This window comes from Melospiza melodia, chromosome 27, assembly GCF_035770615.1.
Source record: "Melospiza melodia melodia isolate bMelMel2 chromosome 27, bMelMel2.pri, whole genome shotgun sequence".
In the NCBI taxonomy this organism is placed as follows: Eukaryota; Metazoa; Chordata; class Aves; order Passeriformes; family Passerellidae; genus Melospiza; species Melospiza melodia.
In genome coordinates this window covers 4,619,672-4,688,146 of record NC_086220.1, presented here as the reverse complement: position 1 = coordinate 4,688,146, position 68,475 = coordinate 4,619,672, and the positions used below count along the sequence as shown (strand labels likewise).

The 68,475-nt window shown below is 55.2% G+C and overlaps 4 protein-coding genes across 5 annotated transcripts in view; 3 read left to right on the top strand and 1 right to left on the bottom strand.

The window, feature by feature from the left end:
• Positions 1-15,169, top strand: part of LOC134429884 (cAMP-dependent protein kinase inhibitor beta-like) — a 16,438-nt gene extending 1,269 nt beyond the window's left edge. The window contains exons 2-6 of the mRNA XM_063177281.1: positions 12,452-12,541; positions 12,595-12,637; positions 13,646-13,750; positions 13,993-14,144; positions 14,686-15,169. Coding sequence (XP_063033351.1) covers positions 14,000-14,144; positions 14,686-14,768 — 228 coding nt within the window. The 5' untranslated portion in view covers positions 12,452-12,541; positions 12,595-12,637; positions 13,646-13,750; positions 13,993-13,999 and the 3' untranslated portion in view covers positions 14,769-15,169. The remainder of the gene's footprint in view (positions 1-12,451; positions 12,542-12,594; positions 12,638-13,645; positions 13,751-13,992; positions 14,145-14,685) is intronic.
• Positions 15,170-20,662: 5,493 nt separating this feature from the next.
• Positions 20,663-24,655, top strand: FABP3 (fatty acid binding protein 3). The gene is made up of 4 exons (XM_063177431.1): positions 20,663-20,817; positions 21,550-21,722; positions 24,032-24,133; positions 24,369-24,655. The coding sequence occupies exons 1-4, from the start codon at positions 20,745-20,747 to the stop codon at positions 24,420-24,422; spliced, it is 402 nt and encodes a 133-aa protein (XP_063033501.1). The 5' UTR covers positions 20,663-20,744; the 3' UTR covers positions 24,423-24,655.
• A 710-nt stretch (positions 24,656-25,365) lies between these two features.
• Positions 25,366-45,998, bottom strand: ZCCHC17 (zinc finger CCHC-type containing 17). 2 transcript variants are annotated; one of them, XM_063177318.1, is made up of 9 exons: positions 45,872-45,998; positions 45,600-45,708; positions 44,459-44,516; positions 42,969-43,069; positions 42,768-42,859; positions 39,646-39,746; positions 35,777-35,925; positions 25,870-26,041; positions 25,366-25,767 (listed from the first exon to the last, which is right to left on the bottom strand). In XM_063177318.1, exons 2-8 carry the CDS (start codon positions 45,639-45,641, stop codon positions 25,877-25,879), a joined length of 708 nt encoding a protein of 235 aa, XP_063033388.1. In that variant the 5' UTR covers positions 45,642-45,708; positions 45,872-45,998; the 3' UTR covers positions 25,366-25,767; positions 25,870-25,876. The 2 variants fall into 2 exon arrangements, with proteins under 2 accessions (XP_063033388.1, XP_063033387.1); XM_063177317.1 differs by having other exon boundaries at positions 25,366-26,041.
• Positions 45,999-46,280: 282 nt separating this feature from the next.
• On the top strand, positions 46,281-63,989 carry SNRNP40 (small nuclear ribonucleoprotein U5 subunit 40). The gene is made up of 10 exons (XM_063177393.1): positions 46,281-46,502; positions 47,601-47,730; positions 49,101-49,194; positions 50,682-50,847; positions 52,031-52,153; positions 54,563-54,683; positions 55,933-56,015; positions 56,436-56,497; positions 60,232-60,335; positions 63,587-63,989. Exons 1-10 carry the CDS (start codon positions 46,281-46,283, stop codon positions 63,634-63,636), a joined length of 1,155 nt encoding a protein of 384 aa, XP_063033463.1. The 3' UTR covers positions 63,637-63,989.
• The last annotated feature ends 4,486 nt before the right edge of the window (positions 63,990-68,475 follow it).

Genomic DNA, 68,475 nt, shown 5'->3' with positions numbered 1-68,475 from the left:
TCACCCTTCAGCTCAGCACCGATTTCCCCCAGAGCAGGAGATGGGGGAGGGGAAAGGTGGAGGCAGAGCCCGATCCTCACTTGGAACTGAGGGAATCCCAGCGTTTGTGCCCGGAATGGGATGGTGGAGGCAGAGTTGGGATGCTCTGGGGCTGCTTTGGGGGTTTGGCTGTGAGGATTCCTTGGGGTTCAGCTCCTGGGGCAGCTGGAGGAGCCCTGGTGGTGCTCCAGACCTTGGGGGACCTGGAACCATGAACAGGAGGGGGACCCGGCCCTGCTCTGCCCTTGGCTTCTGGAACAGCAATTCCAGCTCCTGGAAAGGAGAATTCCAGCTCCTGGAAAGGAGAATTCCAGCTCCCTTGGCTCCTGGAATGGCAATTCCAGATCCTGGAAAGGGCAACTCCAGGCCTGGAACAGGCAATTCCAGCTCCTGGAATGGCAGTTCTGGATCCTGGAATGGCAATTCCAGCTCCCTTGACTCCTGGAACAGCAGTTCCAGCTCCTAGAATGGCAATTCCAGCTCCTGGAATGGACAATTCCAGCTCCTGGAATGGGCAATTCCAGCTCCTGGCTCAGCCCTGGCCCATTGGGACTGGCTCTGCTCCATCCCAGATTTCCAGCCGTGCCTCTGATCCCAGAGCCCCTGCACGGATTTCTGCCCTCCTTGGCTGTTGGTGCCCTCCCTGCCAGCTCCCGGCGCTGGGGTTTTGTCACAGGGTGGTGGTGGCAGCTGGAGGGTCCTGGTGCTGCTCCCACCTCGGTGCAGGGAAACATCTGGATCACCGGGCTGGGGTTGCTGCCTCAGAGCTGGGTGCCCTGGAAGTTTCCCACCTCCCCTGGGCTGAGCTGCAGTGGGAAGGATCCACAGGCATCCAGGGGCTGGGAGACCTGTGCCCAGGGCTCCCCAGACAGCCAGAGATCCCAGGGAAGCTCCAGCTGCCTCTTCTCCCTGGAATTCTGGCTGCCTGCACTTATCCCGGTGCTCCAGTAGGGCTGGGAGCCTCCTCCAATCCCAGCTGGACCAGGGCGCTCTCCAGGGTCCTCCCCGGGTGCCACCAGGGGCAGATGGAGCTCCTGCAGGGACATGAGGCCCCCATGGTGCCCGAGCTCCGGTGCCACCCAGCCCTTGGCACTCCCGGCATGGCACAGCCTGGGACGGACTTGGTGGCACCCAGCTGGCTCCCTGTGACAGCCCACAGCTCCCTGGGTTTCCCCTGGCACCCATCCCGGTGCCACCCACGGCTCCACAGCCACAGAACCGAGGGTGTCCCCGTTCCATCCCTGGATGCTCCACCCGGGGCTGGGGCTGAAACCCCTCTGGTGGGGGGGGAGCCTGAGCCTGGCCAGGAATGGAACTGCTGTGCATGTGGGTGACACCTTTATTGTGCTAAATTACCTGGTTGTGTTATGCAAAATTACAGCTTGTGGTGTGTCAGAGCAGGGAGCTGAGGGTTCTGCTGGGAGCTCCATTACCCAGGGCTCAATCACCCTAATTACCCTCATTAGATCCCTTCCTTCCCCACGGAGCTGCAGAGCTGCTGTTGGCTCCCCCGAGTCCCAGAGCAGGGCTGGGTTAGCCAGGTTAACCAGGCTGGGTTAGCCAGGTTATCCAGGCTGGATTGTCCAGGTTAACCAGGCTGGGTTAGCCAGGTTATCCAGGCTGGATTGTCCAGGGTGGGTTATCCAGGGTGGGTTATCCAGGTTAACCAGGCTGGGTTATCCCGGTTAACCGGGCTGGATTGTCCAGGTTAACCAGGCTGGGTTAGCCAGGTTATCCAGGCTGGGTTATCCCGGTTAACCAGGCTGAATTGTCCAGGTTATCCAGGCTGGGTTAGCCAGGTTATCCAGGCTGGATTGTCCATGTTATCCAGGCTGGGTTATCCAGGTTAACCAGGCTGGGTTAATGAAGTTATCCAGTCTGGGTTATCCAAGTTTACCAGGCTAGGTTAGCCAGGTTAACCAGGCTGGGTTAGCCAGGTTATCCAGGCTGGGTTAACCAGGCTAGGTTAACGAAGTTATCCAGTCCGGCTTATCCAAGTTTACCAGGCTAGGTTAGCCAGGTTAACCAGGCTGGGTTATTCAGGCTGAGTTATCCAGGATGGGTTATCCAGGTTATCCAGGCTGAGTTGTCCAGGTTAACCAGGCTGCGTTATCCAGGCTGGGTAATTCAGGCTGGGTTAGCCATGTTATCCAGGCTATCCAGGCTGGGTTACCCATGTTATTCAGGCTGGTTTGTCCAGGTTATCCAGGTTAACCAGGCTGAGTTATCCAGGCCGGGTTACCCATGTTAACCAGGCTGGGTTAGCCATGTTATCCAGGATGGGTTATCCAGGTTATCCAGGCTGAGTTGTCCAGGTTAACCAGGCTGGGTTATCCAGGTTATCCAGGCTGAGTTGTCCAGGTTAACCAGGCTGCGTTATCCAGGCCGGGTTACCCATGTTATTCAGACTGGTTTGTCCAGGTTATCCAGGCTGGGTTATCCAGGTTAACCAGGCTGGGTTAGCCATTTTATCCAGGCTGGGTTAACCAGGCTCCAGCTCCATCTCATGGGGCTGGGGTGGCTCCCACCCCCTCATGTCAAAGGGGCCGTGGTGTTTCCTCCTTGGACTCAAAAAGGAGCTGGATGCAGCCGATGGGACTGAGGAATGTGGGGAAGGGAGGCTCACCCAGCACCTTTGTAGGGTCTCTGATTGGCACCCAAACTCCCCAGCAGGAATTCCTGTGTTCCTCCCGCCACTCCAGCTGATTACCTTTAATCAGTTAATTAAAGGGAATTAACTGATGAAGGTGGAGGATGGAATAGGAATAGCTCTGGAACAGGTCATGGCCCACAGGCTGGAGAACACCTGGCTGGGCTGGGCGTGGCTGGAGCAGCTTCCCTTCCCTTCCCTTCCCTTCCCTTCCCTTCCCTTCCCTTCCCTTCCCTTCCCTTCCCTTCCCTTCCCTTCCCTTCCCTTCCCTTCCCTTCCCTTCCCTTCCCTTCCCTTCCCTTCCCCAAGGACCTCACCCCTCAGAGCTCCCAGACCCTGCTCCATGTGCTGGGAAAAGCCAGAAATCCTCATTCTGAGCACAAAGAGATGGAAACTGCAGTGATGTGTGCTGGGCTGGGGGCCTCAGAGGATGGGGAACAGGAGCAGGGATTTGGCCATTCCCTCTCTGGGCAGCACAGCTGAGGGTCTCCAGGTTTTCCATGCCCTCCCCTGGAGGTTTGGGATGCAGGATGAAGCTGCAGTGTCAGCCCATGGCCTCGTGCCTCTGAGCATTTGGTGTTTTGCTCTCTAATCAGGGCAGCTCAGGCCTGTCCAGGGCTGAATCCAGGTGCTCCAGAGGGAATCACACATCCAGCTCGGTTTCATCCCAGTGTGGGCTCGTGGGAGATGCTGAGCTCAGCAGGGCTGTGCCAGATTAAACTGCTGAGTCCTCTGGAGCGCTGCTCCTGGCCCAGCCCAGGCCTGCAGGATCCACAGGGGATTTTCTCTGGGGTCACTGCCCTGTGGGGAAACCAAGCCCTGGTGTGGGATGAGGTGTGAGCACCCCCAGGTGTGGAAGCAGCTGGATTGTGATGGTGTTCACAGGGGTTTACGGATTGGGGAAGAGACGAGGATCTGACTCCATGTTTCAGAAGGCTGATTTATTATTTTATGATATATATTGCATTAAAACTATACTAAAAGAATAGAAGAAAAGGTTTCATCAGAAGGCTGGCTAAGAATAGAATAGAATAGAATAGAATAGAATAGAATAGAATAGAATAGAATAGAATAGAATAGAATAGAATAGAATAGAATAGAATAGAATAATAACAAAGGTTTGTGGCTCGGCTCACTGTCCAAGCCAGCTGACTGTGATTGGCCATTAATTAGAAACATCCAACATGAGACCAATCCCAGATGCACCTGTTGCATTCCACAGCAGCAGACAACCATTGTTTACATTTTGTTCCTGAGGCCTCCCAGCTTCTCAGGAGGAAAAATCCTAAGGAAAGGATTTTTCATAAAAGATGTCTGCGACACCGGATATGGGTTGGCAGAATTTGGGTTTGTTCTGAGAAATTTAGGATTGGAATGTCTGGGAGCACAAGAGCTGGGTTCACTCCCACACTGGAGCAGGGCTTGCTCTGGTTTGTGTTTCCAGCACTAAAATCCGAAGGGACAGTTTATACAAACAGCCTGAAATCCCTTCTGGACAGACTCAGCTTGGATTTTAGGCACAGCTGAACTCTGCCATCATCCCCGTGGGTGACAGCGAATCAGCAGAACCTCTGCTCTGCCGGCGGCTCCATCCCGGAGCAAACCCCTCCTTCCTCCCTGCACCCCGCCCTGCTGGCAGCCGGGAACCGCAGGGATGGAGATTACCGGGGTTTCCCATTTCACAGCCCTTCCTTCTCCTTGCCTTCAGCAGGAATTTAGGTCTCAGTATCCCACAAGCCCAGCTGAGCCCCTGAAGAGAAGGGTTTGTGCTCTGCCTAGGCTGGTGTTAGCTGGGACACAGCTCAGGTTTTGTGTGGAAATAAAAATTCCGAGTGCTACAGCTGGAAAAAAAACCCTAAAAAATAAGTCATAGAATCCCTGGTCGGAAAGAACCTGCAAGTCCATCCAGTGCCACCCCTGCCATGGCAGGGACACCTCCCACTGTGCCAGGGGCTCCAGCCTGGCCTTGGGCACTGCCAGGGCTCCAGGGGCAGCCACAGCTGCTCTGGGCACCCTGGCACAGCCCAAACCTCTCTAACCAGGCCTTGCCAGGCTACAAACCCCCTGTGGGAAATGGCACTGGGGGCACCTGGAACCAGCCAGGAAATCATTCTTTCCTTTCCTTTCTCCATTTGCTGCAATGGGTTTTGGTGCTGGTTTCCATCCTTGGTTCAGGAATGTGAATGCCAGAGTGGTTTGGGTGGGAAGGGATCTTCAATGGCAGCTGATTGCAGCCCAGGGACACCTGCCACTGTGCCAGGTGCTGCCAGCCCCAATGCCCAGCCTGGCCTTGGGCACTGCCAGGGCTCCAGGGGCAGCCGCAGCTGCTCTGGGCAGTGAGACCCTGTATTGTGCAAAAGGAAGCAGAGGATGAAGGCTGATCTTTAAAAGGATCCCTGGGATCCAGGAGAGGCCTGGGTGGAATAATTCAGGGTTTGTGTGTGAGCAGGGGTGGGACTGAGCCTGAAGTTGGTCCTGCCCATCTGCAGGGCAGAGATGGGGACCAGGCAGGAGGCAGGGAAGGGATGTGAGGTGATGGAGGGGACAAAGAGACCCTTCATCATCTCCCAAATCCTTGGGTGACCCAATCCAAGCACAAACAGGAGTGGTGGAGAAGCGGAAAAGCCAATCCAGCTGTGAGGATGAGTGTGCAAGAGCAGGAGGAAGGTCAGAGCTCAAGGCAGGACACAACAGGAGGGGGCTTAGAGGGTGATGGGGATTCCTCTGGAAGTGGAATTATCCCAACAAGGGGGATCTGCTGCTCCACAGAAAGGGAAGGAGTGGGAGCCATTGTCCAAAGCCTTTGGAATGGGGAGGGTTTGCTGGGAAGGGAATCCTGGGGAAGAGCCAATCCTGAGGGTACCAGGATGTGCCAGAGCTTTGGGGAGCTGCCAGTGTCACCCCTGCTTAGAAACCCCACTGGAACAATTCCTCAGAGCTTTGGGAAAGAGCCAGGGAGGAAAAGAGCCAGAGGAAAACTGGGGAGAAGCCAGTGGGAGACCTTGCTGGTGCTCCAAGCAGGATCCATGTTCACTTAGATACCTGACACTTCACTCCAGACCATCACTCCAAAGGTGCACAGCAAGATCCGAGCTGGCCCGAATTCCTGCCTGGCCCAAATTCCTGCCTGGCCCACCTGGAATCCTGGGGATTTAGGGATGAAAATGCCAGACCATGGTTGGAGGGGTCCTGCTGCCCAGGGCAGGCAGGAGGGTGCCAGCATCCCATGGGAATCAGTCTGGAAGCTGCGTCCGTGCCAGGAGGGACCATCATCCTCTCCAGACACTTCCCTGTGTGGAGCAAAACCTGTTCCAAAAGTTGTTCTGCACCTCTGTGTTCAATATTTGTCTTGATTTGGAAAGACAGGAGTCTGCTGAGGAAGGCAGGAGAAATGGAAAATGTAAACCCTCCCCACCCCTCCCAATTGCTATAAATTTTAAGGAGCTCTCAGGCAAAATTATGGGAGCAGGAATAACAGTTCTTTAATAGGGAAAAGAAAAATATAAAAGGATAAAATAAACAATGCAGTGAACAAAACCAACACTGGCAGAGTCAGAACCCAACCTGACACCCTGTGGGTCAGGCTGTTGGCAGCAGTGCCATTGGAATTGTGGCTCAGCCCTCCTGCAGTGTCAGGGCTGGTTCTGCTGGAGCAGGGATCCTGGAGAAAGGTGCAGTCTCTGCCTCTGAAGATCCAGGGGCAGAGGCAGCTGCTGTTCCTCTGGGCAATCCAGTGCAGAAGCCGTGCTGGTGTTGCAGAATCTCCAGATTCTATCCGGGTAGGAATGCTTGGCTCCTCCCTCTGGGCTCCCATCTCCCAATGGGATGCTGTAGTTCTTATCAGCCATGCAGGGACATTCCATAGCTGTTATCAGCAATGTCCCCTCCAAGGGAGATGTGATTGTGGTCACTCAGAGAGAGAGATAAGGCAAACTGCCCACTTGATAAAGGTAATCTGCCATACAGATGGTAATGGAAAACATCTTGCATTGCAATCTTCAACAATATTCCTGCACCAGCCCTCATTCCTGCAGCTTTTCCCCCCCGTTTCCCAGGAGTTCAGGACAGCATTTATCCTTCTTCCCTCTCCCTGGGATCCTGAGCTGTCCCTGGCAGGTGACACAGCCCATTCCCACCTGGCTCAGCATCCCCAGGGCTCCAGCAGCCACTTCCCTGGAGAGGAGCTGAACCTGCTGCCTCCCTGGGGAGCTCTAGGCTCTCCAGATTTTATCCTGTGTTTAATTATTGCCATCTGCTCTCCCAGCTCCAGGGCTGCCTGCTGCCTCTCAGGCTCTGGTTGAGCCAAGCCCATTGGGTTTCCCTCCTGTGTGCACTCCTGGCTCATTTTCCTGGTGATGCTCCCATTCCCTTTTGACCTGGGGCATCTCTTTCCTTCCCATTCCACTCAATTTTACAGTTTCATCTCTCTAAATCCTTCTGATTTTTTCATCCTGTTCATCAGCATTAAGGGGTTGCTGGTGGATTTTGATGGTTTGTTCCAGGCTGCAGCATTCCCAGCACAGATCCCATAAAATGTTGAATTAAATGAGCAGGAGGAACCCCCCAGAGAGAGGAAACCAAGATCATTAAATGCCCCAAAGCCCCTTCCAGAGGAGCTCCTGGCCCAATAACAACTCAGAAGCTGAAGAAGCAAATCCTTGTGGTTTAATGAATCCTCAGGATTCCTGTAACACCTCCCAGGCCCTGAATTCCTGGAGCATTCCTGGGTTGTTGTTTCTGGTTTGGGGGAGAGTTCAGCCTGCTATCCCAGCACAGAAGTGTGTCCATGGTGGTTCCCATGCTCCAGGTGCAGTTTGGGGTCTCTGCCACCCCCAGCAACCCCAAAAATTTGTATTAGAGGGGACACACTGCTCCTGAGGGGATCATGGGTGTGTGTGACCCTGACCTGGGTTCCTTGTACTGCTCCAGCTCCAGGTGGGTCCTGTGGTGGTGTTTAAGGGTCCCAGGACGAGGGAAGAGATGGAAATCTTGAAGGCTGATTTATTTTTTCAGAAGGCTGATTTATTATTTTTTGATATGTATTATATTAAAAGAAAATTATATATTAAAACTATACTAAAAGAATAGAAGGAAGGATTTCATGGAAAGGAAAGGAAAGGAAAGGAAAGGAAAGGAAAGGAAAGGAAAGGAAAGGAAAGGAAAGGAAAGGAAAGGAAAGGAAAGGAAAGGAAAGGAAAGGAAAGGAAAGGAAAGGAAAGGAAAGGAAAGGAAAGGAAAGGAAAGGAAAGGAAAGGAAAGGAAAGGAAAGGAAAGGAAAGGAAAGGAAAGGAAAGGAAAGGAAAGGAAAGGAAAGGAAAGGAAAGGAAAGGAAAGGAAAGGAAAGGAAAGGAAAGGAAAGGAAAGGAAAGGAAAGGAAAGGAAAATCTTGCAACTGCTCACAGCCTCGACACAAGTGGCTGTCATTGGTCATCAAGTAAAACCAATTTCACATGCTGGGTAAACAATTCTCCAAATCACATTCCAAAGCAGCAAAACATGGAGAAGCTGAAGCTTCTCAGGAAAAAAGGTCCTGGCAAAAGGATTTTTCATAAAATGTGTCTGTGACAGATTTCACCTTCCTCTGCCCCTTCAGCACCCTCCTGCCCTCCTGCAGGGCTCTGCTGTCCCAAGGAGCTCATCCATCCCTGGCCATCTCCTCCCTCCACCTCTCCCAGCACCTTCCCTGCCCATCTCCAGCGGGATTAAGGTTTATTTCTGCTCTTCCCTCCTCTATCTCATTAGGGGCATTAAAGCAGGAGCCAGTGGCCCCGAGGACTTTCCATGTGACTCCAGGAGCGTTTTTTAGGCTGAGACACTGCTAAGCCACCCAAAGTGTCCCTGCTTAGAGGGGGAAATCCTCCCTCACCAGGTTTATCCAGTGAGATTTGCCCCATTTGGGTTGGAATTGCCTGTGGGTCCTGTATAGCTGTGCTGTGAGGGCCCCAATGAAGGAGGAATGATGAGGAGGACTCCATTGATATCAGAAGGCTAATTAATTACTTTATTATGTTATATTATATTATATTATATTATATTATATTATATTATATTATATTATATTATATTATATTATATTATATTATATTATATTATATTATATTATATTATATTATATTATATTATATTATATTATATTATATTATATTATATTATATTATATTATATTTATATTATATTATATTATATTATATTATATTATATTATATTATATTACATCTAAGCTGAATTTGCCAAGCACTCAACCCTGCACACACTGCACAGAATCTCGTGACTGTCACCCAACAGTCCCAACACTCACACCAACACCTGGCCCTGACAGGCCAAGGAACCAAAACACCATCACTGTGGGTGAACAATTTCCATACTGCATTTTGCTTTTGCACAAATACAGGCACAACAAATGAGATAAGAATATTCTTGAGAAGAATTGTGCCTTGCTTTTCTTCTTGAAGAGAAATGTGGGGCTGCACACTTGGCCCTGACAGGCCAAAGGACCAAAACCCCATCACTGTGGGTGAACAATCTCCATATTGCATTCTGCTTTTGCACAAACACAGGCACAGCAAATGATAAGAATTGTGTTTTCTTTCTCTCATCTTCAGAGAATGTGAAACACAGAAATATTCTTGGGAAGAATTGTGCCTTGCTCTTCTCTGTGAGGAGAAATGTAGGGTTACAGACATGAGGTCGTAGCATGGGAAGGCGTTGGTGGCTTGGCCTTTGTCCCCGTGGTGCAGGGACAGCCCGATGGGACAGCAGCGCTGCGTCCCAGGAGAGCTCAGGGTGGTGACAACCCCGGGTTTGGGTTCCCAGCCAGCCCCAGGGTCCTGGCCCCCGGTGGGGCTTTTCAGAGCAGGGTCTGATCCCATCCCCATGGCTGGGAGCAGCGAGAGGGGCATGGGCAGGAGCCGGGCTGGGGCTGGGCACTGCCAGGCTGGGCACTGCCAGGGTTGGGCACTGCCAGGCTGGGCACTGCCAGGCTGGGCACTTCCAGGGCTGGGCACTGCCAGGGTTGGGCACTCCAGGGCTGGGCACTGCCGAGCTGGGCACTGCCGGGCTGGGCACTGCCAGGGTTGGGCACTGCCAGGCTGGGCACTGCCAGGGTTGGGCACTGCCGGGCTGGGCACTGCCGAGCTGGGCACTCCAGGGTTGGGCACTGCCAGGGTTGGGCACTGCCGGGCTGGGCACTGCCGGGCTGGGCACTCCAGGGTTGGGCACTGCCGGGCTGGGCACTGCTGGGTTGGGCACTGCCAGGGCTGGGCACTCCTGGGCTGGGCACTGCCGGGCTAGGCACTCCAGGGTTGGGCACTGCCAGGGCTGGGCACTGCCGGGTTGGGCACTGCCAGGGTTGGGCACTGCCAGGGTTGGGCACTGCCGGGCTGGGCACTGCCAGGGCTGGGCACTCCAGGGCTGGGCACTCCAGGGCTGGGCACTGCCAGGGCTGGGCACTGCCAGAGTTGGGCACTCCAGGGCTGGGCACTCCAGGGCTGGGCACTGCCAGGGCTGGGCACTCCAGGGCTGGGCACTGCCGGGTTGGGCATTGCCAGGCTGGGCACTGCCAGGGCTGGGCACTCCAGGGCTGGGCACTCCAGGGCTGGGCACTGCCAGGGCTGGGCACTGCCAGAGTTGGGCACTCCAGGGCTGGGCACTCCAGGGCTGGGCACTGCCAGGGCTGGGCACTCCAGGGCTGGGCACTGCCGGGTTGGGCATTGCCAGGCTGGGCACTGCCGGGCTGGGCACTCCCGGCTCCTGGCGTTGCGGGCGGCAACCGGGGGGAGCGGGGGAAGCTCTGATCCGGCTTGGGGCTGGGCTGGGGCAGGGAATGTGTGTGAGTGTGAGTGTGAACACGTGTGTGAGTGTGTGTGAGAACGTGTGCGTGTGTGTGTGTGTGTGTGTGTGTGTTACTGTGAGAGTGTGAACGAGTGTGAGTGTGTGTGCACACGTGTGTGTGAGTATGAACACGTGTGAGTGTGTGCATGGGTGTGAACACATGGGTGTGAGTGTGCGTGAGCATGTGAGTATGTGTGTGTGTGCGCGCACCAGTGTGAACACGTGTATGAGTGTGTGTGTGCACGTGTGTGTGAGCATGCATGACTGTGTATGAGTGTTCACACGTGTGTGTGTATGTGTGTGTGTGTGAACATGTGTGTGAGTGTGTGAGTGTGTGTGTGTGTGTGAGGATGAACACGTGTGAGTGTGTGTGAATACATCTGTGAATGTGTGTGTGAGAGTGTGTGCGTGTGTGTGCGTGTGTGTGTGTGTGCGTGTGCGTGTGCGTGTGTGTACACGGCATCAGGGATCCGCAGGGCTCCACGGGGAATCTCGTCATCCTTCAGCCTGGAACCCCTGAGATCAGAGTCCGTCGTTCCCTCAGCCACCCCCTGTCCCCAAGTGCCACATCCCTGTCGCTGCTCAGTCCCTCCCCTGTCCCCAGGTGCCACATCCCCGTGGCTGCTCGGTCCCTCCTGGTGGCTCCTGCACAGCCCTTCCCGCGCAGGATTTCTCCCTGAAACACCCGGAGCCCCTGCAGTGCGTGTGCTCGTGTGCTCGTGTGCTCGTGTGCTCGTGTGCTCGTGTGCTCGTGTGCTCACACCGCCACCCACGGGTGTGCGATCCCCACATCCCGGGGACACGGCGGGACACCCCGGGGATGGCACACGGGTCCCAGTGCCAGGCTCGGGCTGCCCCGGGTGCTGCTGTGGTGGCACAGGCGGTGCCGGGGGGGGACGGGACCTTGAGCAGGTGGGGGCTGGGGACAAACTCTGGGACACGGAGGTGCCACGGCTGTGGCACTGGGAGCCAGGAGGTGCCACACGAGCAGGCACAGTGACAGGGAGTGCCACACAGCGTGGCAGGGGTGTCACACTGCATCGATGTGCCAGGGAGTGTCACACTGTCACACAGACATGTCAGGGAGTGCCACATGTGCACAAAGTGTGACAGGGGATGTCACACTGTCTCATAGATGTGTCAGGGAGTGCCACACGTGCACACAGGCGTGACAGGGAATGTCACACACACACACACCTGTATGGGCACATGGAACAGCCCAGCCAGAGGTGACACACACAGACACACACATCTGAGACAATGCACACACATGTGACAATTCACACACCTATGACAATGCACATGACAGTGTACACACACGTGAAAATGTGACAATTCACACCTCTGACAATGCACACACCTGTGACAATTGACACACATGGCAATTCACACGTGTGACAGCTCACACACATGTGACAACTCACACCTGTGACAATTCACACACACTTGTGACAATTCACACCGGTAACAATGCACACACGTGTGACAATTCAGAGCTGTGACAATGCACACACATGTAACAAATCATACACATGACAATTCCCACCTGTGACACTGCACACACATGACACTGCACACACTTGTGACAATTCACACACCCGTGACAATTCACACCTGTGGCACTGCACACACATGACACTGCACACGCTTGTGACAATTCACACACCTGTGACAATTCACACCTGTGGCACTGCCCACACCTGTGCTGGAGCTGCGCAGGTGGCTCCAGAGGACAATGGCCGAGCAGGCGTAAAGGGAACTTTTGTCCCCATCCCTACCTCTGTCACTGCCAGCCCGGCCCCGTGCCTCAGTTTCCCCCGAGCAGCACCCGGGTCCTGCCCCTCCTGGCACAGCCAGCCCAGCACTGATCACTAATTAACGAATCACTAATCACCTCCCTGGTTAATCATTTATTTCTCTCTCTCTCCGCAGCTGTGGCCACTCCTCCCGTGCACACAGCGCCTGTGCCAAGGACCTTGGCTCGTCCTCCCTGCAGTGACTCCCAGCAGGAATTCCCAGTGATCCCCAGTGACTCCCAGTGACTCCCAGCAGGAATTCCCGGTGACTCCCAGTGACTCCCAGCACTGATTCCCAGCAGGAATTCCCAGCAGGACATTGGTGAGTTCACACCCCCACCATCACCAGCTTGGGGGCACCGGTCCCAGCATTGCCACCAACGTCTGACCCAGAGGGGACAGGGCTGCTGGGGTGGTGGTTTGGGGTCCCTGTGCTCTGTGGGGAGTGGAGGGGATCTGGGGGGTGGTGGGCCCCCTGTCCCTGCCAGGTTCTGTGCCACCCCTGTGCCACCCTTGTGCCACCCCTTTGTCACCCTTGTCCCACCCCTGGGCCACTCCCACCTCCCATGGCAAAAGCCCAAAGTGTTTCCAGAGCTGAGCAAACACCTCGAGAAGGTCCCAGCAGTGCTGGCATCTGGATGGCTCCGTGCCAGTTGAAATTTCCTGGTTCCAGGGGTGTCCCAGGAGTGCCCCCATCCACCCAGGGCACCCCAGCTCCTGCTGCCAGCCTGGCTCAGCAAGACCCACTCTGCAAGGGACACAGTGGTGTCCCCAGGCTGGGGACTCCATGCAGTTCCCTGGCAGTGCTCAGCCTCCATCCCTGTCACCTCTGCATCCATCCATCCCTGGTCTCCATCAATCAATCAATCCATCCATCCATCCATCCATCCATCCATCCATCCATCCATCCATCCATCCATCCATCCATCCGTCCGTCCGTCCGTCCGTCCATCCATCCATCCATCCATTCATCCATCCATCCATCCATCCATCCATCCATCCATCCATCCATCATCCATCCATCCATCCATCCATCCATCATTCATCCATCCATCATCCATCCATCCATCCATCCATCCATCCATCCATCCATCCATCCATCCATCCATCCATCCATCATCCATCCATCCATCCATCCATCCATCCATCCATCCATCCATCCATCCATCCATCCATCCATCCATCCATCACCAATCCCACATGAAGGAGGTTCTGGGGGTGCTGTGGTTGCTCCCATGGGGTCACAGCCCATTGTCCCCCCCAGACTCACTCCCTGCTCTGTTTTCACCCCCCTTCCTGCCCCATTGGTGACCCCTCTCTGCTCCCCCAGGTCACAGCCAGAGGGGACCCAGCCAGGACGGATCCCTGTCCCCCGTGGTGTCCCTCACCTGGGCACGGGGCAGACGCGGTGCCAGGCCAGGCTGGAGGGTGCCCGGTAAGGCTGCCTGGGCTGGGGGGGCTGGTGGGACCCCCCTCCCTCCCAGCAGTGCCCAGCAGAGATCAGAGCACCCAAAGGTGCCAGGGTGGGGGTGGCAAGACCCAGGGGCTGCAGGGTGGCTCTGCCTTTGCTCCTGGGGGGCACAGGGAGTGCAGGGGGTGAAGGGCACCAGAGCACCCAGCCCGGAGCAGAGCCAGGTCCCTTTAGCTCGCTGTGCCCCGGGGGATGTCTCTCCCCAGGGTTAGCATGACCGAGGTGGAACCCGTGCTGGACTTCGCATCCTCGGGCAGGACGGGCCGGCGCAATGCCCTGCCCGACATCCTGGGCTCGCCCGCCGGCGTCAGCCCCGCCGACCTGCCCCTCAAACTGGCCGAGATGTCCCTGAGCGCAGGTGGGTGACCAGGAGGGGCGGGAGGGTGTGGGGTGGGCAGGGACAGCGGCTCCCGTGTTCATCCCGTGCTGAGGGACAGGGACACCGAGGGGCTGGAAGGGAACGGAGCTGGGAAGGGTCTGGAGCCCCAGGAGGGGCTGAGGGAGCTGGGCAGGGGCTCAGCCTGGAGCAAAGGAGGCTCAGGGGGCCCTTGTGGCTCTGCACAGCTCCTGCCAGGAGGGCACAGCCGGGGGGGTCGGGCTGTGCCCCAGGGAACAGGGACAGGAGCAGAGGGAACGGCCATGGGAAGTCCACGTTGGATATTTGGGATAATTTCTCCATGGAAAGGGTGTCCAGGCATTGGAGCTGCCCAGGGGGGTTTGGGGTGCCCATCCCTGGAGGTATCCAAGGTCACTGGGCTGGGACAAGGTGGGCATCACGCACAGGTCGGACTCGATGCACAGGCTGCACTCGATGCTCTTGGAGCTCCTTTCCAGCCCCAACCACTCCCTGATCCCCTGCTCTGACCCCACGCCATGACCCGTCCCGGTCTCTCCCGCAGGCAGCGCCCAGGACATGCAGTCGCCCTCGGCGGAGGCGCCCCCTCCGCAGCCGCCCAGCCCCGAGCTGAAGGACACGTCCTAACCCGCCCGGGGGGGACATTTGTGACCGGCGGAGGAAGGAGGGGGCTGCGGGCACCAGCCCGGCTCTCCTGGCTCGGCCGGAGCCCGCTGGGATTTCCTCGGTGCTGCCGCAGCGGGACCCCGGAGCGTCCCCCCGGCCGTGCGCGTGGCGGGGACACGGAGGGGACACGGAGGGGACACGGAGGGGACCTGCCGTGACCGAGGGGCGATTCCCACCCACGCCCTGGGCCCGGACTCGGGGGTGGGGGGGATGTTTTGGCCTCCCCGGCGGGAGGAACATTTTTCTTCTGGGGCATTTGGCGGAGCCGAGCGCGGTCAGGGGTCCCGGGGGCCCTCCTGGCCGCAGGAGCAGCCACGGGTGTTTCTTGCTGAGTGTGGTGTTCACTGTGATGTTTTTGGGTATCCCCTCGTCTCCTGGCCTTTCTTCTGGATGACTCAGGAGCCATTCCCCGAGTTTTGGGGGGTGAGGTGGGAAACACAACCCGAGAGCCCCCCAGCCCTTAAGCAAAGGTCTCTGAGGGATCCCCCTGAGGATGCTGGTGAGTTTGGGGTGGGGAGCAGGGGATGCTGCTCAGAGCACCCCCGAGCCAGGTCACCCCTGTCCCCACACTGGATCCCCTCCCCAGCCCCGAGCAGGGCCCGCCGGGTCCTGCGGCCTTTGGGGACAGAGGGGACACGGAGTGCGGCTTTCCCAGGCTCTACCCGTGCTCCCCAAACCTCTGCTTCTGCCGGAGGGCAGGATGGGACCCTCCTGGCGGGCACTGAGGGACTCAGGGAGGGCTCATCTGCCACCTCTGGGGGTCTCTGGCCTCTGGCCAAAGCTGGAACTCCTGGGAAGCCCCTGGAATCAGGAAAATCCGACTGGCACGGAGCCATCCAGAGCTCGCGCTGCTGGGACCCTCTTGAGGTGTTTGCTCAGCTCTGGAAACACTTCGGGGTTTTGCCACGAGAGGCGGGAGTGGCCCAGGAGTGGCGCAAGGGTGGCACAGGACCTGGCAAGGACTGGATGGTTGGACGTGGAGCTGGGCCCATCCCTCCATCCATCCATCCATCCCATCCCATCCCATCCCGGACGGTCACCTAGAGCTGTCGCTGTCGGACCAGCAAAGGAGTCCCTCAGCCCGGGTCCCCTCTGGCCCTGGACCAGGAGAGCCGTGCGGGGTCACCATCTGTCCCCAGCGCCCCGCGGGGTCCCGGCCACCATCGGGCTCCCCCGGGCACCTTGGCGTGGGAGGGAGGCTTGGGTGTGAGTGCACGTGTGGAGGGGCATCCCTGGCTGTGGGTATCTGTGAGTGTGGGCATCTCTGGGCTTGGGCGCCCATTTACACTGGCATTCGTGGGTGTGGGTACCTGCGTGCGTGGGCATCCCTGTGTGTGTGCATCCATGTGCATGGGCACCCGTTTATATTGTCATGGGCTCTCGTGTGTGTGTGTGTGTGTGTGTGTGTGTGTGTGTGTGTGTGTGTGTGTGTGGTGTCGTGGGCACCCCCACAGCCTGCAATCACTGTGCGGGGCCGTGTGTGTGCTCATGGGCACTGGTTTATGTGGGCATTCATGGGCATTCATGGGCATGGAGTCCCGTGTGTGCACATCTGTGTGTGTGGGCATCCACGGCCACTCATGTGCACGGGCATCCATTTGTGTGTGCATCTGTGCGCGTGTGCACGTGTGTGTGTGTGCATCTGTGTGAGCGTGCATGTGTTCAGGGATATCTCTGTGTGTGTGTGTGTGCATCTGTGTGTGTGTGTGCATCTGTGTGAGTGTGCACGTGTTCAGGGATATCTCTGTGTGTGTGTGTGTGTGCGTGCATCTGTGTGAATGTGCACATGTGCAGGGATATCTGTGTGTGTGTGTGTGTGTGTGTGTGTGTGTGTGTGTGCATCTGTGTGTGTCCACGTGTGTGTGTGTGCATCTGTGTGAGTGTGCACGTGTGCAGGGATATGTGTGTGTGTGTGTGTGTGTGTGTGCACGTGTGTGTGTGTGCATCTGTGTGAGTGTGCATGTGTTCAGGGATATCTGTGTGTGTGCATGCATCTGTGTGAATGTGCACATGTGCAGGGATATCTGTGTGTGTGTGTGTGTGTGTGTGTGTGTGCATCTGTGTGTGTGCACGTGTGTGTGTGTGCATCTGTGTGTGTCCACGTGTGTGTGTGTGCATCTGTGTGAGTGTGCACGTGTGCAGGGATATGTGTGTGTGTGTGTGTGCACGTGTGTGTGTGCATCTGTGTGAGTGTGCATGTGTTCAGGGATATCTGTGTGTGTGCATGCATCTGTGTGAATGTGCACATGTGCAGGGATATCTGTGTGTATGTGTGTGTGTGTGTGTGTGTGTGTGTGCATCTGTGTGTGTGCATCTGTGTGAGTGTGCACGTGTGCAGGGATATGTGTGTGTGTGTGTATGTGTGCACGTGTGTGTGTGTGCATCTGTGTGAGTGTGCATGTGTTCAGGGATATCTGTGTGTGTGCATGCATCTGTGTGAGTGTGCAGGTGTGCAGGGATATCTGTGTGTATGTGTGTGTGTGTGTGTATGTGTGCACGTGTGTGTGTGTGCATCTGTGTGAGTGTGCATGTGTTCAGGGATATCTGTGTGTGTGCATGCATCTGTGTGAGTGTGCAGGTGTGCAGGGATATCTGTGTGTGTGTGTGTGTGTGTGTGTGTGTGTGTGCACGTGTGTGTGTGCATCTGTGTGAGTGTGCATGTGTTCAGGGATATCTCTGTGTGTGCGTGCATCTGTGTGAGTGTGCAGGTGTGCAGGGATATCTGTGTGTGTGTGTGTGTGCATCTGTGTGTGTGTGCACGTGTGCAGGGATATCTGTGTGTGTGTGCATCTGTGTGTGTGCATCCCTCTGTGTGAATCCCTCTATGTGCACCCACGTGTGTGTGTGTATGCAGGGACACATCCATGTGTGTGTGCATCCGTGTGTGTGTGCGTCCATGTGTGTGTGTGCACATGTGCAAGGATATCTGTGTGCGTGTGTACGCATCCATGTCTACATGCATCTGTGTGTGTGTGCATCCACGTGTGTGTGTGTGTGTATGCAGAGGTATCTCTGTGTGTGCATCCTTGTGTGCACATCCATGTGTGTGTGCATCCATGTGCGTGTGCACCCATGTGTGTGAGCATCCGTGTGCACATGCATCCATGTGTGTGTGCACATGTGTGCGTGTGCAGGGATATCTGTGTTTGTGTGCAGGGATATCTGTGAGTGTGTGCAGGGACATCTGTGTGTGTGTGTGCACCCACGTGTATGCAGGGATGCACGTGTGTGTGTGTGTGCATTTGTGTGTGTATGTGTGTGTGTGTGATAACAGCTGTGTGTCTGCGTGCACGTGTGTGTGTGCATTTGTGTGTGTATGTGTGTGTGTGTGTGATAACAGCTGTGTGCGTGCGTGCATGTGTGTGTGTGTGTGTGTGTGTGTGTGATAACAGCTGTGTGTGTGTGTGCACGTGTGTGTGTGCATCCTGCAGGTGGGTGGGAGGCCGTGTTCATGGGTGCTCCTGTGGGTGGGCGTGCAGGGGCAGCCCTGTGGATGTCCCTGTGCCAGGGTGTCCCTGTCACTGGGTGTCCCTGTGCAGGGGTGTCCCTGTCACTGGGTGTCCCTATATTGGAGTGTTCCCATGTCGGGGTGTCCCTGTGCCTGGATGTCCCTGTGTCAGTGGGTGTCCCCATGCCTACGTGTCCTTGTGCCTCAGTGTCTCTGTGCTGGGGTGTCCCCATGTCAGGGTGTCCCTGTCAGTGGGTGTCCCTATGCCAGGATGTCCCTGTCAGTCCGTGTGCCTGTGCCAGGGTGTCCCTATGCCAGGATGTCCCTGTGCCTGTGTATCCCTGTCAGTCCGTGTCCCTATGCCAGGATGTCCCTATATTGGGGTGTCCCCATGCCAGGGTGTCCCTGTCAGTGAGTGTCCCTATATTGGGGTGTCCCTATGTTGAGGTGTCCCCACGCCGGGGTGTCCCTGTGCCAGGGCAGCCGTTCCTGCCAACGCCCCCATCTCACGGTCTCGTTGTGTGAAGGGGACAGGGCTGTGCAGGTTTGGGGCACTGACACCCAGGTGAGGGGACAGAGGACAGTCCTTGCCCTCTGTGTCCCCCCCCAGGCCATGGGGGCTGTGTCTCCCTGGGCAATAAATTGTCCTTGTCGCCCTGGCCAGCAGAGCCTGCCCAGTGTCCCAGCTGGGACAGGGGACACCCATCCCACAGGGACAGTCCTGTGCCCCCAGGGCACGAGGTGAGGGGTCCTGTTCGGTGGCAGTGTCAGCAGGAGGGCGCTGAACACGAGCTCTGGCTATTTTTGGGTGCCTGCGATGTCACACAGGGCCAGGCACAGGGAGGTGTCCCCGTCCCTCACGGCCCTGCTGCCTCTGACCCCAAAGTGTCCAGGACAAGGGGACAGCCACGGGCTGCAGCCACCGGGCTCAGGGACACCTGAGCCCCCAGCTGTGTCCCTCCGTGACACGGGGATGGGGACAGGAGCTGGCACTGTCCCCTGGAGTGCAGGGAACACCGAATGCCACGGTCAGGGGTGACCCCAGCCACGCTGGGAAGGGGACGGGGATGCGCTGGAGCCCAAAGCAATGGGGACATGGGGGGACCTGCTGGGGGTCCCACAGCCCCGTGCCTTGTCCCCAGTGTCCCCTGTGTCACCCAAAACACCACTGGTGGCACAGGTGTGTGTCCCCAGGCACACAGGGAGAGGACAATGTCACACACAGGGAGGGGACAGTGTCACACACAGGGAGGGGACAGGGTCACACACAGGGAGGGGACAGGGTCGCACACAGGGAGGGGACAATGTCACACACAGGGAGGGGACAGGGTCGCACACAGGGAGGGGACAATGTCACACACAGGGAGGGGACAGGGTCACACACGTGCCCACACACACAGGCACACCGAGCAGGGAGCGGGTCATGTGTCCCCACAGACATACAGAATTGAGGAGGTGTCACACCTGTCCCCACACTCTCCTGGAGTCCCCACATATATTCCCACACCCCCCCACCCCGGTGCTCCCTGCTCCTCGTGCCTCAGTTTCCCCAGATCATCTTTCCTGTCCCTGCCACTCGTGTCCTTAAAGGGCGTCCCCACTGTCGCTGTCCGCACGCCCTGACCGCGCCCAGGGGCAGCACCTGCCCCTCCCCACGCACCCACAGGACCCCCGGGGCTGGGCACGCACCCCTGTGCCAACCTCGGCTCCCCTGTCCCCGTGCCTCAGTTTCCCCAGTTCATCTCCCTGTCCCCGTGCCTCAGTTTCCCCAGCTCAGGTCCTGTGTCCCTGTGCCTCAGTTTCCCCAGTTCATCTCCCTGTCCCCGTGCCTCAGTTTCCCCAGCTCAGCTCCCCTGTCCCCGTGCCTCAGTTTCCCCAGCTCAGCTCCCTGCTCCCCGCCACTCGTGTCCCTAAAGGGCATCCCCATTGTCGCACAGTGTCGCGGGCCTGAGGTGGGCACACACCCCTGTGCCCGGGCACATCTCTCGCCCCGAGGGCCCCTGGGGCTGTGCCCGGCCTGTGCCGGGGGCTCGGTGCGGGGGCCGGGGGCGGTGGCGGGGCCGGGCTCGGTGCGGGGCCGGGGCTCGGTGCGGGGCAGGGCTCGGTGCAGGAGCCGGGGGCGGTGGCGGGGCAGGGCTCGGTGCGGGGCAGGGCTCGGTGCGGGGCCGGGGCTCGGTGCAGGAGCCGGGGGCGGTGGCGGGGCCGGGGCTCGGTGCGGGGCAGGGCTCGGTGCGGGGCCGGGGCTCGGTGCGGGGCAGGGCTCGGTGCGGGGCAGGGCTCGGTGCGGGGCAGGGCTCGGTGGCAGCGGGGGCCGGGGGCGGTGGCGGCGGGGCCGGTGGCCGCTGGCAGCGCTGCCGGGTGTATTTCTGGAGCGCGCTCCGCTCTTTCCAATCATGTGATGGGGACATTATTTAAGGCGGCCGCGGGGCCGCGGCAGCTGCAGGCGGTGCCTCGCTCGCAGCCGGCCGGACCCCCCGAGCCCCCTCGCCATGGTGGACGCCTTCGTGGGCACCTGGAAGCTGGTGGACACCCAGAATTTCGATGAGTACATGAAGGCGCTGGGTGAGTGGGCGCGGCTGCGAGCGGGCTGCAGTCACATCACCTCCTTTTTTTTTTGTTTTTTTTTCTATGCCTCCCCAATTTGCCCGGCGAACCCCCTCCCCCACACGGGCTCTGGGGTGGGGGGCTGCAGGAGGAGGGGAGGGGGAGTCACTGCTGCCTCCGTGCGTGGTTTAGGGGGGCTCTGGGGCTTTGTGCACGTGGCGCTGGGCTGGGTGAGGGAGCTGCAGGCTGGGTGAGGGGTCCCAGATTGGGTGAGGGGTCCCGGGCTGGGTGAGGGGTCCCAGGTGGGTGACGGGTTCCAGGCTGGGTGAAGGGGTCTGGGGCTGGGTGAGGGGTTCCCGGGGGTCGCGTCCTTCCCATGCCCACACACTGGGCGCAGCCTTTGGCAGAGGATGGAGGGATGAGATGCCCCCCGTGGGTGCTGGGGGTCGCTCAGGAGCCCCCCAGCCCCCGAGCCCCCCAAAAGCCAGGGCGCCCCAGCCCGGAGCAGTGCGGGGAAGGGGGCACAGACACAGACACCCGCCCCCCTCACCCAGCTCAGGGTGCTGGTCCCGGATCCATCCCCCCTGGCCCCCCTCTCTGCTCCGGCCCCGGGGGCGCACGGAGCCCCCCGGGACAATGAACGAGCAGCAGTTTTGGGGTTCACCCTGCACCAGCACGGGGAGGAGGAGCTCGGGGGCGATGCCGGGGCTGGGCGGCCGCACCGTGCCCTCCTCACCCCTCGCTCCCCAGGCGTGGGCTTCGCCACGCGGCAGGTGGCCGGCTTCACCAAGCCCACCACCATCATCGAGCTGAACGGCGACAAGGTCACCGTGAAGACCCAGAGCACCTTCAAGAACACCGAGATCACCTTCAAGCTCGGCGAGGAGTTCGACGAGACCACGGCGGACGACAGGCACGTCAAGGTGAGCCCCGAGACCCCCTGCCCCGCGGCACCCCCAAAAGACTCCGTGGGCTCCGGGGCATCGCTCCATCACCCCGGGGCTCCAGGGGGATCGCTCCATCACCCCGGGGCTCCATCATCCCCGGGCCCCATCCCGGCTCCCTGAGCGAGGGCAGCCCCTCTGTGCCCGCCGCGGGTGCTGCTGGAGCCGAGTCCCGTCCTGGCAGCCCCCCCGAATCCGTTCTGCGGCGGGGCTGTCCCGGGGCAGGAGGAGCTGCCGGGAAGGTTGAGCAAGAGCCGGGCTGGCGAGTGCCAGCTTGCTCAAGAGGGGGCCGGTGGGGCGGTGAGAAGTGTCCCTGCTCCGGGGAAAGGAGGGCACCACCCCTGTTTTTGAGCCCACTGCCCTCTGTGCCTGCCTGCTCCAGGGATGGAGCTCCGGGACAACCCGAGCTCCAGAACAATCCCAGCTCCGGGACAATCCCAGTTCCGGGACAATCCCAGCTCCGGGACAATCCCAGCTCCGGGACAATCCCAGTTCCAGGACAATCCCAGCTCCAGGACAATCCCAGTTCCAGGACAATCCCAGCTCCAGGACAATCCCAGTTCCAGGACAATCCCAGCTCCAGGACAATCCCAGCTCCGGGACAATCCCAGTTCCAGGACAATCCCAGTTCCAGGACAATCCCAGCTCCAGGACAATCCCAGTTCCAGGACAATCCCAGTTCCAGGACAATCCCAGCTCCGGGACAATCCCATCGTGTCAGCACCACTCCAAGGGCTCATCCCAGGGCTGTCCCTCCATGGGAGCTCAAACCTTCCCAGCCAGGCTGCTCCTCCCTGTAAGAGCAAGGGAAAAAATCACCTGAGAGACAGCAGTGACTTTGCTGGCCTCTCCCACCCTGCAGGGACATTTTCCCTCGAAGGAGTGGCCCAGCTGCTGATTTTTCCTAGATTCCAGCTGCAGCTCTGTGCCCCACACCCAGCCCGGGGGGCACTCTGGAGGAACCTGGGGGCTCTTTGGCCACAAACCCCTTTCCTGGCCCCAGAGCAGGGAGCCCAAAGGGCCGGGCTCTGTGTGAGGCTGGGGGAAGGGGCTGAGTGTGAGTTCCCTCCCTCCAGCCCCAGCTCCTGGCCGCTGTTCAAGCAGCAGAACAGAACAGAACAGAACGTGTGACCGCCGTGGCTCCTGCCCAGCCCCGCCGTGCCCTTGGGGTGTCCCTGGCATGTGATGGGTCAGGGGGCCAGGACGGCTGCCCGAGAACGGGGCTGGACAGGAGGGGTCAGCCTTGGGCTGCAGGGAGTTGTGGGGCACCCATGGAATGGTTTGGGTTGGAATGGATCTAAAGTTCATCCAGTGCCAGCCCTGCCATGGCAGGGACACCTTCCAGGTGCCAGGTGCTGCCAGCCCCAATGTCCAGCCTGGCCTTGGGCACTGCCAGGGCTCCAGGGGCAGCCACAGCTGTGCCAGGGCCTCACCCCCTCCAGGGAGGAATTTCTCCCCAGTGAATTCCATCCATCCATCCATCCATCCATCCGTCCGTCCGTCTGTCCGTCCGTCCGTCCATCCGTCCATCCATCCCTGCCTGACCTCTGGCTGTGGGGCACCCAAACCCTGCGGGTACCCAAACTTTTGCACAGCTCAGCAGTGGGGGGACCCATCTATGGGGGAATTGGGGTCTGAGGGAGCACCCAGAGCCTGGTGGGGATCTGGGGCTGGGGCACACCGGGACAGACCCCAGCCACGGAGGCACCGGGGGCAGCCCCGCTCTGGAGGGGTGGGCTGGGGGCACAGGGCAGGATGGGGACAGGCAGGCGGTGCCAGCGCTGGTGCCCGCGGCTGTCCCGGCACGGCCCTGCCCTGCGTGCCGCTGTCGCCGTAACCTTGGCACGGGCCGGGCTCTGGGGGCTGAGTCAGCAGCGGCGCTGTGCAAACAGCAGCGCGGCGAGCAGGGGCGCGTTTGCTGCAGCAGCCGATCCAAAACCCTCGGCGGGCCCTGCAGGGCAGGGAAGGCTCCATTCCAAACCACGATCCCTGCCCCGCCTCTCCGGCCGGGCCAGGTCCGGGCGGCCCCGGGGCACGGAGGGCACGGTGACCGTGCCGGTGGCACCTGGGGACACAGGGGGACACAGGGGACAGCCGAGGCCGTGACCTAGTGCAGCATCCAGGCTGGGCTGAGCGCAGCTGGCCCGGCCAGGCGGGGATGGTGCCAGGTGGGCACCCCCAGGTGGGCACCCCCAGGCTGATCCCGAGCCCTGCGGGGCTCCAGGGTCTCCTCGGAGGAATAAACCCCGGAGAGGAAAATAACCGCGGCTCTCAATCCCTCCCTGCAGTCCTTGGTCAAACTGGATGGAGGCAAACTCGTCCACGTGCAGAAGTGGGACGGGAAGGAAACATCGCTGGTCCGGGAGCTGAAGGATGGGAAATTGGTTCTGGTAAGGAAATGGTTTCATTCCGACGTTCCCACCTCGGGAATGGTTTTATTCTGAGTTCCCACCTCGGGAATGGTTTTATTCTGAGTTCCCACCTCGGGAATGGTTTCATTCTGACGTTCCCACCTCGGGAATGGTTTTATTCTGAGTTCCCACCTCGGGAATGGTTTGCAGTGGGCAGAGCTCAGCTCGGAGCCGGGCAGGGCAGCACTAACCCCCCTCACCTCTCTGTCCCCAGACTCTCACCATGGGCAACGTCGTGTCCACCCGCACCTACGAGAAGGAGACATAGACGCTGTCGCAGGTGCCCTGCCTGTCACCCGGTGCCACATCGTCCCCCCCTCCTGGCCCCGTGCCAGGCACGGCTTCCCGCGGGCTCGGAGCCCCAGCGGGGCCACCCCTGCCCTGCCCGGCGCCTGCAGGGGCTCCAGGGGCTCGGGTGGTGCTTTCGTGGTTCGTTGTTGGGTTCTTTTTTAATTGATAGTGGGAAAAGTCACATGGAAAAATAATAAAGGTGTTGTTACAGCCGTGTGCTCGGTTTACTCGGGAAAAGGCGTTTTGGGCACAGGGATGGCAGGGATGGGGTTAATGGGCACAGGTCCCAGTAGCCCTGCGGGGATCACTCTGGCTGGCTCTGGGAATGCCCCTCGCAGGGCAGGAGGGAGCCCCAGAGAGGGGCAGGAGGGACCCCCACAGCCCAGCAGAGGGACAGGAGGGACCCCCACAGCCCAGCAGAGGGACAGGCTCCCCTGGAGGTGCAGGCTCCCCTGGAACAAAGTCCAGAGCTCCTGTCCGGGTTTGGGAAGGGAAGTGGCCCCAAAGGGGGAGGCAGCCATGGGGAGCTGCGTGGGAAGCACAGGGAGGGATAAGGGGAGGCTGCATCAGCACTGCCACCTCTCCTGCCACACCACCAGCTGCCAGTGCCAGCTCCCTGCAGAGCCAGAGGCCGCAGCTTGGCTCCTTCCCCCCTTCACATCTGTCCCAGCAGGGCCGAGCTGCTCCTGGCACCCTCCCCTGCCATCCCCTCCCCTGACCTTCAGCTCCAGTTACAAGATTTATGCTCCTTCCAGAAGGCTTCTCCTATGGGTTACCTCAGCACACACCCCCTTCCCAGCCCAGGGAAGCTGGGGAAGCAGCCAGAACTTCCCAAAAAAACCCTCTCCCATCTCCTCCACACTGTTCTCCCCCTGCCCAAGATGAAGTGGAGGGCACAGAAGAAAGGAGCAGGTACAAAGTGCAGCTGCAGAGAGCAGATTTATTTTCCATCCCTTTCCAAGGCAGCAAACACTCCACAGTCCATGTTTACTCCCAGTATCTCCACTCCCCCATTTGCTCCTTGCTCCTCCACTCCTGGTGTTTGCACAGAGGCTGAGGGAGCCGGGGCAGGTTTGCAGCCCTGAGCTCTGTGCCAGGGGCTGTGCTGCCACCAAACCTGTGCCCAGCACGACGGGGGCCTGGCTGTGCCACCCCAAGCTCTGCAGCTGTCCCAGGAGCTGGCAGCAGGACAGCAGGACACGAGGCTGTGGCACAGCAAGGGTGCCCTGCAGGCTGTCACGAGCCCGTGCTGGCAGCAGCTGTGGGACAAAGGGGCAGCCTGTGCCCAAGGTGACAGAGGACAGCTCGCACAAGGTCAGCACCTGTAACACCAAATGTTCCTTTGAAATCAACTCCTTGTCCTTGAAGCAGGAGCTGCTGGTCCCTGTTGCAGCCACGGCAGCAGCCCAGCCTGCCCTGCTCACCCAAGAGCTACTTCTTGTGCTTCTTCTTCTTCTTCTTGGCAGCCTTGCTGGCCTTCCTGGAGTGCCTGGGCCTCTTGCTGGAGGGCTGAGCTCCATCACTGTCCGAGGTTGAGCTGTCCGAGTCCGACTCCGAGGACGGCCTGGCCTTGTGCTTCTTCTTCTTCTTCTTCTCCTGGGACAACACAGGAGAAACCTGGCAATGTGGGAATGTGGGAATGGCCTCCCTGGGGCTCAGCAGGGCAGCACAAGCCCTTCTGGGCCTGCTCCTGCATGGAAAGGGCACAGTGCCCCAGGAGGCAGGAGTTAGCTGAGGGCAGGGCACAGAGCACGGCAGGAGTCAGAGCAGAGGGGCAGCAGTGTGGAAATCCATGGCTGGAAAACACTGGGTAAGTCATGGAAGGAGAATTCTTGCTCTTATTCCATTATTTCATTGTTCTTTATTAATAAAAGTTGGAAGGACGAAGCGTTTTTTGCCCAAAAATTAGATTTCTAAACCAGCCCAGCCACCAGCCCCAGCCTGCCAGGACAGGAGCACCCAAACACTCCCAGGGAACAGCAGGACAAGGTCAGTGCCCTCCTGCAAGATGTGGCTCCTTGCACAACCTCCCTAAAGATTTCACCACCCCCTCCTCTTTCCCAACTTCCTCTGTGGCCCTTCCTGTTCATCAATTTCCTCTGCACCCCTTCCTGCTCCCCAATTTCTCCTGAACCCCATCCTGCTCCTCATCTTCCCCTTGCTCCTCATCTTCCCACTGCACCTTGTCCTGCTCCCCAGCTTCCTCTGTGCCCCTTCGCATTATTAATCATTAAAATATTAATGAAATCATTCTTTCCTTTCCTTTCTCCATTTGCTGCAATGGGTTTTGGTGCTGGTTTCCATCCTTGGTTCAGGAATGTGAATGCCAGAGTGGTTTGGGTGGGAAGGGATCTTCAATGGCAGCTGATTGCAGCCCAGGGACACCTGCCACTGTGCCAGGTGCTGCCAGCCCCAATGCCCAGCCTGGCCCTGGGCACTGCCAGGGCTCCAGGGGCAGCCACAGCTGCTCTGGCAATTCCAGCCCAGCCCCTGCCCACCCTGCCAGGGAACAATTCCCAATTGCCAAGATCCCATCCAGCCCTGCCCTCTGGCACTGGCAGCCATTCCCTGCCTCCTGTCCCTCCATCCTTGTCCCCAGTCCCTCTGCAGCTCTCCTGGAGCCCCTTCAGGCCCTGCAAGGGCTCTGAGCTCTGCCTGGAGCCTTCTCCTCTCCAGGGCAGCACCCCCAGCTCTCCCAGCCTGGCTCCAGAGAGGCTGATCAGGAATTTTTGCCCTGTTTGAGGACTCAAGCAGAGGAGCCAAGGAAGGTTTCAGGATCAGAGATGGCCACTGAGGTGAACAAAGCCCTGGACAGGCTTGGACAGCCCCAGTGAGGAATGTGGCACGGCCAGCTCAGCTCAGGGCTCTGAATAACCCAAATTTAAGCACCTGTGCCCAAACTGGACTGGGTGTCCAAGCATCAGGCCCAGGGGGAAAAGGAAAGGAGCTGGCAGCTGATTTTTAATCAAACAGAACTTTTTTAGGGAGCTGGAAGAGCAAAGACAACACCCAGAGCTCAGCATCCAGAAGATCCCTCAGGGATTCCAGGGAAGGGAGCAGGGGCTGGAGTGGTTCCACACCCACCAGACCCTTGGCACATTTTGGCTCACTAACAGCAAATAATATCACCCAAAATTGGGTCTGTTTTCCTGAGGGGTAACAACAGACTCAGCACAAAGTCCCTGAGCCACAGAGGAAAGGCAGAAGCAAATCCTCCCAGTCTAGGAGGATGGGAAGGAGTTAAACTCTTCAGAGAAGGGGGTGCAGCAAGGAGAATTTTCTCAAGCTTCTCCAGCCCCTGCACATGGTGAGAAAGTCTGACAGGACCTTCACAAGCAAGAGTTTCATTCCAGAGCTTGGGAAACTTTCTCAGGATGTGAGGGCTGCAGGCAGGACAGGATGTCACACACACTCCTGGGGATGGAGCAGGGGACAAAAAGCACACATGGGCATTGTGCTGGCTGGAAAGAATCAACAAACCCTCACTCTCCCCTTTTGGGGGGCTCTAACAGCCAAGATCACTCCAAGACAGACAGATCCCTTTTCTAGCACACAGTGGGGCTCTTGGGGTGTCCTGTGCAGGGCCAGGAGCTGAACTAAGTGATCCCTGTGTCTTTTCCAACCCTGGATATTCCAGGATTCTCTGATTCCTCCAGTGCAGCAAATCAGCACAGCCTGGGCTGTAAGTACAGCAGGACACAAGGAGAGCTGAGCATTACCAGAGGAATAAGTGTGGCTGCTCCATGGCTGGAAGGGCTTTGGAGCACCCTGGGCCAGTGGAAGTGTCCCTGCCCATGGCAGGGGTGGCACTGGATGGGATTTAAGGTCCTTCCAACCCAAGCCATCCCATGATTTTATAATTTTCAGTAGCAGGAGGCAGCACTGCTGCACTGCAGGAGCAGCTTCCTACCCCAGACCTTTCCTTCAGTGCAGCATCCCAGCCCTGGAGATCAGCACTGGGGTCACCAGGGAGCTCAGGGAGCAGGGGATGGAGCACTGGGGTCACCAGGGAACTGAGTGTGCAGGGGATGGAGCACTGAGGGCATCAGGGAACTCAGAGAACAGGGGATGGAGCACTGGGGTCACAGGGAACTGAGTGAGCACAGGATGGAGCATTGGAGTCACAGGGAACTCAGTGAGCAGGAGATGGAGCACTGGGGTCAGCAGGGAGCTCAGGGAGCAGGGGATGGAACACTGGGGTCACCAGTGAGCACAGGATGGAGCACTGAGCTCACCAGGGAATTCAATGAGCACAGGATGGAGCACTGAGGGCACCAGGGAACTCTGAGCAGGGGATGGAGCACTGAGGGCACCAGGGAACTCAGGGAGCAGGGGATGGATCACTGGGGTCACCAGGGAACTCCATGTGTAGGAGATGGAGCACTGGGGTCAGCAGGGAGCTCAGGGAGCAGGGGATGGAACACTGGGGTCACCAGTGAGCAGGGGATGGAGCACTGAGCTCACCAGGGAATTCAATGAGCACAGGATGGAGCACTGAGGGCACCAGTGAGCAGGGCATGGAGCACTGAGGGCACCAGGAAACTCAGTTTGCAGCCCAGTGATTGCCCAAAGCCCAGGTTTGTGCCTGCAGGGACACCTGAGCTGCCAATGCCCTCCAGGCAGGCTGGGTGGGGCTCAGCTCAGCTCTGGCACACCCAGCACCCCAACACTGCATTTTGGGGCAATGTTTGGAGAGGATTTGGCCAAGCAGCTCTCAGTCAGCCTCACACAGAGCTGCACTTCACCGCTCCCTGCACATCCTGCCCCACCTATGCAATCAGCACAGAGAACCCAACAGAAGTGCTCCAAAACCTCTCTCCAAGCCCCTGAGCAGGCTGGGCTGGAGCCTCAGTGCTGGTTTGCATGGAATTCCTTCCCTGCTGCTCCAGAAACTCCTCCAAGAGGGGCCCCTTCAGCACTGCAGGCTCCCTCCTGCCCTGTGTGAGCAAACTGCTCCAGGCTGTGCTCTCAGCTCACTCCCCCTGAAGGTATTTGGGGCTGAGATAAGAGGGGAGTGCCCAGAACTGTCCAAGAAGCTGAAATATTTTTCACCAGACCCTTCTGAGGAGTTAAAATCCCATTCCAAGACTTTGTGAAAAACAGCAATGGATTCCTAATGTCTGTCTGCATCCCCAGGGTGTGCCAGGAATCCTTCTGGGCTTCTTCATTTCATTCTTTTTCCTCATTCCAGCAGCCAATTTCACTCCAAACAAGATTCATTACACCAACCTAAAGGTGCTTTTGCATCATTCGTTGGAGGAGCAGTCAGAATGAAGCTGAGGAGAAGAACCCAGCCTGGAGTCAGTAAATAAAGACAGCCAGATTCAGAAAAATTTCAATGCAGTCAATGTGTGAAGGGCTGTGGCCTCTTCATGCCATGGAAGAACCAGTAAAACCAGTAAAACTGAGTGAGGATGGACCACAGGTCACAGAACAAACACACTCAGGTGTGGTTTGAACATGAAGATCTGCAAATCTTCCACAAGGTGGGGAAAAGAGCAGCAAAACCATAAAAAAAGCCCCAATTTCAAAGGCCATCCAAAACCTCCTCTCAGGGATGAGCTGTTCCATGTGGAATAAAGCTCCCAAGGAACTTTGAAATGGATCCAAACCCCCAAATTTGAGGTTGTGTGAGCAGAAGATGGGATGTTGGAGAATTTTGCTCAGACATGGCTTAAAGAAAGAGGCCAAGAAAATATACAGCTGATGGAAAAGTAAAAGGCAGCTGTAAAGCAGCAGTTCTCAAGCCTGTTTCTGTAAATAACTAGGTTCTCAGGCACATTTTATAAACAGCAGGATTCTCAGACAGTCTTCTCATAACAGGTGAACATTCTGTCCTTGAGAACAGACATGGAGGTTGAGAACCCTTCATATCAGGGTGAGAACAAAAATCTTGGTTTCAATAAACAAATCACAGGTATTGGAAACAAAGGGAGGGGTTCATGTTTGCTCGGTTGTTGTGGTGTGCTGTAATGTCCCATTTTGGCCTTCCAGGTCATTCCCCCAGGTGTGCCTGTGCCTCTCTCCCTTCCCCCTTGCCCCCATGCTGAGTGAGTCCTGTCAATCAGGCTGAACATTCCAGCAAGGCGTCGTGTGGTTGGTCAAGTTCAAAGGATGCCCCTATGCCCAGAGGTCATTGGCCTGTCTGGGTGTCATCTTCCCCTGAGACCCTGCCCCTCTCACCTGGTTGGTGCTCACCTGTACCTCCCCTCCCCCTGTCCCTGAGCTTAAAAGGTGATCAGACCATGCGGCCGGGATTCTGCTGGAGCAGTTGCTCACGTTCAGACCTCTGTAACCATGGAATAAACCTCTGGACATTAAACTCCAGCAGAATCCTCTCCTTTTTCTCTTCACCATCGCCTGAAGCCATTCCTCCTGAGGTAAATGGGGTTCCTAACAAGCCTGGACTTGTTCAGTGCCCAGCTGCAACCACCAGCAAGCCAAGGTATCTCTGGGATGATACACCGCAGTTGCTGCCTTTGGCCCGGCAGCGAGGGTCAGACTGGCCCAGGCACAATCTAACTGGGAATATTGGGAGCCATGTTCCAATACTCGGTAGCCTATTGTGAGCTCGAGTTTTGCAATACGTATGATCTTAATTATTGAATTAATTATTGAAATTATTGAATTTATTGATCCAAAGGCACGACTATAAAAACGTGCCTTTGGATCAATAAATTCGATCTTAATTAACACGGTTATAAAAACCTGCCTTTGGATCAATCAATTCGATCTTAATTAACACGGTTATAAAAACCTGCCTTTGGATCAATAACTTTGATCTTAATTAACACGGTTATAAAAACCTGCCTTTGGATCAATAAATTCGATCTTAATTAACACGGTTATAACAACGTGCCTTTGGATCAATAAATTCGATGTCAATTAACACGGTTATAAAAACGTGTCTTTGGATCAATAAATTCGATCTCAATTAACACAGTTACAAAAACGTGCCTTTGGATCAATAAATTCAATCTTAATTAACACGGTTATAACAACGTGCCTTTGGATCAATAAATTCGGAGTCAATGCTGATCAACAAGGATGGCTCGTCTCCCTTCGCTTTCAACAATGGGATAAACTTGGAGAGTTTCAGTGCAAGGGTTTTCCCTCAGTCAGCACTGCAGGTTTTTTTCTTGCAGGATGAGAAGGGCTCAGCCATTCCCAGCCTCCTGCCTCCCACACAGCCCAGCAGGGACACTGCTGTTCCCACAGGAGCCACCTCACCCCCTGACCCCAGCAGGAGAAGGGACCCAGAGCCTGGGCCTGCCCTGCTGTCCCACACAGCCCCGGGGCTCCCCCCTGGCACAGCACCAGGGAATGCTGCAATTGTTCAGGGTGGAAAAGCTCCCCCAGATCAGCCAGCCCAAGCACAGCCCAGGTGCCACCTCCATGGGGTTTAGGAGGGATGGGGACCCCACCACCAACCCTCTCTGTGAAGGGTTTGTCCCAAATGTCTGCATGGGAGATGGGGTGTGAAAAGGGAAAAGCAGACAAGGGAGTGAAATCTTCCAAGAGAGTCAGGGGGTGTGGGGAGAACCCCTCCATAAACCTTCAAACAGATTGCTGAGAGGGCAGGGAAGGCAGGATTGGGAGCAGATGTGGGGTCAGAGCAGGGGCAATGCCCTGGGCCAGGGGACATAAATATGGGGATCCTGCACCAGGGGCTCAGTGTTTGCTGGCTCTTCCTCTGCACTTCAATCTTGCCCTGCTCTGGGAAAGGGCAGAAGGAGCAGCTGAACACTCCTGAGTTGAGGGTACAGGGATGGGGGAGAACAGCCATGGTGCTGCTCTGCCAGGCTGCACACATGGAAAACCTTTACATTTCTGTTTTTCCTAACTTGCCCTGGGCTGAGCAGTGGCAACCCCAAACCTCCCTCAGCACAAGCTGAGGCTGTTTGCTCTCACCCCTCCCCTCCCCTCATTCCCTGGGAGCATCCCCTGCTGTGCCCTCCTGGCAGGAGCTGTGCAGGGCCACAAGGGCCCCCCTGATCCCCCTTTGTCAGGCTGAGCCCCTTCCCAGCTCCCTCAGGATCCTCCAGCCCCTTCCCTGGACACCCTCCAGCCTCTCCCCTTCTCCCTCCATCACCCCTTTCCTCAGGGGTTACAGAAGACAGGACAGGGCTCACTGCTGCCACCCAGGATGTGGCACTGTCACACCAGTGCCACCCCCACACAGAGACCCGAACCCAGCTCCAGCCTGGGAATCCTGGGGGGCTCAGGCAGGAGGGAAATCAGGAGCTGGGGAATCACTGGGAAGGCAAAGTGGAAAAAAGGGGATGAGGATCCTGAAAGAATGTCTGGGAAGAGGAAAAAACCCCAGAAACTGCAAAGAAACATCAGATCCAGGAAGAGGAGAAAAACCCCTCAGGGTAAGATGGAAATCAGGAGCTGGGAACCACTGGGAAGGCAAAGTGGAAAAAAGGGGGGTGAGGATCCTGGAAGAATCTCTGGGAAGAGCAGAAAAACCCCAGAAGATGCAAGGAAATATTAGATCCAGGAAGAGGAAGAAAAACTCCTCAGGGAAAACAGGAGCTGGGAACCACTGGGAAGGCAAAGTGGAAAAAAGGGGACGAGGATCCTGGAGGAATGTCTGGGAAGAGGAGAAAAACTCCAGAAGATGCAAGGAAACCTCAGATCCAGGAAGAGGAGAAAAACCCCTCAGGAAGGAGGGAAAAGCAAGGTGAAAAAAAAGAAAGGGGGTGAGGATCCTGGGGGAATCTCTGGAAAGAGCAGAAAAACCCCAGAAACTGCAATCAAACATCAGGCTCCAGCCTGGGAATACTGTGGGGCTCAGGCAGGAGAGAAATCAGGAGTTGGGAACCACTGGGAAAGCAAGGTGAAAAAAAGGGGGTGAAGATTCTGGAGGAATCTCTGGGAAGAGGAGAAAAACCCCAGAAACTCCAAGGAAACATCAGATCCAGGAAGAGGAGAAAAACACCTCAGGGTAAGAGGGAAATCAGGAGCTGGGAACCACTGGGAAGGCAAAGTGGAAAAAAAGGGGGTCAGGATCCTGGAGGAATCTCTGGGAAAAACCTCAGAAACTCCAAGGAAACATCAGATCCAGGAAAGCACAAAATGCTGATCCTGAGCAATCACAAACATTCATTTTATGGCCCTGACACTCAGTGGAGAGGCAGCTCCCTCCTCTCATTTCAAACCCCCAGGGCCACACTGGTGTCACACACAAGGGAGGGGACAGGGCAGCAAGGAGATTGTCCCTGAATGCACAGAGCTGTTGCCATGTGCTGGAAAGCCCTGGAGCTGCAGGCAGCACATGGAGCTCCCAGACAAAGTGAAAAACTGGAGGTGAGAATCCTGGAGGAATCTCTGGGAAGAGCAGAAAAACCCCAGAAACTGCAATCAAACATCAGGCTCCAGCCTGGGAATACTGGGGAGCTCAGGCAGGAGGAAAAACAGGAGCTGGGAACCACTGGGAAGGCAAAGTGGAAAAAAGGGGGGTGAGGATCCTGAAAGAATGTCTGGGAAGAGGAGAAAAACCCCAGAAACTGCAAAGAAACAGATCCAGGAAGAGGAGAAAAACCCTTTAGGCAGGAAGGAAATCAGGAGCTGGGAACCACTGGGAAGGCAAAGTGGAAAAAAGGGGATGAGGATCCTGGAGGAATGTCTGGGAAGAGGAGAAAACTCCAGAAGATGCAAGGAAACCTCAGATCCAGGAAGAGGAGAAAAACCCCTCAGGCAGGAGGGAAATCAGGAGCTGGGAACCAATGGGAAGGCAAGGTGGAAAAACCAAAAAGAGATGAGGATCCTGGAGGAGTCTCTGGGAAGAGAAGAAAAATCCCAGAAAAGCACAAAATGCTGATCCTGAGCAATCACAAACATTCATTTTATGGCCCTGACACTCAGTGGAGAGGCAGCTCCCTCCTCTCATTTCAAACCCCCAGGGCCACACTGGTGTCACACACAAGGGAGGGCACAGGGCAGCAAGGAGATTGTCCCTGAATGCACAGAGCTGTTGCCATGTGCTGGAAAGCCCTGGAGCTGCAGGCAAGCAGGGCAGCACATGGAGCTCCCAGACATGATCACAGCAGGCACTCCAGACTACAAGGGAACCATTCACCCCCAGGATCCCACATCCTGCCTCCAAAAAAGCTCCAAGTTTTATTATTGCAGCTCTGGAAAACATCTGACAACTTTTGATGTCACCCTTGAGAAGGGAGGGAGATCAAAGGAACGAGGGAGATTTCAAGGAAAGCTATTAATCCACCAAGGCCAAAAAAAATCAGGAACAAAGTGAGGACAGTGCCCCACATTTCCTGTAGGGTCAGCAGGGCAAGACTCCACTGGGAATCCCCATGCTGGATGGGCAGGGGTAGGATAACAAGCTGTTTGTGCACTTCTTTGTGTAATTTTTTCCCCAAAACTTTTAAATCATTTGAGCTTTTTCTGCCTGTTGTCACTCTCCAGGATACAGAGAGGCCACAGAGCTGGAAAGAGGGGAAAAATAGAGAAAAGGCTTTGGAAGAGAAATTAAAAGTGGGAATGTGAAGGTGCTGATGGAAGAATTAATTTATTGAAGTGTTGAACTGGATTGTGGCTGCCCTGGATGTGTCCAAACCAGGCTGGAGCAACCTGGGAGCATGGCAGGGGTGGGGTGAGATGGGATTTAAGGTCCTTCCCACCCCAAACCCTCTGGGACTCTGTGAATACTCATCCCTGAACAACCCTGAGCACCAAAAGCTCCTGGCCTGGGTTCAGTCTCACCTGGGTTTGATTTTATCTCAGCCTGCTCTGAGCCAGAGGTCAAACACAGCCTGGGAAATGTCTCTGATCTGGTGCCACTTTCACAGGGACAGAAATTGCTCTGGAGCCTGGGAATGCTCCCTGTGCAAACACAGCCAGGGATTTTCCCCCAGAGTGTGCAGATAACCCCAATTCCCACAGCCCTGGCAGGGTCAGGACAGCCCTGCAGCCAGCAGGGCACTGGGAACAGAACCAAGAAGGAGAAAGGAGGAAAACAGGAGTCACAGGATTGAGGACACTGAAGCAATGCCTGCAGAGCCTCACAAAGACCAGGAAAAACAACAATCATCTTTTTTCTCACTCTAAGAATATCTCTGAGGGCTGTGTGCTGTAACACAAAGCCAGCTAGAAGGGAACTTGGCAATAAAAAGAGAAAACCCAAGAATTCATAAGAAATCTGCAGAGGAGGTTCCTGTTTTGTTCCAGAATCTGCCCAAACCTGAGGCACCTTCTCAGCCCACACCTGGCTACTCACACCCACCTTGCTGGAGTAACTCAGTTGTAACCACAGAGCAAATTCCCTCCCCCAGCTCCTTTTCCAGGCCAGCCAGAGCCACCTTGTACCTTTTTCCTCTTTTTGGAAGACTCCTCAGCCTGGCTGATCTTTTTGTCCCCTTCATGCCCTGCTGCTGCCCCCTCCTCTTCCTCCTCCTCTGGAATGAGGCTGTATTTGGTTCCTCCAGGCTGCATGAAGCACTCCTTGGCAAAGTGACCTGGAAATAAAAAATAAAATGTGTTTGAAGGAACAACCCAGACCCTTCTCCTTTTTTTTGTTCTTTTTTTTTAACAAATGCATTTCACACACCTGAAGTGCTGCCAAGGCTTTTTTGATTATCAATCTTTTTCAAGGAGAAAATCTACACTGGACATATTTTATCCTGAAATTTCAGCTGGTTGAACATGCCCTGATTAAACAGAGAGGGAACAAACATCACCCAGGTCATTCTGGAGGGATTAGTTAGGCAAAAGAGAAAATATTCCTGTCTCAACAAGTCAAAATCTGTCTCTGCAGGGGCTTAATCAGCCCAGAAAAGAATGGAGGAAAGGTAAATTGGTGTGATTGGCACCTGGAAAATGAACTAAAGGCACAAAGAGAGAGAAATTCAGCTCTTGTGGTTCTGCCCTTTCTACTCTGGAGACATCAAAGTTGACCTACTAAGCTGCAGGGGGAATTTGGAGAGCTGGCACCTGCTGTTAGGAGGAGACACCATTATTAAAAAGCAGATTGGAAATAGGCATAATCCTGGTTTTGGGGTTCTTTAAAATAGTGTTTTATACATAAGAGGTCTTTAAATAGTAATAATTCTTTAAAATAATATTTTAAGGATATTTCTCTATGACTACAGAGGCCACACTCAGCATTAACCTCCTCCAGAATAGCACGAGCCCCATGAACCATTTCCTCCAAATAACACAAGTAGGGCACAGAAAATCTGCACAAAAAACCACCTTGGACCTCAGCAACTTGAATAAATCCCCTGAAAGGCACCACAAAATCATCTTCACACTGCTGAACCAGGCAGGACACCATTTCAGAGGGCACAAACTTGGTTTTACCTCTGAGACACAGCTCCAGTGTCCCACCAGCTGTGCTGGAGCTTCCATGGATGGGGGTTCACAGTGGGATCCCCTGCTGAAGGTTTGTATGCTTCTTAAAAACCAAAATCAGAGTCATTACCCCAAATGGGGCTCAGCAGTGGGGATGGTCCCTCCTGCACTTTGCTGAGCCCCAAAGATCAGCTCCATGCACAGCACAGGCTGTTCCTGTGCCTTTCCTGTGCTCACCTGTCCCTTGGTGTGCCCTGTCACACACAGATTTTATGGAAAATCCTTTCCTTAGGATTCTTTCTCATGAGAAGCTCGGAGGCCTCAGGAACAAAATGTAAACAATGATTATCTGCTGCTGTGGAATGCAACAGGTGCATCTGTGATTGGTCTCGTGGTTGTTTCTAATTAATGGCCAATCACAGTCAGCTGGCTTGGACAGAGAGCTGAGCCACAAACCTTTGTTATCATTCTTTGCTATTCTCTTCTTAGCCAGCCTTCTGATGAAATCCTTTCTTCTATTCTTTTAGTATAGTTTTAATGTAATATATATCATAAAATAATAAATCAGCCTTCTGAAACATGGAGTAAGATCCTCATCTCTTCCCTCAAACTGAGAGCCCTGTGAGCACCATCACAGCCCCCCAGTGCTCTGGGGACTGTGACAACTTTGCCACCCTGAAGGGACACAGTGGGGCTGTCATGGAGCTGCACTACAACACGGATGGCAGGTGAGGGCAGGGGCTCTGTGCTGCTCTGGAACAGGGCTGGAGCCCCAGGAGGGGCTGAGGGAGCTGGGCAGGGGCTCAGCCTGGAGCAAAGGAGGCTCAGGGGGCCCTTGTGGCTCTGCACCGCTCCTGCCAGGAGGGCACAGCCGGGGGGGTCGGGCTGTGCCCCAGGGAACGGGGACAGGAGCAGAGGGAACGGCCTCAGGCTGGGCCAGGGCAGCTCAGGGTGGGCACAGCAGGAATTTCCCCATGCAAAGGGGGCTCAGGCCTTGCCAGGGGCTGCCCAGGGAGCTCTGCAGTGCCCATCCCTGCAGGTGCCCCAGCAATTCCTGGAGGTGGCACTCAGAGCTCTGGGCTGGGGACAAGGTGGGATCAGCTGGGACTCGATGTCCTTGGAGCTCTTTTCCCACCTCATCTCTGCATCCTGAACACCAGAATCCCAAAGGCTTTTCCCACAAGGGAATATCCATCCAATGCAAGCCCAGCAGCAGAGGTGTCCCTGCCCCAGCCCCTTCTGGCAGGGAACATTTCCTGTTCCCCACAGCTCCAAACCCCTCACACCAACAACAGAAAAGGAGCCCTGAAAGGCCTTAAAATCCCATTTTTGCATATTGGGGGGAAATTTCTGCATGCAAAGGGGGCTCAGGCCTTTGCAGGGGCTGCCCAGGGAGGTTTGCAGTGCCCATCCCTGCAGGTGCCCCAGCAATTCCTGGAGGTGGCACTCAGAGCTCTGGGCTGGGGACAAGGTGGGCATTGGGCACAGCTTGGACTCAGTGTCCTTGGAGCTCTTTTCCCACCTCAATGATTCTGCCTCCCAGCAGGAGGCACAGAATGGTTGGGGCTGAAGGGATCACCTGGAGCAGGTGACACAGGGACACATCCAGGGGGTTGGGATGGCTCCACACTGCACTCCCTCCCTGTTCTCTGCCACTCCCCACAGACAGAAGTTCTTCCTCACAGTGAGGTGCAGCTCGTTGTGTTTCATTTTCTGGCCATCACTCCTTGTCCTGCCCCTGAGCGGAGTCTGCACCATCCTCTGACACCCCTGGGGATATCTGTGTGGATTTATGGATTCCCTCTCAGTTTTCTTCTCCACAACAACCAGGCCCAGCTCCCTCAGTCCCTCCTCATCTCTCCAATCCTTCATCATATTTGTGGCCTCCATTGGCCCAAAGGAGTGTGATTTTAAGGAATAAACATTTTTTAATTTTTTGAAGGACTTGAATTAAATCTTTCAGTTTTGTAGCAAGTGATAAAAACTCCCTCCTCTAAAGGACAAACACAGAACTAAAATTCAATCCTTACAAGCACATGTAACCACGTCAGCAGCTGTGGCTGCCCCTGGAGCCCTGGCAGTGCCCAAGGCCAGGCTGGGCAGGGCTGGGAGCACCTGGGATGGTGGGAGGTGACCCTGGAGACTGGAATCAGGTGGGATTTAAGGTCCCTTCCAACCCAAACCATTCTGGGATTCCAACCATGAGACAGACACTGATAGAAGCCCACCAAGGCTCAGTGCCTGGCTGGGACAGGGCCAAAAGCAGCAGCCCAGCTGTTGTGGTGTGCTGTAATGTCCCATTTTGGCCTTCCAGGTCATTCCCCAGGTGTGCCTGTGCCTCTCTCGCTTCCCCCTTGCCCCCTTGCTGAGTGAGTCCTGTCAATCAGGCTGAACATTCCAGCAAGGCGTCGTGTGGTTGGTCAAGTTCAAAGGATGCCCCTGTGCCCAGGGGTCATTGGCCTGTCTGGGTGTCATCTTCCCCTGAGACCCTGCCCCTCTCACCTGGTTGGTGGCTCACCTGTACCTCCCCTCCCCCTGTCCCTGAGCTTAAAAAGGTGATCAGACCATGCGGCCGGGATTCTGCTGGAGCAGTTGCTCACGTTCAGACCTCTGTAACCATGGAATAAACCTCTGGACATTAAACCCTCCAGCAGAATCCTCTCCTTTTTCTCTTCACCATCGCCTGAAGCCATTCCTCCTGAGGTAAATGGGGTTCCTAACAAGCCTGGACTTGTTCAGTGCCCAGCTGCAATCTCCAGCAAGCCAAGGTATCTCTGGGGTGATACACCGCAGTTGCTGCCTTTGGCCCAGCAGCGAGGGTCAGACTGGCCCAGGCACAATCTAACTGGGAATATTGGGAGCCTTTTTCCAATACCCAGCCCCACCTTTGCAGCCACACTTCTTGCACACCGTGTTCAGCACGGCCTCCAGGGTGATCTTCTGGCTCGTGTAGTCCCTGAAGGAGCGTTTCTTCCTCTCATCCTGCCTGGGGGGACAAGAACAGCTCCATTTTCACTCCATTCTCATCTTTAATCCCTCGTTTTTGTTCAAACAAAAGGCATTTACATTTTTGTATGGCCCCAAGGCTTTTAAAGGTTATTTGGTGTGGTGGTTTTGGTTTGCTAATTTGAGATTTTGCTAATTTCTTCACAGAGAGCAGCAGACACAAGCTCCCAAGGATTTCTCCTAGGGAAAGGCAGTGAGAAGCTCAGAGAAGAAGAGAAAACAATTCTTATTTCTATTCTCTGCTCCTGTTGTTCTGCACATGTGGAATGTGTTATGGAGATTGTTTACCCAAAGTGATTTGTTAATTGGACACTGGTGAAGGTTGTTTTGATTCCTTGGATAATTGGGTCAAAGGTGTGTCCTGGCTGTCTCAGACACTCACAGGTTTTGCTTTGGTATCCCTTTGGTGTAGCACCTTTTATATAATATGTAATTTAGTATAGCATAGTATTTTAGTATGTAATTTAGTATAGCATTAGTGTAATAAATTACAGCTTAATAAAGCATTTGTTCAACCTTCTGAGTCATGGACTCAGAGCACATTATTCCCTACATTAATAATGATTTTTATAAATGTCTCCTGCTGCAATGCACCTGCAGGGTTAGGCCATGGTGGGCACAGCCAGCCTGCTCCTGAGTTTGTTATCAAAGCCTCAGGGATTCCTCAAGGCTGTTGGAACATAAATTGTGGAAATTAAGAAAGAAGAGGCTGAGAAATCTAACACCAAGATGGCAAGGACAGGATAACAGAGGGCTGTGAAACACCTGCACTGTGACCAATCACACACTGTGAGAAATGCAGATAGAGCAAGACAAAGGCACCAATCAAGCAGTGTGCACTTAGCAGTTTGCAGCATCTATAAAAGTGTGTGTAAATGTAATAAAGGCTTCTGCTGGGTCACATTGGTCAGTTGTGCAGGAGTCCTGGATTTCCTGCAATAGTTTCCCATGCAAAACCAGGACACTCTCAAAGTAAAACTTTCTAAACGCTGTGGTAGATAGGGACAGGTGCTCCGGAAGATCTCGCGATGTCACGGAAAGGCAGGACCCCCTGTTCCCCTAAGATAAGAGATTACCCTAGGGGTGTGGCCCCACTAACAGTAGTGCCAGTAACTTTCCATTCCTTACCCAGTACTTTTCCATTCCTTACTAACCATAGATAAGAAGGACAAACCCCCTTTTGACGTAGAGAAGCCCTTAGACTATAAAACCCCACGAGAACAAGTAATAAAGGCCTTTGACCGTCCATCATATTGATGTCTGCGTGTGTCATTGGCCCGAGCGACCCTGGAGAGTTTGGGTCGCCTGCCTTGATCCAGAAGGCAACAAAACCCAAAGAGCAGAGCTGACCTGGCTTGGGCACTGCCAGGGATCCAGGGAAGCCACAGCTGCTCTGGGAATTCCATCCCAGAGAACAACTCCTTCCCAAACTCCCATCCATCCCTGTCCCCTGGCAGGGTGATAATTAGCATTGATTCCATGATTCACAGAATTTTGATCAAGATCTATCTTTTTAAAGAAACCCATTGCTTTTATAGACAGTTACAATACAGACAGACTTAATTGGTCCTGTAATCAAAACACCATCAGCACTGGTTAATTAAGAAACCACCCTCTGGTAAACAACACATAACCCATTGCACATGTGCACAACAACAGGAGCAGCAAGTGAAGATAAGAATTGTTTCTCATTCTGTCTCTGATCTCTCAGCCTTTCTCAGCACAATGCCTGGGGAAGCTGTGCTGCTCTCTGTGACCAGAGCTGCTGCCACACAGCCCTGCCCTCTGGCAAGGGAAGCCATGCCCTGTGTGCCATGGGCAGCCATGCCAGGTGCCCTGTGGGTGCCCTGGGTCCTACAGGAAGCCATTCCATGTTCCCTGGGCAACGTGCTCTGTGCCCCCTGGGCAGCCATTCCCAGTGTCCCATGGGCAGCCATGCCCTGTGTGCCACAGGATGCCATTCCCTGCGTTCTGTGGGCAGCCATGCCCTGTGCCCCGAGGGTACCCTGTATCTTACAGGAAGCCATTCCATGTCCCTTGGGCAACTGTGCCCCCTGGGCAGCTGTGCCCTGTGGGCAGCCATGCCCTGTGTCCCATGGAGCGTCATGCCCTGTGTCCCCTGGGCAGCCATGCCCTGTGCCCTATATAGGAAGCCATTCCATGTCCCCTGGGCAGCCATGCTCTGTGCCCTGTGCCCCACAGGTAGTCATGCCCTGTGCCCCATAGGATGCCATGCTGTGTGCTCCCTGGGCAGCCATGCCCTGTACCCCATAGAAAACCATTCCCTGTGCCCTGTGGGCAGCCATGCCCTGCATTCCATAGGAAGCCATGCCCTGTGCCCTGTGTTCCCTGGGCAGCCATGTCCTGTGCCCCACAGAAAACCATTCCCTGTGCCCCATGGGCAGCCATGCCATGTGCCCCATGGGGAGTCATGCCCTGTGTCCCCCGGGCAGCCATGCCCTGTGTCCTATAGGAAGCCATTCCATGTCCCCTGGGCAGCCATGCCCTGTGCCCCACAGATAGTCATGCCCTGTGCCCCATAGGATGCCATGCCCTGTGTCCCTGTGGGTAGCCATGCCCTGTGCCCCATAGAAAACCATTCCCGGTGCCCCCTGGGCAGCCATGTCCTGTGCCCCGTGGGCAGCCATGCCCTGTGCCCCATAGAAAACCATTCCCGGTGCCCCCTGGGCAGCCATGCCGTGTCCCACGGGCAACCATGCCCTGTGCCCCATGGGAGGCCATTCCTTGTGCCCCCTGGGCAGCCATGCCCTGTACCCCATAGGATGCCATGCCCTGTGCCCCCTGGGCAGCCATGCCCTGTGCCCCATAGAAAACCATTCCCGGTGCCCCCTGGGCAGCCATGCCCTGTGCCCCATAGGATGCCATGCCCTGTGTCCCCTGGGCAGCCATGCCCTGTGCCCCATAGGATGCCATGCCCTGTGCCCCCTGGGCAGCCATGCCCTGGGCAGCCATGCCCTCTGTTCTGCTCAGATTTACCCACTCAAGGGAAACGTTGTTGGGATCCAGGTCCTTCCCCGTGCCTTGGTGAACAACCTTCATGGAGAGGGAGAGCTTCAGCTTGTCATCCTTCACCTGCAAGGCACACAGCGAGCAGGATGAACACCTAAAATCATTAATGAACACCCAGGGTGTTCATTAATTTGATTTCAATTGATTGCAATTAGATTGCAATTAGGGTTACCTCTCTCCCAATGAGCTTCACCCACACCTTGTCCCCCACGTCGAGCATCTCTGCGGGTTTGTCCACGGGGCAGGAGGACATGTGGGACCTGTGCACCAGGCCTGGGGGGACACAGGGGACACAGTCAGCCCAGGGGAGGGGACACAGGGGACAGAACAGCCCCAGGGGAGGGGACACAGGGGACACAGTCAGGCCAGGGGAGGGGACACAGGGGACAGAGGGGACAGAACAGCCCCAGGGGAGGGGACACAGTCAGCCCAGGGGAGGGGACACAGGGGACAGAACAGCCCCAGGGGAGGGGACACAGGGGACACAGTCAGCCCCACGGAAGGGGACAGAGGGGACACAGTCAGGCCAGGGGAGGGGACACAGGGGACACAGTCAGCCCCACGGAAGGGGACAGAGGGGACACAGTCAGGCCAGGGGAGGGGACACAGGGGACACAGTCAGGCCCAGGGGATGGGACACAGGGGACACAGTCAGGCCCAGGGGAGGGGACAGAGGGGACACAGTCAGCCCCAGGGGAGGGGACAGAACAGCCCCAGGGGAGGGGACAGAGGGGACAGAACAGCCCCATGGGAGGGGACAGAGGGGACAGAACAGCCCCAGGGGAGGGGACAGAACAGCCCCAGGGGAGGGGACACAGGGGACAGAACAGCCCCAGGGGAGGGGACAGAACAGCCCCAGGGGAGGGGACAGAGGGGACAGAACAGCTCCATGGGAGGGGACAGAGGGGACACAGTCAGCCCCAGGGATGGGACACAGGGGACACAGTCAGCCCCAGGGGAGGGGACAGAGGGGACACAGTCAGCCCCAGGGGAGGGGACAGAACAGCCCCAGGGGAGGGGACAGAGGGGACACAGTCAGGCCCAGGGGAGGGGACAGAGGGGACACAGTCAGCCCTAGGGGAGGGGACACAGGGGTCAGAACAGCCCCAGGGGAGGGGACAGAGGGGACACAGTCAGCTCCATGGGAGGGGACAGAGGGGACACAGTCAGCCCCAGGGGAGGGGACAGAGGGGACACAGTCAGCCCCAGGGGAGGGGACAGAGGGGACAGAACAGCCCCAGGGGAGGGGACACAGTCAGCCCCAGGGATGGGCCAGAGGGGACACAGTCAGGCCCAGGGGATGGGACAGAGGAGGAGGAAATTAGGCAAATTGCAGAATTTCTACAGTTCTGCCATTACCTTTAAATAAATCTCTAAAATATCCTCAAGTTCCCAAAACCTCCACTGAAATCTGAAGGTAACAAAATCCCAAAATACCCACAATTTCCCAAAATTCCACCCCAAATATCCTGAAGTTACCAAAAAACTCCTTTGAGTATTTTTTGGTAATCATGCAAAAGACCATCATCTTCTAAATGCTTTCCAAATTCCTTCCTAATCTAGGAAAAATTCATTTTCTGAGCTTTTCCTGAAAGCCTTTAATTCTGAGCTGGCTGCTTGCCTTGGCCACAGCAACAGGGAAATACTTTCACACACACCAACCTTGTTTCCTGCAGCCTGGGATTTTGATAAAGGCTCCATAATCTGTCACTGCAGCAACCTGGGGAGAAAACCCAGAGCAGAGATTGAGGAAATCCCTTCCCAAACAGGGGAGAACGTGCACAACAAACCTGCCCAGCTCACTGAGCTGGAGACTGGCACACAATGAGGGGTAGGTTGGGCTGGAGGGACATTAAATCCCACCCAGTGCCACCTCAGGGACACCTCCCACTGTGCCAGGTGCTCCAGCCTGGCCTTGGGCACTGCCAGGGCTCCAGGGGCAGCCACAGCTGCTCTGGGCACCCTGGCACAGCCCAAACCTCTCTAACCAGGCCTTGCCAGGCTACAAACCCCCTGTGGCAAATGGCACTGGGGGCACCTGGAACCAGCCAGGAAATCATTCTTTCCTTTCCTTTCTCCATTTGCTGCAATGGGTTTTGGTGCTGGTTTCCATCCTTGGTTCAGGAATGTGAATGCCAGAGTGGTTTGGGTGGGAAGGGATCTTCAATGGCAGCTGATTGCAGCCCAGGGACACCTGCCACTGTGCCAGGTGCTGCCAGCCCCAATGCCCAGCCTGGCCTTGGGCACTGCCAGGGCTCCAGGGGCAGCCACAGCTGCTCTGGCAATTCCAGCCCAGCCCCTGCCCACCCTGCCAGGGAACAATTCCCAATTGCCAAGATCCCATCCAGCCCTGCCATTCCTCTGGCACTGGCAGCCATTCCCTGCCTCCTGTCCCTCCATCCTTGTCCCCAGTCCCTCTGCAGCTCTCCTGGAGCCCCTTCAGGCCCTGCAAGGGCTCTGAGCTCTGCCTGGAGCCTTCTCCTCTCCAGGGCAGCACCCCCAGCTCTCCCAGCCTGGCTCCAGAGGGGCTCCAGCCCTGCAGCAGCTCCGCGGGCTCCTCTGGGCTCTCTCCAGCAGCTCCAGGTGCTGCTGAGGTTGGAATTCTGAGCTCTGCAGGTGGGGAATCAGGTGACAGGCCAGAATCGCCTCTCCCCTGCTGCCCTCACATCTGCACATAAACAACTCCACAGACACAGATGAGTGCACCTGTACAGAGCTCTCTGCCACCCAAACCTCCCCGCGCTAAACCCCGGCTGAACCAACAATGAATTCACCCAGAACATGGCCCGGGCCGCTGCCGCACCTCGCCCTGGAAGATGGAGTAGAGCTCGGGGAGCGGCTCCATCGCCTCCCTGGGTGCCGCGACAGCCAGCGGGATCCACGCCACGCTACCGCATCTCCTCTGCCGGATGCTGAGGAAAGAAACACTTCATTAATGCCTGAAAACCCAAAAGAGCCCTCAGAGAGCCCTCACAGAACCCTCAGAGAGCCCCCAGAGAGCCCTCGGGGTTCAGCGGCTGGAGCAGCGCGGGGATGAACCCGAGTGGAACCCGCAGCGCCCGGTGCAGGACTGACCCGAACCAGCGCGGTGGGACAGAACGGCTCTTCCCGGAGCCCACAGGGCGGTGAGGGTTCGTCAGTGTCGGCGGCAGCGACACCAGCCCGCCGCCATCGCCCCAGGCGCCATTGCCTCAGCCACCCCCGCCATTCCCCCCTCACGCTGAGAGGCCGCGCTCCCCGCCAATCACAGCGCGCAATGTTTCCGTGCGGCACCCCGCAATCAATCAGCGTTACCCATGCTACCCAGCGCCCGCTCTCCGCCAATCAAAGCGAGGCGCGCCAGAAGGCGCCGCGCTCCCCGCTCTATCCTCGGCGTGCCGGCGCTGAGTCGGGGGGCGGAACATCCAGGGCGCTCCGCCAATCAGCGCGGCGGGCGCGGCGGCGGCAGCCAATGCGGCCCGGGGGGCGGGGCCCGGCGGCCGCCATGATCGAGCAGCAGAAGCGGAAGGTCCCGGGCCCCGGGCCTGGCCCCGGCCCCGCACCCGGCGCCCCCCCGGGCCCCGCCGCCCCCGGAGCCGCCCCCGCGCCCGGCCCCGACCTCCCGCTCGTCCCCGTGCCCGCCAAGCGGCCCCGCCATGACCTGCCGGGGGCGCCGGGCACGGGTGGCGCTGGGGGGCAGCCGGCGGCCGGGGCTCTGCTGCAGGCGGTAACGGGGGAACGTGAGGGGAGGGTGGGAGGAGATCCCAATAGGGTGGAGAGCTGAGGGGAGAGGGCTGAGGGTGGCTCCAGGAGGAGGGAAAGCCACGAGGCGGTTTGATTGGGCGCTGCTGAGGCACCTTCGGTGCTGAGTGAGGGTCTGAGCACCTCGGAGCGGGTCCGGGGAATGGGGAACGGGCTGGAGCCCCAGGAGGGGCTGAGGGAGCTGGGGAAGGGCTGGAGCCCCAGGAGGGGCTGAGGGAGCTGGGCAGGGGCTCAGCCTGGAGCAAAGGAGGCTCAGGGGGCCCTTGTGGCTCTGCACAGCTCCTGCCAGGAGGGCACAGCCGGGGGGGTCGGGGCTGTGCCCCAGGGAACAGGGACAGGAGCAGAGGGAACGGCCTCAGGCTGGGCCAGGGCAGCTCAGGGTGGGCACAGCAGGAATTTCCCCATGCAAAGGGGGCTCAGGCCTTGCCAGGGGCTGCCCAGGGAGCTTTGCAGTGCCCATCCCTGCAGGTGCCCCAGCAATTCCTGGAGGTGGCACTCAGAGCTCTGGGCTGGGGACAAGGTGGGATCAGCTGGGACTCGATGTCCTTGGAGCTCTTTTCCCACCTCATCTCTGGATCCTGAACACCAGAATCCCAAAGGCTTTTCCCACAAGGGAATATCCATCCAGTGCAAGCCCAGCAGCAGAGGTGTCCCTGCCCCAGCCCCTTCTGGCAGGGAACATTTCCTGTTCCCCACAGCTCCAAACCCCTCACACCAACAACAGAAAAGGAGCCCTGCAAGTCCTTAAAATCCCATTTTTGCATATTGGGGGGAAATTACTGCATGGAAAGGGGGCTCAGGCCTTGGCAGGGACTGCCCAGGGAGCTTTGCTGTGCCCATCCCTGGAGGTGCCCAAGGAATTCCTGATGTGGCACTCAGTGCCCTGGGCTGGGGACAGGGTGGGGTTCAGGCACAGGATGGACTTGGTGACCTTGGAGTTCTTTTCTAGCCTCAGTAATGCTGGGATTCTGGTGGGAAGGTGAAGATGCTCAGCAGGGGTGGCAGGCTGGCTGTCCCCTGCCCTTGTCCCTTGTCCCCTCACGGTGTCCTCTCTGTCCCTCAGGGTCCCCCACGCTGCTCCTCGCTGCAGGCCCCCATCATGCTGCTCTCAGGACACGAGGGGGAGGTTTACTGCTGCAAGTTCCACCCCAATGGCAACACCCTGGCCTCAGCTGGCTTCGACAGGCTCATCTGTGAGTGGCACTGCTGTCCCCTGCTGTCCCCAGGCTCAGGCCCTGCTGCTGAGGGGTTTCAGCTCAGCCTCCCCTGCTCCTGGGGCTGAATTGCTTCCCCAGGAGGCTTTTCCCAGCTCCTCTGGCAGTGCCATCCTGCTGGGGCTGGAAATGTGCCTTGTGGTGTTATTGTTGTTGCACTAATTGAAGGGATGGGACTAAAATCAGGTTAAAACCCATTTATTGTTTAAATAAACATCAGCATCAGAGGCTGGGAGGTTTTGAGACAGCAGGCAGTGGCCATAGCTCAGGATAGTCACAAATTCTTTGTTGCAGGACAGTAAACAACTTTCTAACTTTGTGGACAGTCACCACAGAGAATGTTTTGCTTTTCTAACCTGTCACCTTTACTTAATTTTACTGCAATGCAGATACTTTAACCAATAGGCTGTAATTCATATACACACATATACTTCTGTTATAACATGTAAAAAATTATAATCTTTGCTATAAGAGGTTATAGCTGATAAGATGGCAAGCTATAGGTTTACAATGTAAGGGTGTAATTGTATAGAATAATTTAATTTATAATATACTTTAACCAATAGGCTGTAATTCATATGCACACATATACTTCTGTTATAACATGTAAAAAATTATAATCTTTGCTATAAGAGGTTATAGCTGATAAGATGGTAAGCTATAGGTTTACAATGTAAGGGTGTAATTGTATAGAATAATTTAAATCATTCTATACAATTACACCCTTACATTATAAACCTTTCACCATTTTACCAGTACAGTTTCTCACTTGCTTAAAGCATATTCTTATTTATAACTACAGAAGCATGAGTTTATGATTTTTTTACTTAATGTCTGTATACTTTATTTTCACATCAATCCAAGCTCCTTCCAAGGCTGCAAATCAAACCCTTCAGTGTCTGTGGCAGTTTTATCTTTCCATTTCCCACAGCTGGGGCAAGCTGTGACAGCCCTGTGTCCCTGTCACACAGCTTCCAGATGTCTGCAGAAATGCAGGTTTTATGCTTCCAGATGTCTGCAGAAATGCAGGTTTTGATGCTTCCAGAGGTTTGCAGAAATGCAGGTTTTGATGCTTCCAGAGGTCTGCAGAAATACAGGTTTTGGTGCTTAGGCTTGCTGAAGCAAAGATTATAATTTTTCTTAATAAATTCACTTTAACCAAGATCCCTGAATCTCCTGTACCCTGGGGCTCACCTGATGCTTTGTCACTGCTGTGAATGTCCCAGCTGGGGCTCAGCACTAGGGATGGTCCATCCTGCACTTTGCTGAGCCCCAAAGATCAGCTCCATGCACAGCACAGGCTGTTCCTGTGCCTTTCCTGTGCTCACCTGTCCCTTGGTGTCCCCCAGTGCTCTGGAACGTCTATGGGGACTGTGACAACTTTGCCACCCTGAAGGGACACAGTGGGGCTGTCATGGAGCTGCACTACAACACGGATGGCAGGTGAGGGCAGGGGCTCTGTGCTGCTCTGGAACAGGGCTGGAGCCCCAGGAGAGGCTGAGGGAGCTGGGCAGGGGCTCAGCCTGGAGCAAAGGAGGCTCAGGGGGCCCTTGTGGCTCTGCACAGCTCCTGCCAGGAGGGCACAGCCGGGGGGGTCGGGCTGTGCCCCAGGGAACAGGGACAGGAGCAGAGGGAACGGCCTCAGGCTGGGCCAGGGCAGCTCAGGGTGGGCACAGCAGGAATTTCCCCATGCAAAGGGGGCTCAGGCCGTGCCAGGGGCTGCCCAGGGAGCTCTGCAGTGCCCATCCCTGCAGGTGCCCCAGCAATTCCTGGAGGTGGCACTCAGAGCTCTGGGCTGGGGACAAGGTGGGGATCAGGCACAGCTTGGACTTGATGATCTTGGAGCTCTTTTCCCACCTCAGTGATTCTGGGATTGTTAACTGTGCTCAATCCATAGACTCCAAGTCTTTGTAGTGTGGGCAAAGGATCTGGGCGCAGCTATGACCCCCCCCAGTGCCATTGATGCAGTTTTGGGGAGCAGAGGGAAGTTTGTGTGGGGTCACAGGTGAGCAGGAGAGAGACCAAGTGAGATACTGGTTAATTTAAAAGGCTGTTCCACCATCGCTGCTGAGCTTTGCTGAGCTGTGCTCATCCCCGATGCTGCTTGAGGAGGAAGAAAACCAATTTCCAGCAGGGATTGAGGGGTGTTTGTCTGTGCAGCTGTTCCAGTGTCAGTCAGTGTTTCAGGGTCCTCCAAAACACCAAAGGGAAAGGTTCTTCTCCATCTCGTTACTTTTTGTCTTAGTTTGGAAAGCCAGGTGTCTGCTAAGGCAGGAGCCTGCCCTGAAATGGAAAATGCAAACCCTCTCCCTCTGAATTGCTATAAATTTTAAATTAAGGGGCTCTCAGGCAAAAAATAATATGGGAGCAGGAATAACAGTTATTTACAAGGGAAGAAAATAAAAGGATAAAATAAACAATGCAGTGAAGTAAACCAACAGTGCCAGAGTCAGAACCCAACCTGACACCCTGTGGGTCAGGCTGTTGGCAGCAGTGCCATTGGAATTGTGGCTCAGCCCTCCTGCAGTGTCAGGGCTGGTTCTGCTGGAGCAGGGATCCTGGAGAAAGGTGCAGTCTCTGCCTCTGAAGATCCAGGGGCAGAGGCAGCTGCTGTTCCTCTGGGCAATCCAGTGCAGAAGCCGTGCTGGTGTTGCAGAATCTCCAGATTCTATCCGGGTAGGAATGCTTGGCTCCTCCCTCTGGGCTCCCATCTCCCAATGGGATGCTGTAGTTCTTATCAGCCATGCAGGGACATTCCATAGCTGTTATCAGCAGGAGCAGTGGGTGTGGAAAAGATAAGGAAAGCTGCCCATGAACAGGAGACAACTGCCATAGAGATGGCAAACAGATACAATTTGCTTGGCAGTGCAGGACAGGAGTAAGGAGAGATGGGAAGGGAGCTGAGCCCTCACTGTGGTTGTTGCCTGCAGCATGCTCTTCTCAGCATCCACGGACAAAACCGTGGCTGTGTGGGACAGTGAGACTGGAGAGAGGGTCAAGAGGCTCAAGGGCCACACGTCCTTTGTCAACTCCTGCTACCCTGCCCGGAGGGGACCCCAGCTCGTCTGCACCGGCAGCGATGACGGCACTGTCAAGGTCAGTGTGTGCTGGGTTTGTGGGTGCCCTGACAAAGGAAGGAATGATGGATCTGACTCCATGTTCTCACATGGCTAATTTATTATTTTATGATACTATATTATATTAAAGAATGCCCTACTAAACTATACTAAAGAATACAGAAAGGATTTAGTAAGTAGTAAATGTTAAAAAGATAATAATGAAAACGTGTGACTCTCAACTTGGCCCTGATTGGCCAAAGAGTGAAAACAACTCCCAGCAGAATCCAATGGAACAATCACCTGTGGGTAAACAATCTCCAAACACATTCCACATGAGCACAGCACAGGAGAAGCAAATGAGATAAGAATTGTTTTCCTTTTCTCTGAGGCTTCTCAGCTTCCCAGGAGAAAAATCCTAGGCAAAGGGATTTTTCCAGAAAATGTGAATGCCCCACATGTGTGCCCTGGGCAAAACATGCAGAAAAAAGGTGGAAAATTTGTTTTAGGATCTTCCCATTTATCTGAGCTGAATTCAGCTTTTTCTTACAAGTTGCATTATTGCTCTCGAGTTCAGAGTCAAAAATGTGACAGCAAATTTCACTGCTCTCTTTTTTTCTGTACTTCTCAGGGTGGTGGGGAAGGTTGAGCTGCTCAGCTGGGATTTTTCTGCTGCACAGGATCTGCACAGCTCCTGCCAGGAGGGAACAGCTGTGGGGGCTGGGAACAGGGACAGGAGCAGAGGGAACGGCCTCAGGCTGGGCCAGGGCAGGCTCAGGGTGGGCACAGCAGGAATTTCCCCATGGAAAGGGGGCTCAGGCCTTGGCAGGAGCTGCCCAGGGAGGTTTGCAGTGCCCATCCCTGCAGGTGTCCCAGGAATTCTTTCTGGACAGAAAATCAGAGACCAGAGTTTCTGGATTAGCAAAGCATGAGAAGACTCTTCTGAAATCTGGGCTGGCTCCTTCTTTCTGCTGTTATCTCCTGTACTGGCTCCTTTTTCTCTCTCCTGAAATCTCTGCTGGCCTCTTCTTCCTTCCCTTCATTCCTGTGCTCCAGACACAGCAAATTCAATGTTTTTTATAAAGATCTCCACGTGTGATGTTTTTTATGAGACCCACAAAGGGATTTCAGGAGAGCAGGCTGAGTCTCTGCCAATATCTCTGCAATGATTTTGTTGTTAAATATCTGTGCCCACCTCTTACAAGTGCCACATTTCTTTCCAGCTGTGGGACATCAGGAAAAAAGCTGCTGTCCAGACATTCCAGAACACCTACCAGGTCCTGGCTGTCACCTTCAATGACACCAGTGACCAGATCATCTCTGGAGGCATCGACAATGACATCAAGGTAGGACCCTGTGTCCCTTTCCCTCCTGTCACACCTTGTGTTGGTCAAGGGCAGCTGTGGGTGCCACCTGCTGAATTTTACATCTCCAACCCTATACTGGTGGTACAGGGCCAGTAAAGTGGCAGGGAGCTGTGACAGCCTGGCAGGGACAGCGTGGCACTCGGGTGTCCCAGCACTGCTGTCACTGCAGAGCCAGGCTGGAATGCTGGCAGTGCTGGCAGCCTGGGCCAGAGCCATGTGTGAGGTAAGCTGAGGAGGATGTGGTGACGTCCCCTGTGTGCCCTCTGGCCCAGTTGGCAGCTGCCCTGGCACCTGATGCTGTGGAAAGTTCTCATTTACCAGTGAGCTCAGCATTCATTCAGCTGATTGCCCTGGGGCTGCAGGGCTCAGCCTGTCCCCATGGCCTCAGCCTGTCCCCAGCCTGTCACAGGCAGTGCTCAGTGTGACACTGGCACCAAAACTGCCCTCAGCCTGCCAGAGCTGTCCCCAACCTGTCATAGGCAGAGCTCGGTGTGACACTGCCACCAGAGCTGTCATCAGCCCCTCTCCAGCCTGTCCCCATCTTGTCACAGGCAGAGCTTGGTGTGGCACTGCCACCAGAGCTGTCCTCAGCCTGTCACAGGCAGAGCTTGGTGTGGCACTGCCACCAGAGCTATCCCCAGCCTGTCACAGGCAGTGCTCAACGTGACACTGCCACCAGAGCTGTCCCCAGCCTGTCACAGCCATAGCTCAATGTGACACTGCCACCAGAGCTATCCCCAGCCTGCCAGAGCTGTCCCCAGCCTGTCACAGGCAGAGCTTGGTGTGGCACTGCCACCAGAGCTGTCCCCAGCCTGCCAGAGCTGTCCCCAGCCTGTCACAGCCAGTGCTCAGTGTGGCACTGCCACCAGAGCTGCTCCCACTGCCCCTCTTTGGGAAGAACAGCCTGGAACTGGGAATTGGGGAGTTCCTGCTCTGTGCCAGGGGCATTTGGGGGATTTTGGGGCCAGTTCAGGAGGAATTCTGCAGGCCTGGGGCTGCTGGCGTTGAACTCCTTGGACATTGAACAGATCCACTTAGAAATGTTTTGAAAGGCAAATTCTGTCCTTCTAGAAACCCATAAACGTCCAGCCTCATGTTTCCATAGGATCATGGAGTGGTTTGGATGGAAAGAATGAAACCCCACCCAGTGCCACCCCTGCCATGGCAGGGACACCTGCCACTGTGCCAGGTGCTGCCAGCCCCAATGCCCAGCCTGGCCTTGGGCACTGCCAGGGCTCCAGGGGCAGCCACAGCTGCTCTGGCAATTCCAGCCCAGCCCCTGCCCACCCTGCCAGGGAACAATTCCCAATTGCCAAGATCCCATCCAGCCCTGCCCTCTGGCACTGGCAGCCATTCCCTGGCTCATGTGTGTGGGGTTGCTGCCACATAACTCCTTGGACTTTGAACACATCTGTTACCAATCTAAGGCACAAATCCCATTTGCCCACAACTCCCATCTGTGGTGGTGTTCACAGGGGTCCCAGGACGAGGGAAGAGATGAGAATCTTGACTCCATGTTTCAGAAGGCTGATATATTATATTATATTATATTATATTATATTATATTATATTATATTATATTATATTATATTATATTATATTATATTATATTATATTATATTATATTATATTATATTATATTATATTATATTATATTATATTATATTATATTATAGTATAGTATAGTATATTATAGTATAGTATATTATAGTATAGTATATTATAGTATATTATAGTATAGTATATTATAGTATAGTATATTATAGTATAGTATATTATAGTATAGTATATTATAGTATAGTATATTATAGTATATTATAGTATAGTATATTATGCTACGCTATATTATAGTATATTATATTATGCTATATTATGCTATATTATATTATAGTATATTATGCTATATTATATTATAGTATATTATAATATATTATATTATGCTATACTATGTTATGCTATACTATGTTATGCTATACTATATTATACTATACTATATTATACTATACTATATTATGAAATTGATATATTAAAACTATACTAAAAGAATACAAGAAAGGATTTCATCAGAAGGCTTGAAAGGAATGGAATGATAATAAAATCTTGTGACTGACCAGAGAGTCCAAGCCAGCTGACTGTGATTGGCCATTAATTAAAAACAACCACATGAGACCAATCCCAGATGCACCTGTTGCATTCCACAGCAGCAGATAATCATTGTTTACATTTAATTTCGGAGGCCTCTCAGCTTCTCAGGAGAAAAAATCCTAAGGAAAGGATTTTTATAATATATGTCTGTGACACCCATCAATCTCCAGCACTGCTGGCTTTGTTTGTGTGTTTGATTCTGTGTTTGTTTCTGTGTTTATGTGTTTGTGGTTTGTGTGCCAGGTGTGGGACCTGCGGCAGAACAAGCTCACCTACACCATGCGGGGCCACGCTGACTCGGTGACAGGTCTGAGCCTCAGCTCTGAGGGCTCCTACCTGCTCTCCAACGCCATGGACAACACAGGTACAGCCTGCTGAGCTCCAGGGACACCTCTGCCTGCTCATCCTGGCACAGCTGAGCTGGGCTGGGCTGCAGGGAGCTGGGCTCCAGAGCTGAACCCTGAATTTGGGTCCTTGAGGGGAGAGCAGCTGCCTCAGGGGGTTTGTCCCAGCTGGGAGGGAAATGGGGACAAGAGCCATGGCACAGGTTATCCTGCAGGACACTGGGGACAGGAGCCATGGCACAGGTTGTCCTGCAGGACACTGGGGACAGGAGCCATGGCACAGGTTATCCTGCAGGGCCTGGGGACAAGAGCCATGGCACAGGTTGTCCTGCAGGGCCTGGGGACAGGAGCCATGGCACAGGTTGTCCTGCAGGACACTGGGGACAGGAGCCATGGCACAGGTTGTCCTGCAGGGCCTGGGGACAAGAGCCATGGCACAGGTTATCCTGCAGGACACTGGGGACAGGAGCCATGGCACAGGTTGTCCTGCAGGGCCTGGGGACAAGAGCAATGTCACAGATTTGTCCCCTCAGAAGAAGTGACAGCTCAGCCCCTGCAGGACATTGAGAACGAGAGCGATGGCACAGGTTGTCCTGCAGGACACTGGGGACAAGAGCTATGGCACAGGCTGCCCTGCAGGAATTGGGGACAAGAGCCATGGCACAGGTTATCCTGCAGGAATTGGGGACAAGAGCCATGGCACAGGTTTGTCCCCTCAGCAGGAGTGACAGCCCAGCTCCTGGAGGATACTGGGGACAAGAGCCATGGCACAGATTTGTCCCCTGAGCAGGAGTGACAGCCCAGCTCCTGGAGGACACTGGGGACAAGAGCCATGGCACAGGTTTGTCCCCTCAGCAGGAGTGACAGCCCAGCTCCTGGAGGACACTGGGGACAAGAGCCATGGCACAGGTGATCTGTGCACTCTGGCTCATGTCAAGGTGACCTGGCTGTGTCCCCTCAGCAGGAGTGACAGCCCAGTTGCCACCCTGCTGTCCCTGTGTCCCTCAGTGAGGCTGAGCCCATCAGGGCTGTGCCCATGGGATGTGGCAGGGTGAGGAAAAGCCCCTTGTGAGGAGCTGGGCTCCATTTTGGGATGACAGCTTGGGAAGTTTTTGTATTTCCACATTGCAAAGCCTGCTGCAGGGGAAGCTGCTGGTTCCCCATGGCCTCTGGGGAATGAGGGGTCAGGGAGCCTGTCCTGGGCATGGGGGCTGTGCCAGGGTTGCCTGTCCCTGTCCCCCTCAGCCTCTGTCCCTCCTTCTGCTGCAGTTCGGATCTGGGACGTGAGGCCCTTTGCCCCCAAGGAGAGATGTGTGAAGATTTTCCAGGGAAATGTCCATAATTTTGAGAAGGTGAGTGTGCTCCACTCCTTGTTCAATTCTGAGTGTGCTCCACTCCTTGTTCAATTCCCTCTGCTATCAACTTTCCTCTAAATTGTTTTTTTTCAATTCAAGCTTAGGCCAGAAAGGCTTTAATAAGAACTCAAAGAAAGATGAATCCACAAAGTGGGTTCCAATTAAAGCCTCAGTAACAAGATTTCTTTGCTCAGTTCTTTTGTAATTAGTTGTAAATGAAGTGTTTTCTACACTTACCATCTACTTTGTGTAAAATAACAAGGCACTGGCTGTTTCCAGCAATGAAATAAAATCTGTAATTACCATCTCATCTTCCAAGGGAGATCATTAAAGTGGTGCTGGTTAAAGTCTCATGGTAATTTTAGTTCAAGGAAAAGGGGGAAACTAAATAGGTCTGTGCATTTTCTTTTGTTTTAGAACCTTCTGAGGTGCTCCTGGTCCCCAGATGGCAGCAAAATTGCAGGGGGCTCTGCTGACAGGTGAGTGCCACTGCATTCCTGTGTTCCCAGCAGCCCTGATGGATTTGCAGCATTCTCCAGGCTCAGGGCTGTGTGTAGAGGTGGGAAATCCCAAACAGCCCTCAGGAGTTTTCCTCATTTCCCTGAGCAGGGATGTGTTTCTACTGCTTTGGGCTCTGTGGAGGAGCATCTGACTGTTGTAAAATCTGGTTATTATTGTCAAAAGCTGACTGAGGCTCTGCCCTGTCCCACCACAGGATCCCCAGCAGGTGACAGGGACATCTTTGCCACTGGCTTGGACCCCTGGGTGTCCTGGCAGAAGCTTGGGGGGTCTTTGAGCAGGGTCTGTGTGTGGGGTTGGAGGATGAGGAGCACAAATCCCGGTTAAATCCCTGCTCGTTGGGATTTCAGAGATCATTAATGACTCCTCCTTTAATTAAGGAGAAAAAATCAATTGGCACATCTCAGACTTGCAAATGAAAGATTCTGTAAAGTGAGCTGAGGAGTGAAAGGGCACAGGGAGGAAGCAGAGCAGGGTCTGAAGGTCCCTGTGAAGGACACCAATGTCCCCTGGAGCAAATCCAGGCCCAAAACCAGTGCCAAGGAGACAGGAATTCCTGCAGGCCAGGGGCCAGGCCATGGAGCAGCAGTAATCACCTGATTAATGAGCTTCTGATAGCACAGAGACAGAACTTGAGCTCTCCCTGTCCAGATTTAGTGGGGCAGCTGTCCCAGCATGAGCTGGAGCTGTGACTGCCCCCAGCCCTGCTGGGCTCTGAGTGGGGAGGGAGAATTCCTACCTGGGGAGAGCAGGGATCCCTGCCCTGGGGGGAAGAGGAGCAATTCCTGCCCTGGGAGAGCAGCAATCTCTACCTGGGGAGAACAGCTCCTGCTTTGGGAGAGAGCAGCTCTTGCCCTGGGGGAGAGGGCAGCAATTCTTGCCTTGGGGGAGCAGCAGTTCCTACCTGGGGAGAGCAAGGATTCCTGCCTTGGTGGGGAGAGCAGCAATTCCTGCCTTTCTGCCTTTGAGAGCAGCAATTCCTACCTGGGGAGAGCAAGGATTCCTGCCCTGGTGGGGAGAGCAGCAATTCCTGCCTTAGAGAGCAGGAATCCCTGCCCTGGAAGAGCAGCAATCCCTGTCCTGAGGGGGAGAGCAGCAATCCCTGCCCTGAGGGGTGGGGAGAGCAGCAATTCCTGCTCTGGGAGAGAAGCTCCTGCCCTGGAAGAAAAGCAATTCCTGCCTTTGGAGAGCAGCTTCTGCCTTGGTGGGAGAGCAGCTCCTGCCCTGGGAGAGCAGCAATTCCTGCACTGGAGGGGAGAGCAGCAATTCCTGCCTTAGAGAGCAGGAATCCCTGCCCTGGGAGAGCAGCAGTTCCTGCACTGGAGGGGAGAACAGCTCCTGCCCTGGAGAGAGCAGAAGTTCCTGTCTGGGAGAGCAGCAATTCCTGCCCTGGGAGAGCAGCAATCCCTGCCCTGGGAGAGCAGCTTCTGCCTTGGAGGGAGAGCAGCAATTCCTGCACTGGAGAGAGCAGAAGTTCCTGCCTTGGGAGAGCAGCTCCTGCCATGGAGAGCAGCAATCCCTGCCCTGGGAGAGCAGCTCCTGCCTGGATCCCTGTGGCCAGGCTGAGCCCTGTTCTGGGCAGGTTTTCCTGGAGTTTGGGTCACTTTTGGTTCTTTTTGCAGGTGCTGCTGGAGCTCAGGGCTCTGACAGCTCCTGGGCCAGGTCCCAGCAGAGCTCCCCACAGCACACACTGGGATTTTGGGGTTTTGGGCTCAGTTTCCCTGACTCTGAAACTGTTTTTAAGAGAAGTGTGAAAGCTGAACTGTGCCTGGTGCTGCCAGAGGAGGATCCTGTGGGGTTCTTAACCCAATAGGGGCTCAGGCAGGAGCCAGCAGAGGGTGATCAAAGGGCTCAGCATGATCCCATCACTCCCTGATAAACGCTGGTGAGTGCCTCATGTGGCACAGCAGGAAGAAATCCCATCTTGGAGCTGCTGGCAGGCAGGGATTGCAGTGCAGCAGGGGCTGGAGGCTCTGGGCTCCTCACTGCCAGCCCAGGGCATGCCTGGATGTGCACAGAGTGTGTGGGGCTGTTTGGGAGGGTGAGACTCCTCCTCAGATCAGCATTCCCAGTGCTGCTTTGCTCCCTGTCCCTACACTATGAAGGATTTTTTTTTTTGACCTCACAGCTTTCAAATCCATCTCTGTGCCGTGAGGGGCACTGCTGGCAGGGAGGTTTTTGCCACTCTTGATTCCTCCCTGCTCAGCCTCTCCTCTCCTGGGCCTGTCAGAGCAGCATTTTTCCATTTTGCTCCTGGGAGGTTCCTGTTTATCCTCACAAAGATCATTCCAGCTGCAGAGCTGTCACTATGGGACACAAAACAACACAAGCACACACTGCTGCTCTCAAGGTGAAGAAAAGGGAAGTTTATTTTCTGACTCCAACATTTACAGATTTCCAAAGGTGACAGTGCTGTGACAGTGTTCACAGGGGTCTCAGGATGAGGGAAGAGACAAGGATCTGACTCCATGTTTCAGAAGGCTGATTCATTATTTTATGAGATATATTACATTAAAACTATACTAAAAGAATAGAAGAAAAGGTTTCATCAGAAGGCTGGCTAAGAATAGAATAATAATCATAATAAAGGTTTGTGTCTCGGCTCTCTGAGCTCACTGTGATTGGCCATTAATTAGAAACAACCAACATGAGACCAATCCCAGATGCACCTGTTGCATTCCACAGCAGCAGATAATCAATGTTTACATTTTGTTCCTAAGGACTCTCAGCTTCTCAGGAGGAAAAATCCTAAGGAAAGGATTTTTCATGAAAAGATGTCTGTGACAACAGTGCCACCTCACCAATGACACTGAACAAACCAACAGGCCATCAAATTTCTCCTCCTCCATAAAAGAATGCAAAACAATGAGTTATTTACAGAAAGTGTGTGAGAAAGTTTGTTACAAGAATGTGAACATCAGAAGGTTTAGAAAATCAAAAATCAGGGTGACACAGAACCACCTGGGGGCACAGGCATTTTCCTTGGCCCATGCCTGCCCTCAGCAGGACTCTGTGTCTTGGTTTGGAAAGAAAGGAGTCTGCTAAGGCAGGAGCCTCTCTTGAAATGGAGAATGTAAACTCTGTTTACTCCTCTGAATTGCTATAAATTTTAAATGAAGGGGCTCTCAGGCAAAAAATAATATGGGAGCAGGAAATAACAGTTCTTTAATAAGGAAGAAAACAAAAGGATAAAATAAACAATGCAGTGAGCTAAACCAACAGTGTCAGAGTCAGAACCCAACCTGACACCCTGTGGGTCAGGCTGTTGGCAGCAGTGCCATTGGAATTGTGGCTCAGCCCTCCTGCAGTGTCAGGGCTGGTTCTGCTGGAGCAGGGATCCTGGAGAAAGGTGCAGTCTCTGCCTCTGAAGATCCAGGGGCAGAGGCAGCTGCTGTTCCTCTGGGCAATCCAGTGCAGAAGCCGTGCTGGTGTTCCAGAATCTCCAGATTCTATCCGGGTAGGAATGCTTGGCTCCTCCCTCTGGGCTCCCATCTCCCAATGGGATGCTGTAGTTCTTATCAGCCATGCAGGGACATTCCATAGCTGTTATCAGCAATGTCCCCTCCCGAGGGAGGTGTGAATGTGATCACTCAAAGAGAGAGATAAGGCAAACTGCCCACCTGACAAAGGTAATCTGCCATACAGATGGTAATGGAACACATCTTGCATTGCAATCTGGAACTCTCTGTTGCAGGTTTGTGTACGTGTGGGACACCACCTCCAGGAGGATCCTGTACAAGCTGCCTGGCCATGCTGGCTCTGTCAATGAGCTGGCCTTCCACCCTGAGGAACCCATCAGTAAGTGCTCCCCCCTGCCAGGGCAGCAGCTCCAGGGCTCACTGAGCTGCTGATCCTTTGGGAAGTGACTTCAAAATTGCCACTTATCAGGTTTAGGGGTGGTAGAGCCTGGTTTGCTCATCTCCAGTTGAGTGGGGGCACCCTGGGTTGAGCACAGGGACTCTGGGACTGGGCTGGGGACACCCAGAGGGCAGCAGGGTGGCTCTCGGGTGGCTGCCACTGCCCAGGGCTTGTCCTGCCTTCCCAGGGGCCATGAGGAACAGGTTTGGAATGGCTGGGATGCCAGGGGTACAACCATGTGTGGTGATTCCATCAGGACATGGATCACCTGGGAGCCTGGGGGGTCCTAACTGCCCCAAAAGCTGTAGGAAGCAAATCAGAGAATCACAAAACCACAATCCTAGAATAGTTTGGGTTGGAAGGGACCTTAAATCCCACCCAGTGCCACCCCTGCCATGGCAGGGACACCTCCCACTGTGCCAGGTGCTCCAGCCTGGCCTTGGGCACTGCCAGGGCTCCAGGGGCAGCCACAGCTGCTCTGGGCACCCTGGCACAGCCCAAACCTCTCTAACCAGCCCTTGCCAGGCTACAAACCCCCTGTGGCAAATGGCACTGGGGGCACCTGGAACCAGCCAGGAAATCATTCTTTCCTTTCCTTTCTCCATTTGCTGCAATGGGTTTTGGTGCTGGTTTCCATCCTTGGTTCAGGAATGTGAATGCCAGAGTGGTTTGGGTGGGAAGGGATCTTCAATGGCAGCTGATTGCAGCCCAGGGACACCTGCCACTGTGCCAGGTGCTGCCAGCCCCAGTGCCCAGCCTGGCCTTGGGCACTGCCAGGGCTCCAGGGGCAGCCACAGCTGCTCTGGCAATTCCAGCCCAGCCCCTGCCCACCCTGCCAGGGAACAATTCCTTCTCAAAATTCCACCAAAGGAAGCTCTGGCTGCAGTGGGTTTGGGTCCTGTTCTGGAGGTGGCACCACATTCAGAGCTGGCTGATACAAAGCTCAGGGTGGCTTTTCAGAGCCATCTGAAGCTGGGACCAGGCTCCATTCCCATCTCCTGGGCTGGGCAGGACTGCAGGGTGCTGGGTTTCCATGGAAATGCTCCCCTCTGGGCCTGGTCAGCAGCCAAAAATTCCCTGCAGTCACCCCCAAAGGCAAAGCAAGGGGCAGGGAGCTGGGTGCCCTCAGCTCTGCTGGGCTGGGGCTGTGCTGGGGGAGCAGAGCCGGCTCCTCTCTGCGTGTGGGATCCTGTGCTCAGCTCCTCTTGGCTCATCAATCACAAATAACAATTAAAAAACTCTTAATAAAAACCCATTGAGTCGTTCAGCTGCTGGCTGGGAGCTCCTGGTGATGTTAATCCATAAATCCCTGCAGGATTCTCACCAGGCTGTGCAGGGTGACAAACACTGGGCTGGGAATTGGTGCAGAAACCCCCAGAGCTCTCCTGGACAGGGATGAAACCACTGCTGGTGTCTTCTGGGTCATTCTTGGGAATTCCCTGAAGAGAGGAAGGGCTGGAGCCCCAGGAGGGGCTGAGGGAGCTGGGCAGGGGCTCAGCCTGGAGCAAAGGAGGCTCAGGGGGCCCTTGTGGCTCTGCACAGCTCCTGACAGGAGGGCACAGCCGGGGGGGTCGGGCTGTGCCCCAGGGAACAGGGACAGGAGCAGAGGGAACGGCCTCAGGCTGGGCCAGGAGAGGTTTGGGTTGAATGTGAGAGAAAATCCCTGTCCATGGCAGGGGAATCTGATCTGGAAGGTTCCCTGACATGACACCCACCCTGCCTGTCCTCTATGGGGCAGAGCTCAGGTCAGAGCTGTGTTGGGCTCTGCTCCAGGGAACAGGGACAGGAGCAGAGGGAACGGCCTCAGGCTGGGCCAGGGCAGCTCAGGGGGGATTTTTGGGAAGAATTCCCCATGGAAAGGGTGTCCAGCCTGGCAGGGGTGGAGCCCCATCCCTGGAGGGATTTAGAAGCCCTGTGGATGTGGCACTTGGGGACATGGACGGGGCTGGGTTAAAGGTTGGACTCGATGATCTCAGAGGGATTTTCCAGCCTTGATGATTTTATAATTCCATAAAGGCATCATAATATGGCCCTTCTGGCCCATGTCCAGCCCTGCTGGTGGAGTCCCCATCCCTGGAGGTGTTCAGGGCACTGCTGGGCAGGGGTGACCTGGGCTGGTGCCAGGCTGGCCGGTGCCTTTGATGCTCTCGGGGGTGTTCCCCAAGCTCCAGGATCCCGTGGCTGTGGCTCAGGGTGGCTCAGGGCCGGTGGGAGCTGGGAGCCACTGGGTTTTCCCTGCTCCCAGGGAATCCTGTCCTGGGGACACTTTCCTGGCCACATGTGCCCTCTAGTGGCACCGGCAGCTGGCAGAGCCGGGCTCGGTGACACAGAGCTGTTCATGGCTGCCTTGGCAAGCAGCTGAGACCTGGCCTGCAAAAAATGAGGAGGTTGGGCTGTGCCCTCAGGGAGGTCACAAACCACTGGGGTCATTTTTGTATTCTATTTCAATTTTTATATTCTAATTTTTGTTTTCTTTTTCAGTTTTTATATTCCATTTTAATTTTTGTATTCTCTTTCAGGTTTTGTATTTGAATTTTTGTATTTATTTCAGTTTTTATATTCTATTTTAATTTTTGCATTCTATTCCAGTTTTCATATTCTAATTTTGATATTCTATTTCAGTTTTTGTATTCTATTTTAATTTTTGCATTCTATTTCAGCTTTTGTATTTTAATTTTTGCATTCTATTTGAGTTTTTATATTCTATTTTCATTTTTGCATTCTATTTCATTTTATATATTCTAATTTTTATATTCTATTTCAGTTTTTGTACTTTAATTTTTGCATTCTATTTCAGTTTTTATATCCTATTTTCATTTTTGTGTTCTATTTCAGTTTTTCTATTTTAATTTTTTGTATTTTATTTCAGTTTTTATATTCTAGTTTAATTTTTGTATTCTATTTCCGTTTTTATATTCTGTTTCAATTTTTGCATTCTATTTCAGGTTTTGTATTTCAATTTTTGTATTCTATTTCCGTTTTTATATTCTATTTTAATTTTTGCATTCTATTTCAGTTTTTATATTCTATTTCAATTTTTGCATTCTATTTCCGTTTTTATACTCTTTAAATTTTTGCATTGTATTCCAGTTTTCATATTCTAATTTTTATATTCCACTTCAGCTTTTATAATCTGTTTTAATTTGTACATTGTTTTAATTTCTTTATTCCTTTCTGTCCTTGCCCCTCAGTTCTCTCTGCATCCAGTGACAAAAGGCTCTACATGGGGGAGATCCAGTGATGCCCCAGGAGCTGCAGGATCCGTGCCTGGGTGCTGCCCTGGCAGGAGCTGGGTGCTTCCCCTCCCAGGGCAGCAGGTGACAGAGCTCGGTGTGACAGCCCAGTGCAGGCTGTCCCCTCCCCACATCTCCCTGGGCAGCTTTTTCCACCTCTCCTTTCTTTGGGAGGCAGGAAAACTTGGATCTCAAAGGAATTTCGTTCTGGCTGTGCCACTGACAGTGAAACCTTTCTCCAGATCCCTTGAAATTGAGAACTTTTGGTTCAGTTCCACACGTGGCCTGTATATCCCTGTCCTGTTTCCTTTGGAGGTTTTTTGATACAGTTAAAACTGCAATAAATGGCTTTTTTTACACAGCTCGGTGCCTGGGGCTTATTGCTCTGTGTCTCAGTTTGGACTGGTGTCTGCTGAGGAAGGCAGGAGCCTCCCTTGGAATGGAAAATGAAACTCCCCTCCCTCTGAACTGTTATAAATTGGAAATTAAGGGGCTCTTAGGCAAAGATATGGGAGTAGCAATAACAGTTCTTTATTAGGGAAAAAAATAAAAATAAAATAAAAATGCAAAACAACCCTGCCAGAGTGAGAGCAGGCCCTGGCACGCTGTGGCTCAGGCTGGTGGCACAGCCCCATGCCATGGGGGCTCAGCCCTCCTGCAGTGCCAGCTGTGGCTCTGCTGCAGCAGGGATCCTGCACAAGGGGGGAGTTTTCCTCTGCAGCTCCAGGGCTGCTGCAGATGGGCCTGGGCTCCCTCTGGCCATGCAGGGCAGCAGAAAGCTGCTCCTCTGGCAATGCAGGGGGCAGAGGCTGCTGTGCTGTGCCAGGCTCAGATTGCATCCAGGCAGGAATGCTTGGCTCCTGCCCTGGGCGCAGCATCTGCCCATGGGATGCTGGAATTGGATCAGCCCTGCAGGGACACTCAGTGGCCATGGACAGCAGAGATCTCCTGGAGGGAGGATTGGCTGTGGGAGAGATGAAGAAAACTGCCCCGAGAACAGCAGAGAACTGCCCCAGCCCTGACAGGTGGGCACAGAACACACACACAGCCCCATTTTCAACCTCAGACACTCTGGTTACTTTTCTGTTCTCCAGTTTTAAATCCAGGTCCTCACCTGTAGCTAACCAGGAAATCATTGAGCTGGAATGATGGAATCATTTGTGGAATCACCAAACTTATGGAATGGTTTGGGAAGGGACCTTAAATCCCACCCAGTGCCACCCTTGCCATGGCAGGGCCACCTGCCACTGTGCCAGGTGCTGCCAGCCCCAATGCCCAGCCTGGCCTTGGGCACTGCCAGGGCTCCAGGGGCAGCCACAGCTGCTCTGGCAATTCCAGCCCAGCCCCTGCCCACCCTGCCAGGGAACAATTCCCAATTGCCAAGATCCCATCCAGCCCTGCCCTCTGGCACTGGCAGCCATTCCCTGGCTCCTGTCCCTCCATCCTTGTCCCCAGCCCCTCTCCCAAGTCCAGGATTCTTCAGCTCCTGGCAGCTGCCCACATCTCCTTCTCATCCTTCCCCTGGCCTCAGGGGCAATGGCAGGCAGGATCCCATGGGAGTGGCTGCTGCAGCCCTGGGGCTGTCCCTGGAGCTGTCCCTGGTCCCCTGGCTGTCCCATTGTCCCTGCCCTCCGTGGATGAGTGACAGGAGCCCTCAGGGAGGTGCTGCTCAGGCAGATCCGTCTCCACATCCCGATGGGTGAGCAGCTCCAGGCAGACAAAGCCCTCCCTGGAGAGCGGCAGGCAGGGCTGGAGGCACAGGAGGGTTATTTTATTTACTTTTTAAAATTTTACTTACTTTTTTTTATTATTTCATTATTTCTTATTATTAATTTATTTTTTTTATTTTATTATTTCTTGTGATTTATTTAATTTATTTTATTGTTTTATTTTATTATATATGTATTATTCATTTACTTTATTATTTTAGGGGTTTTTTAGTGCCAGGAAGGACTGAGCCCCTTCCTCTGTCCCACAGATTTAGGGTTTAATTAGGTCCTGTTATTATCCCAAGGGTTTATGGGTTTATTGGGAGCTACACCCAAGTGCCAGAGGGAGAGACCCTTGGGGCTGATCTGTGACCAATCCTGACCCTTACCGGGTCGTGCTTCTTTAAAGGAACCAAAGAAGGGTTTTGTTCCTCATTCCCACCCCAGGAACCAGCAGGGATCTGAAGGAGGGGCATCATTGCTCCCCTGCCCTGAGTCCTGGGCAGTCCTGGGGCTCCTGGTGCCAGGCAGGGGGGGTGGATGGATCCATAGCCCAGCCTGGGGTCCCTGGGTGTCACCCTGGGTGTCACCCCCTGTGCCCAGACCCCCCCCTGGCCTGGGCACGAGGGACACAGAGCTGTGACCCAGATGGGGAAATGATCCGGATTATTGGCAAATCCCTGAGCAGAGGGATGGGAGAGACCTGGATGGACAGAGCAGGGCTGGACAGACAGAGGTGACCTGGATGGACAGAGCAGGGCTGGACAGACAGAGCAGGGCTGGATGGACAGAGGTGACCTGGATGGACAGAGCAGGGCTGGACAGACAGAGGTGACCTGGATGGACAGAGCCCAGCCTGGATGGACAGAGCAGGGCTGGACAGACAGAGGTGACCTGGATGGACAGAGCCCAGCCTGGATGGATAGATGGATGGATGGATGGATGGATGGATGGATGGATGGATGGATGGATGGATGGATGGATGGATGGATGGAACCAGACCAGGATGGACAGAGCAGGGCTGGACAGACAGAGGTGACCTGGATGGACAGAGTCTGACCTGGATGGACAGAACCATATCCTGAATGGACAGAGCCAGGCCCGGATGGATGGAACCAGAACCAGGATGGACAGAACCTGATGAGGATGGACAGAGCCCAGTCTGGATGGACAGAATCACAACCAGAATGGACAGAATCACAACCAGAATGGACAGAGCCACACCCAGGATGGACAGAGCCACACCCTGGATGGACAGAGCCACACCCTGGATGGACAGAGCCACACACAGGATGGACAGAACCACACCCTGGATGGACAGAGCCAAGGCAGGGCAGCCCTGTGGGCACTCCCTGCCCATGCCCAGCTGCCCCTGGCACGCTGCCCCCAGCACTGACCACCCAGCGCAGGGCCCTGTGCCCATCCCAGCTCTGTGACCCTTCCCCAGTGCCAAGGAATTAAACAATAATTCATCATGAGAAATTAACCCTTTGTTCCTGGTGGCGGTGAGGAAGGACACAGGGTGGGGCAGCTCAAGGTTCCAGTGCTCATTGCAGCCAGGGCTGGACAATGCCCACCCCTGGGACCATGGGTCCCTGTCCCAGCCCCTGGGAGGGAGGGAAGTTGATCTAGGAGAAACTGGAACCCACCATGGAGAGATGGAACCCACCACAGAGAGCTGGAACCCACCATGGAGGGGTGGAACCCAGCATGGAGGGGTGGAACCCAGCATGGAGATCTGGAACCCACCATGGAGGGGTGGAACCCAACTTAGAGAGCTAGAGCACCCCTTGGAGAGCTGGAACCCACCTTGGATGGCTGGAACCCACCTTGGAGAGCTGGAACCCACCATGGAGGGGTGGAACCCACCATGGAGAGCTGGAACCCACTTTGGAGAGCTGGAACCCACTTTGGAGAGCTGGAACCCACCACAGAGAGCTGGAACCCAGCATGGAGATCTGGAACCCACCATGGAGGGGTGGAACCCAACTTGGAGAGCTGGAACCCAGCATGGAGATCTGGAACCCACCATGGAGGGGTGGAACCCAACTTGGAGAGCTGGATGACCCAGCATGGAGATCTGGAACCCACCATGGAGGGGTGGAACCCAACTTGGAGAGCTGGAACCCAGCATGGAGGGGTGGAACCCACTTTGGAGAGCTGGAACCCACCACAGAGAGCTGGAACCCAGCATGGAGATCTGGAACCCAGCATGGAGGGGTGGAAAACAACTTGGAGGGCTGGAACCCACCTTGGAGAGCTGGAACCCACTTTGCAGGGCTGGCACTGACCACCCAGAAGTACCAGGGCCAGCACTGCCACCACCCTTTGGGGACAGGACAATGCCCTGTGCTGGACAGCAGAGAATCCAGAGGGATTTGGGGCCAGTTTCCCCCATTCCCACTGGTTCTCAACAGCATTAAGGGGAATTTGGGGCCAGTCGCCCTGTTCTTACTAGGCCCAGCAGCATCCAGGAGGATTTGGGGCCAGTCCCCTCGTTCCTGCTGGTTCCCAGCTGCACCTGAGGGGATTTGGGGACAGTCCTCTCTGTTCCTACTAGTCCCAGATGCACCCAGAGGGACTTGGGACCAGTTTCCTCCATTTCCACTTGTTCTCAACAGTATCCAGGGGTATCTGGGGCCAGTCCTCCCTGTTCCTGCTCCCAGCAGCATCCTGGGCGATTTGGGGCCAGTCCTCCTCTGTTCCCTCTGGTTCCCAGCTGCACCCAGGGAGGTTTGGGGCCAGTTTCCCCCATTCCCACTGGTTCTCAGTAGCATTAAGGGGGATTTGGGGCCAGTCCCCCTGGTTCCCACTGGTTTCCAGCTGCACCTGGGGGGATTTGGGGCCAGTCCTCCTCTGTTCCCACTGGTCCCAGATGCACCCAGAGGGACTTGGGACCAGTTTCCCCCATTTCCACTGCTTCTCAGTAGCATTAAGGGGGATTTGGGGTCAGTCCCCCTGCTCCCACTGGTTCCCAGCTGCACCTGGGGGGATTTGGGGTCAATCCAGGGCAGCCCAGGGCTCTCCTGGCTCCCATCCCACAGCGGATCCAAGCCAGCCCTGGGCCGTGGCAGCAGCAAAGCGTTTGAGCTTCATCTGAGCGCAGAGCAAATTGTTTCCTTAACCAGGTTTATTCCT

Coding starts and splice junctions, on each gene's coding strand:
- FABP3 (XM_063177431.1), top strand. CDS start 20,745: ATGGTGGACGCCTTCGTGGGCACCTGGAAGCTGGTGGACACCCAGAAT. Junction 21,723..24,031: donor CGGACGACAGGCACGTCAAG/GTGAGCCCCGAG, acceptor CCCTCCCTGCAG/TCCTTGGTCAAACTGGATGG. Junction 24,134..24,368: donor AGGATGGGAAATTGGTTCTG/GTAAGGAAATGG, acceptor CTCTGTCCCCAG/ACTCTCACCATGGGCAACGT.
- SNRNP40 (XM_063177393.1), top strand. CDS start 46,281: ATGATCGAGCAGCAGAAGCGGAAGGTCCCGGGCCCCGGGCCTGGCCCC. Junction 50,848..52,030: donor GCGATGACGGCACTGTCAAG/GTCAGTGTGTGC, acceptor ATTTCTTTCCAG/CTGTGGGACATCAGGAAAAA. Junction 56,498..60,231: donor GCAGGGGGCTCTGCTGACAG/GTGAGTGCCACT, acceptor TCTCTGTTGCAG/GTTTGTGTACGTGTGGGACA.
- ZCCHC17 (XM_063177317.1), bottom strand. CDS start 45,641: ATGGAGCCGCTCCCCGAGCTCTACTCCATCTTCCAGGGCGAG. Junction 35,926..39,645: donor CAAGAAGTGTGGCTGCAAAG/GTGGGGCTGGGT, acceptor TTTTATTTCCAG/GTCACTTTGCCAAGGAGTGC. Junction 26,042..35,776: donor CTTCCAAAAAGAGGAAAAAG/GTACAAGGTGGC, acceptor GTGTTGTCCCAG/GAGAAGAAGAAGAAGAAGAA.